This window comes from Pristiophorus japonicus, chromosome 2 (genome assembly GCF_044704955.1).
Source record: "Pristiophorus japonicus isolate sPriJap1 chromosome 2, sPriJap1.hap1, whole genome shotgun sequence".
Classification (NCBI taxonomy): domain Eukaryota; kingdom Metazoa; phylum Chordata; class Chondrichthyes; family Pristiophoridae; genus Pristiophorus; species Pristiophorus japonicus.
In genome coordinates this window covers 64802030-64874118 of record NC_091978.1, presented here as the reverse complement: position 1 = coordinate 64874118, position 72089 = coordinate 64802030, and the positions used below count along the sequence as shown (strand labels likewise).

Here is a 72089-nt window from a genome sequence, read left to right as displayed (position 1 = left end):
GACGGAGAAGTGCTGGAGGAAGATGGCATGGTCAACTGTGTCGAAGGTTGCAGACAGGTCGAGAAGGATGAGGAGGGATAGCTTATCATGGTCACAGTCACAAAGAACGTCATCAGTGACTTTGATAAGGGCAGTTTCAGTACTGTGGCAGGGCTGGAAACTGGATTGGAAAGATTCAAATATGGAATTGCGGGAAAGATAGGCACGGATGAGAACATGTTCAAGGACTTTAAGGAGTGTCTTAAAAAAGGTAGAGGAAAGAGGAAGAGATTTAGGGAGGGTATTCCAGACCTTAGACCCAAGGCAGCTGAAGGCACGGTCACCAATGGTGCAGCAATGATGCGCAATGTTATATATGTAAACTTGTAAATACCTTGTTTAACCACCAGAGAGCTCATCCCCTGGAGTCCCAAGGGATCCCACAATCCCTAGGGAGTACCTGTATATAACGAGGCCTCACAGGCTGGAGAGGCACTCTGGAGACCTGCAATAAAAGTCTAGGGTCACACTTTACTTTGAGCTCACAGTATCTGGCCAGACTCTATTCATACACCACAACTGGCAACAAGATACAGATAACGAACCCCACCGCAACGATGCAGCAAACTGTGGGCATCCTGGAGAAGTTCTCGGAGGGTGAGGACTGGGAAGCCTATTCGAATGGTTAGACCAGTACTTTGTAGCCAACGAGCTGGACGGAAAAGGAGAGCGGTCCTCCTCACGGTCTGCGGGGCACAGACCGACAGCCTCATAAAGAATCTTCTGGCTCTGGTGAAACCCACAGATAAGTCCTATGAGGAGCTGTGTACACTGGTTCGGGAGCATCTTAATCGGAACGAGAGAGTGCTGATGACGAGGTATCGGTTCTACATGTGCCAGCGATCAGGAAGTGGCGAGCTACGTCGCCGAGCTAAGGCGACTTGCAGGACAATGAGAGTTTGATGGCTACCTGGATCAGATGCTCAGACTTTTTTGTACTAGGCATTGGCCATGAGACCATCCTACGAAAACTTTTGACTGTCGAGACACCGACCCTCAGTAAGGCCATTGCGATAGCACAGGCATTTATGTCCACCAGTGATAACCCCAAACAAATCTCTCAGCACACAAGTGCAAGCAATGTTCATAAATAATGTGTTTGCGAGCAGAAATGTACAGGGCAGAAACCACGAGTCTGCAACTGCCAGCAGGCCTCAGGTGACCCAGATGACAGAGTCCGCAACAAAGGATAAATGCAAGGCAATTCACACCTTGTTGGCGTTGTGGAGGCTTCCATTCAGCCTATTCATGCAAACATACCCTTTGAAGTGGCAAGAGCTGTGGAACAATGGGGCACCTCCAACGAACTTGCAGATGAGCTGCAAGCTCTGCAAAACCTGCTAACCACCACGTGGCAGAGGAAGATCAGTCCATGGTGGATCAAAGCAATTCCGAGCCTGAGAGAGGAGGCAGATGCTGAAGTACAGGGGTGCACACATTTGACGAAATGTCCACTTATAATGCTAAATGTAAAATTGAATGCCTTACCCGTAGCCATGGAACTGGACACTGGCGCTAACCAATCCATCACGAGTAAAAAGATGTTTGAGAGACTGGTGCAACAAAGCACTCAGACCAGCCCCGAGCCCCATCCACACGAAACTGAGAACGTACACCAAAGAGCTCATCACTGTCCTGGGCAGCGCCATGGGCAAGGTCACCTACGAGGGCACGGTACATGAACTGCCACTCTGGATTGTCCCGGGTGATGGCCCACACTGCTTGGAAGGAGCTGACTGGGCAAAATCCACTCGAACGGAGATGACATCCGAGTGCTGTCACATGTCGATGAGGCCTCATGTACCCAGGTTTTTAACAAATTTCCTTCCCTTTTTGAGCCTGGCATTGGAAACTTTTCCGGGGCGAAGGTGCAGATCCGCTTGGTCCCAGAGACACGACCCATTCACCACAAGGCGCAAGCGGTACCTCACATGATGAGGGAGTGTGGAAATCGAGCTAGACAGGCTGCAACGCGAGGGCATCATCTCCCCAGTGGAATTCAGCAAGTGGGCCAGCCCGATTGTTCCAGTACTCAAAAGTGATGGCACGGTCAGGATTTGCGGCGATTATAAAGTAACTATTAATCGTTTCTCGCTACAGGACCAATACCCGCTACTGAAGGCAGACAATCTATTTGCAACGCTGGCAAGAGGCAAGACATTCACCAAGCTCAACCTGACTTCGGCCTACGTGACACAGGAGCTGGGAGTCTTCGAAGGGCCTCACCTGCATCAATACGCACAAGGTGCTGCATATACAACAGATGCCCGTTTGGAATTCGGTCGGCTGCAGCAATCTGCCAGAGAAACATGGAGAGCCTAGTCAAGTCGGTACCACACACGGTGGTTTTTCAGGACGACATATTGGTCACGGTGCTCGTCGGTGTGCCGACCCTACAAAATCTGGAGGAGAGCCCTACGCGATCCAATCGCTGGAGGACGCGGCTGAAGAGGACAAAATGCGTCTTCATGGCAACAGAAGTGGAGCTTTGTGAGAAAGATCACGGCGGACGACATTCGGCCCACAGACGCCAAGACAGAGGCTATCAGGAACGCGCCCAAGCTGCGGTCGTTCCTGGGACTCCATTATTTTGGTAACTTCCTACCGGAGTTAAGCACCCTCTTAGAGCCCCGACATGTGTTATTGCGTAAAAGTGAGAACTGGGTATGGGGAAAAAACTAAGTAATTGCTTTTGAGAAAGCCAGAAACATTTTATGCTCCAACAAGCTGCTTGTATTGTATAACCCGTATAAAAAGACTTGTGCTAGCATGTGCTGCGTTGTCGTACAGAGTCGGATGTGGATTACAAGCTAACTGAGGGGAAGTTGCAACCTGTCGCCTATGCCTCCAAGAGCTTGTCTAAGGCCGAGAGGGCCTACAGCACAATTGAGAAAGAGGCATTAGCGTGTGTGTTCGGGGTAAAGAAAATGCATCAGTACCTGTTTGGCCCCAAATTTGAGCTGGAAACCGATCACAAGCCCCTCATATCCCTGTTCGCTGAAAACAAGGGGATAAATACTAATGCCTCAGTCCGCATACAGGGTGGGCACTCACGCTATCAGCGTATAACTATACCATCCGCCACAGGCCAGGCACCGGAGAACTGTGCAGATGCTCTCTGTCGGCTACCATTGTCCACCACGGTGGTGCAAATGGCGCAGCCTGCAAACTTGTTGATGGTGACGCAGCCCGCAGACTTGTTGATGGTCATGGAAGCGTTTGAAAATGATAAATCACTTGTCACGGCCCGCCAGATTAGGACTTGGACCAGCCAAGATCGTCTGCTGTCCCGAGTAAAAAAAAAACTGTGTACTGCATGGGGGCTGGGCCAGCATCCCCGTTGAAATGCAAGAGCTAATCAAGGCGTTCCAACGGCGAAAGGACGAGCTGTCCATTCAGGCAGACTGCCTGTTGTGGGGTAACCATGTAGTGCTACCCAAAAAGGGCAGGGAGACGTTCATCTCGGATCTCCACAGCACACACCCGGGTATAGTAATGATGAAAGCGATGGCCAGATCCCACGTGTGGTGGCCCAGTATCGACTCTGACTTAGAGTCCTGTGTATGGCAATGCAGCATGTGTGCTCAGTTGAGCAACACGCCCAGAGAGGTACCACTAAGTTTGTGGTCCTGGCCCTCCAGACGATGGTCGAGGATCCATGTCGACTATGCGGGCCAGTTTCTCGGTAAAATGTTCCTGGTGGTGGTGGGTGCTTTTTCAAAATGGATTGAATGTGAAATAATGTCGGGAAGCTCCGCCACCATTGAAAGCCCAAGGGCCATGTTTGCCACCCACGGCCTGCCTGACATACTGGTCAGTGACAACGGGCCATATTTCACCAGTGCCAAATTTAAAGAATTCATGACCTGCAAATGGGATCAGACATGTCACCTCGGCCCCGCTTAAACCCACCTCCAAAGGGCAGGCAGAGCGGGCAGTACAAATTAACAGAGCCTTAAACAAGTCACAGAAGGCTCACTCCAAACCTGCCTGTCCAGAGTACTGCTCAGCTGCCGCACAAGACCCCACTCCCTCACAGGGGTGCCCCCGGCTGATCTACTCATGAAGAGGACACTTAAAACCAGACTCTCGCTGGTTCACCCCAACCTGCATGATCAGGTAGAGAGCAGGCGACAGCAACAAAATGTAAATGATGGTCGCGTCACTGTGTCACGGGAAATTGATCTGAATGACCTTGTGTATGTGCCAAACTATGGACATGCTCCCAAGTGGATTGCGGGCACGGTGAAAGCTGAAGAAGGGAGTAGGGTGTTTGTAGTCAAACTAGACAATCGACAAATGTGCAGAAAGCACCTGGACCAAACGAGGTGCGGTTCACAGACTGCCCTGAACAACCCACAGCAGACACCACCTTTTGAGAGTCCACAACACACCCAAAGGATCAACGACACCACCCCGGACCAGGAAATCTAACCCATCACGCCCAACAAGGCCAGGCTCACCCAGCAGGGCCAACACGCCAGCCCGGTGAGGGCACAGCCAACACACCAGAACAGACATTAGTACCAAGGCGGTCCGCCAGGGAAAGAAAGGCTCACGACTGCCTCACCTTGTAAATAGTTTTCACTTTGACTTTGGGGCGGGAGAGAGAGAGAGAGAGAGAAAAAAAGAGAAAGTGATGTGTATCTAAAGCATGCACTCCCATGTTCTGCCACCAGGGAGCGCATCCCCTTAAGTCCCAAGGGATCCCAGCATCCCTTGGGAGCTCTGTATACAAGCCGGCCCCTAAGGCCTGTTCCTCACTCTGGAGTGTCTTAATAAAGACTGAAGTCACTGTTACTTTAACCTCCCTGTGTGCAGCCTCATGTGTTAGGAACACAATAGTATGGTCTCATGAAAAATCTGCTTGCTCCAGCAAAACCCACAGAGAAATCATACGATGATTTGTGCACACTGCTGGTTCAGGAGCATCTTAACCCAAAAGAAAGCGTTCTGATGGTGAGGTACTGGTTCTACACGTGCAAGAGGTCTGAAGGCCAGGAAATGGCGAGCTATGTCACGAACTAAGACGCCTTGCAGGACATTGCGAATTTTAAGGACATTTGGAGCACATGCTCAGGGACTTCTTTGTACTTGGCATTGGCCATGAAGTAATACTTCGCAAACTCTTGACTGTGGAGACCCCAACCTTGAGTAAAGCCACAGCGATAGCCCAGGCGTTCTTCGCCACCAGTGACAATACCAAGCAAATCTCAGCACACAAGTGCTGCTACAAGTACTGTGAACAAAGTAACGTTTTCAAATCATAACGTACAGGGCAGGCTTCACATGCCAACAGCTGCACGTCCGCAGATGTCTCAGAGCCCACCATCAAGGGTGGTGAATGCAAAGCCATTAACACCTGGTTGGCGCTGAGGGGGTGACCATCATTTCCATTCATGCCGCTTCCAAGGAAAAGTTTGCAAGGGCTGTGGAACAATGGGACACCTCCAACCTATGTGCAGGCGAGCTGCAAACCCTCATGTTGCAGAGGACAGATCCACGGTAGATCACAACGAACTAGAGCCTCAGACCGAGGAGGCAGAGGTATATGGGGTGCACACATTTACCACAAAGTGTCCCCCGATAATGCTGACGGGTGAATTAAATGGAATCCCGGTGTCAATGGAGCTGGACACAGGCGCGAGCCAATCCATTATGAGCAAATTGACTTAATAAGTTGCGGTGCAGCAAGGCCTCAAGGCCAGTCCTGACTCCCATTCGCACTAAGCTGAGAACTTATACAAAGGAACTGATTCCCCTAATGGGCAGTGCAACCGTAAAGGTCTCCTACAATGGAGCGGTGCACAAGTTACCACTCTGGGTGGTACCGGGCGATGGCCCCACACTGTTCGGCAGGAGCTGGCTGGGGAAGATACGCTGGAACTGGGACAATGTCTGAGTGCTCTTGCCCGTCGACGACACTTCGTGTGCCCAGGTCCTCAACAAGTTCCCCTCGCTGTTCGAACCAGGCATCAGGAAGTTCCAAGGAGTAAAAGTGCAGATCCACCTAATTCCGGGGGCGCGACCCATCTATCACAAAGCAAGAGCAGTAGCGTACATGATGAGAGAGAGGGTGGAGATCGAGCTGGACCGGCTGCAACGAGAGGGCATCATTTTGCTGATCGAATTCAACGAGTGGGCCAGTCCGATTGTTCCAGTCCTCAAGGGAGAAGGGACTGTCGGAATCTGTGGTGATTACAAAGTAACTATCAATCATTTCTCCCTGCAAGATCAATACACACTACCAAAGGCAAACGACCTACTTGCGACGCTGGCGGGAGGAAAGATGTTCACGAAGCTGGCCTTGACCTCAGCCGACATGACACAGGAGCTGGAGGAATCATCGAAGGGCCTCACCTGCATCAACACGCACAAAGGTCTCTTCATTTACAACAGGTGCCCATTTGGGATTCGATCGTCCGCGCGACATTCCAGAGAAACATGGAAAGCTTGTTGAAGTCGGTCCCACGCATCGTGGTCTTCCAGGACAACATCTTGGTTACAGGTCGGGACACCGTCGAGCATCTGCAGAACCTGGAGAAGGTTCTTAGTCGGCTCAATCGAGTGGGGCTCAGGTTAAAACGCTCGAAGTGCGTTTTCCTGGCTCCTGAAGTGGAGTTCCTGGGGAGAAGAATCGTGGTGGGCGGCATCAGGTCCACCGATTCAAAGACGGAGGCAATCGAGAACGCACCAAGACAACAGAACGTGACAGCTGCGGTCGTTTCTAGGACTCCTGAACTACTTTGGTAACTTCTTACTGGATCTCAGCACACTGTTAGAACCACTGCATGCTTTACTGTGTAAAGGAGACGAATAGGTATGGGATAAAAGCCAAGAAAATGCCTTTGTAAAAGCTAGAAAACGGTTATGTTCAAACAAATTGCTTGTGTTGTATGATCCATGCAAGTGTTTGGTATTAGCATGTGATGCGACATCATATGGTGTCGGTGTGTATTGCAACAAGCTAAATGAATATGGGAAATTGCAACCGGTTGCTTATGCACCCAGAAGTCTGTAAAAGGCTGAGAGCACCTAAAGCATGATTGAAAAAGAAGCGTTAGCGTGTGTTTATGGGGTAAAGAAAATGCATTAATATCTGTTTGGGCTCAAATTTGAATTGGAAACTGACCACAAGCCACTGATATTCCTCTTTTCGGAAAGCAAGGGGATAAATACGAATGCATCGGCCCACATCCAGAAATGGACGCTCACGTTGTCCGCATATAACTATGCCATCCGCCACAGGACAGGCACAGAAAATTGTGCCAATGCTCTCAGTAGGCTGCCATTGCCTATCACGGGGGTGGAAATGGCACGGCCCGCAGATTTAGTTATGGTAATAGAAGCATTCGAGAGTGAGCAATCACCTGTTACCATCCGACAGATTAGAACCTGGACGAGCCAGGACACCTTACTGACCTTGGTAAAAAAAAAACTGTGCGCTTCACGGGAGCTGGTTCAGTGTCCCATTTGAAATGCAGGAAGAAATAAAGCCGTACCAGCAGCGCAAACCTGAAATGTCTTTCCAGGCAGACTGCCTTCTGTGGGGTAATCAGGTAGTGGTACCAAAAAAGGGCAGGGACACTTTAATTAGTGATCTCCACATTGCCCAACCAGGCATTGTAATGATAAAAGTGATAGCCAGATCTCACGTGTGGTGGCCCGGTATCGATGCGGTCTTAGAGTCCTGCGTGCACAAGTGTAACATGTTCACAGTTAAGCAATGCACCCAGGGACTCTAAGTTTATGGTCTTGGCCCTCCAAACTGTGGTCAAGGGTCCATGTTGACTATGCAGGCCCGTTCTTGGGAAAAATGTTCCTCGTGGTTGTAGATGCGTACTCCAAATGGATTGAATGAGATAATGTCGGCAAGCACGTCCGCTGCCACCACAAAGCCTGCGGGCCATGTTTGCCACGCACGGCCTGCCTGATGTCCTTTTGAGTGACAACGGGCCGTGTTTCACCAGTGCCGAGTTCAAAGAGTTCATGACCTGCAATGGGATCAAACACGTCACATCTGCCCCGTTCAAACCAGCATCCAATGGTCAGGCAGAAAGAGCAGTGCAAACAATCAAGCTGAGCTTGAAGAGGGTACTGAAGGCTCACTGCAGACTTTCCTATCCAGAGTCCTGCTTAGTTACCACACGAGACCCCACTCGCTCACTGGGATTCCACCCGCTGAACGACTCATGAAAAGGCTCTCATTAGTCCACCCTGATCTACACAAAAGGTAGAGAGCAGGCGGCTTCAACAAAGTACATATCATGATAGTGCAAATGTGTCACGCGAAATCGAGATGAATGATCCTGCATGTGTGTTGAACTATGGACAAGGTTTCAAGTGGCTTCCCGGCACTGTCGTGACCAAAGAGGGGAGTAGGGCGTTTTGGGTCAAACTTTCAAATGGACTCATCTATAGGAAACACTTGGACCAAACCAAACTCAGATTCATGGACTATCCAGAGCAACCCACATTAGACCCTACCTTCTTTGACCGCCCCCCCCCAACACACACACACACACCAGTGGTAACCGACACAGCGGTTGACCACGAAGCAGAACCCATCACCCGCAGCAGCCCAGCAGGACTCAACACACCAGACAGCCCAGCAAGGCCAGCTGCACAGCAGCCCAGCAAGGGCCCAACAAACGATTCACCAAAACCAGCATTCGCACTGAGGCGATCAACCAGGGAAAGGCCCCAGATCGACTCATCTTGTAAATAGTTACACGATTGACTTTGGGGTGGGGGAAATAAAAAGAGCGTTGTTATATCTGTAAATACCTTGTTTAACCACCAGAGGGCTCATCCCCTGGAGGCCCAAGTGATCCCACAACCCTTTGGGGGTACCTGTACTTAAGGAGGCCTCACAGATTGGAGAGGCACTCTGGAGACCTGCAATAAAAGACTACGGTCACACTTTACTTTGAGCTCACAGTATCTGGTCAGGCTCTTTATTCATACACCACATACAAGAGGCCAGAATTGGAGGAGCGCAGAGATCTCAGAATTGTAAGGCCGGTGGCTTATTCATTGGCTGAAGACATGAACAGTACCATACAAATGCAAGTGCTTATTTTAGGTCAGCAGATTGTTTGGATATCGACAAGCACAATCCCATTTCCAATGGATGAAAGACAGCAACGTGCATTCCAACAGGGACCATTGGATAGTGATCTGCAGCATGAACGGTCCTATTTTTTCCCCTCCCTCTTAATCCATTGTAACCAACGCCAATTGCAGCATTCTAACTGCTGCTCTAGTTGAGACTAGCTTACTCAGCAAAGACAGAGGATGCATGGTCAGCCTGCCAGTCAGGAGGTGCCTTCACTGCCAAGAATATTTTAAAGCAATCATTTTCCACAAGTGCTGTGTATTCTACAAGCTTCTCTCTTCATGCTCCATTTGTTAATGATTGCAAGACAATAAAACAAAAGGATTTACATCTTATTGGGTAAGCTGCGATGAGCAAACAAAGCCATGGGTGGAATCTAGCCGACACCAATGCAGCTACAGTACTCTGGAGCCAATCATACAACAGTTGGCTCTAATGCAGGTTCTCACTGCAGTAACTATAGCAAGGATCTTAAGCGATGACTCAATGCGCCATCAATCACAACTCTCCCACAATTTTTGACTCGAGGAATAGAGCAAGTAAATGCGAGATCAGCTCATGCCTGCTGAGTAGTTTGAACTCTAGAATGCAAGATTTGCTCCCTTGGTTACTGATTGCATATTTTACCCCAAATGTAACTATTCCACTTCATTTCATTTGTCCCTTAGGCAGAGAAACTAACTGTTGGCTGTCTGGGATCAAAGGGAACGGTAGCATAGTGGTCATGTTACTGAACTAGTAATCCAGAGGCCTGGACTAATAATCTGAAGACATGGAGTTCAAACCCCACCACGGTAGCTGGGAAATTTAAATTCAGTTAATTAAATAAATCTGGAATGGAAAGCTAGTAATGGTGACCATGAAGCTATCAGATTGTTGTAAAAACCCAACTGGTTCACAAATGTCCTTTAGGGAAAGAAATCTGCCATTCTTATCTGGCCTATGTGACTCCAGACCTATAGCAATGGGGTTGACTTTGAACTGCCCTCTGAAATGGCCACTCAGTTGTAACAAACCACTACAAGAGACATAGGCAAGGAAACCTCCTGCTGATTACCACCCTCCCTCAGCTGATCAATCAGTACTCTTCCATGTTGAACACCACATGGAAGAAATAATTAGGGTAACAAAGGCACAGAATGTACTCTGGGTGGTTGACTTCAATGTCCATCACCAAGAGTGGCTCGGTAGCACCACTACTGACCGAGCTGGCCCAGTCCTTAAGGGCATAGCTGCAGGACTGGGCCTGCAGTAGGTGGTGAGAACACCAACACGAGGGAAAAACATACTTGAGCTCATCCTCACCAATCTAACCTGTCAAAGATGCAGCTGTCCATAACAATATTAGTAGCAGTGACCACCACACAGTCCTTGTGGAGACGAAGTTTCATCCTCACATTGAGGACACCCTCCATCGTAATGTGTGGCACTATCATAGATCAGATTTAGAACAGGTCTCGCAGCTCAAAACTGGGCATCCATGAGGCCATCAGCAGTAACAGAATTGTATTCCACCACAATCTAACCTCATGGCCCAGCATATCCCTCACTCTACCATTACCATCAAGCCAGGGGACCAACCTGCTTCAAAGAGTATAGCACCAGACATACCTAAAAATGAGGTACCAACCTGGGGAAGCTACAACACAGGACTACATGCATGCTGAACAGAAGCAGCATGCTTTCGACAGGGCCAAGCGATCCCACAACCAGCGGATCAGATCAAAGCTCCGCAGTCATGCCTCATCCAGTCGTGAATGGTGGGGGGGGGGACCATTAAATAACTGACGGAGGAAGCTGCTCTGTGAATATCCCCATCTTCAATGATGACAGAGCCCAGCATGCGAGTGCAAAAGACAATGCTGAAGCATTTGCAAGCATCTTCAGCCAGAAGTGCTGCGTGGATGATCCATCTTGGCCTCCTCCTAGGTTCCCCATCATCACAGAAGCCAGTTTTCAGCAAATTCAATTCATTCCAAGTGATATAAACAAACGTCTGAGCACACTGGATACAACAAAGGCTATAGGCTCCTTTTGAAGACTTGTGCTCCAAAACTAGCCGCACCTCTAGCCAAGTTGTTTCAGCACTGGCATCGATCCGACAATGTGGAAAACTGCCCAGGTATGTCCTGTACACTTGCTCACCAATAATCTACTCACCTGTGCTCAGTTTGGGTTCTGCCAGGACCACTTAGCTGCAGACCTCATTACAGCTTGGTCCAAGCATGGACAAAAGAGCTGCATTCTAGAGGTGAGGCAAGTGTGATTGTCCTGGACATCAAGGTAGCATTTGATGGAGAGTGGCATCAAGGAGCCAGAGTAAAATTGAAGTCAATGGGAATCAGGGGGAACCTCACCACTGGTTGGAGTCATACCTAGAACATGGGAAAGTGGTTGTTGGAGGCCAATCATCTCAACCCCAGGACATCACTGCAAGAGTTCCTCAGGGCAGTGTCCTAGACCCAACTATCTTCAGCTGCTTCATCAATGGCCTTCCCTCCATCTTAAGGTCAGAAGTGGATGCTCGCTGGTGAGTGCACAGTTCCATTCGCAACTCCTCAGATAATGAAGCTGTCTATGCCCACATGCAGCACGATCTGGACAACATTCAGGCTTTGGGCCAATAAGTAAATGCCAAGTAACATCCACACCATATAAGTGCCAGGCAATGACTCTCTCCAACAGGAGAGCATCTAACCACTGCCCCTTGACATGCAACAGCATTACCATCGCTGAATCCCCCAACATCAACATCCTGGAAGTTACCATTGACCAGCCACCTAACTGGACCAGCCACATCAATACTGTGGCTACAAGAGCAGGTCAGAGGCGATTCTGTGGCGAGTGCCTCACCTCCTGACTCCCCAAATCTACAAGGTTTAAGTCAGGAGTGTGATGAAATAGTCTCCACTTGCCTGGATGAATGCAGCTCCAATACGAAAGAAGCTCATCACCATCCAGGACAAAGCAGTCTGCTTGATTGGCATCCCATCCACCAACTTAAACATTCACTCTCTCCACCCCCAGCGCACCATGGCTGCAGTGTGTACCATTTACAAGATGCACTGCAGCAACTCACCAAGGCTTCTTCAACAAGGCCTCCCTAGCCCGCAACTTCTGCCACCTAGAAGGACAAGGGCAGCAGGCGCATGGGAAATCCATCACCTCCAAGTTCCCCTCCAAGTCACACCATCTTGAAATGGAAATATATCGTTCCTTCATAGTCGTTGGGTCAAAATCCTGGAACTCACTCCCTAACAGCACTCTGGGAGTACCTTCACCACACAGACTGCAGCGGTTCAAGGCAGTGGCTCACCACCATCACCTTCTCAAGGGCAATTAAGCCTGGGCAATAAATGCTGGCCTTGCCAGTGACGTCTACATCCCAGGAACTTATTAAAAAAAATTCTGGTTGCCAGAACATCAATTTAATGCAGTAATAGATGTTTCAGCAATATAATCTGTAGAAATGGGGGAGGAAGAGAATGGAAGTCCTGAAATCAGTCTGTTAATAGACCAATACACTGAATGTAATGACAGACAAGCACAGAGATAAAGAAAGACTTACATTTATATAGCACCTTTCACGACTACCGGATGTCCCAAAGCACTTGACAGCCAATTAAGTACTTTTTTTAAAAAAAGTGTAGTCACTGTTGTAATGTAGGAAATGCGGCACCCAATTTGCATATAGCAAGCTCCCACAAACAGCAACGTGATAACCAGATAATCTGTTTTTGATGCTGATTGAGGGATAAATGCTGGCTAGGACACAGGGGATAACTCCCCTGCTCTTCTTCGAAATAGTGCCATGGAATCTTTAAGGTCCACCCGAGAGCAGACGGGGCCTCAGTTTAACGTCTCATCCGAAAGACAGCACATCCAACAGTGCAGTACTCCCTTAGCACTGCACTGGAGTGTCAGCCTAGATTTTTCTGTGCTCAAGTCTCTGGAGTGGGACTTGAACCCTGTGGAAATGTATTTTTAATCGAAGCTGTACCACACTCTATTTTTGTGCCCTTTTTAATATAAAACAAAATGGAGTCCTGGTCCTTCCAGGAATTTCTTCAACAAGCATTCGGTTTGCATAAACAGCTAAACCTGGCTTGAAATGGCTGATAGCCACCAGACAGCTGGGAGGCAAGTCCTGCAGAGACAAGTACCCCACCACCGCCCCCCCCCCCCCCCCCATGGTACTCTCCTATTGTCTATACGACACCAGTTCCACTCCACCCCACCCTTTTCGAAATACTCAAACCACCAGCCATTATCTCTTGTACAGACCTCATCCATTTGATGCAAAAAGATAACTGACCAGGAAGTTGGATAATCCTGACAATGCAATGCAGGTAATAGCTCATTACCACACTCTCATCGAGTGATGGCCGGTTGGCCAACTAATTAACTCTTTATCTGTATTCACTGACTACGAGACAGAGCCAATACACAGGGAGAGGCCATAACTTGGGTTTTACTGTATAAATATCTCGTGAAATTGTACCATTTCGGGGGGTCTCCACCTAGCCTTTGACTGGGTGAGACCTTCCCCCTTGCTGCAAGTAAATTAAAGAAATTTCTGCCGGAGCTTAAGGTGTCGGAGTCATTTATCGGGAATCGAGATTTCGACAACCCGCAAGCTTCTGACTCAGAGGCAAAGGCACTTACAACTGAGCCACAGCTGACACTTGATGCTCTTGGATGACAACACTAGCTCATCTGCTCCACTGTTTTGCTGCTGAAAAAGAACACGTTACAACTCTTTCAATAAGAATCTCAAACTAAAATTGTATTTCTTTTAAAGTTTACTTTTCCTCTTACTTCCCCAATGCCATAAATATAATTAAAAGGCCTGGCAGGTGTTAAGACCTCCACTAATGCCAGTCTAAAATGATCTTATCGTGGTAAGCTGCCTAGTTTCAACCCAACTGGGTGGGGTGCTGCAAGGATCAGTGCTGGAGCCTCAGCTATTTACAATCTATTTTAATGACTTAGATAATGATACTAAGCAAGCTGAGGAGGACACAGAGCCTGCCAAGGTATATAGACGGGTTAAGTGAGTGGGCAAGGTGGCAGATGGAGTATAATGTGGGAAATGTGAGGTTATTCACTTTGGTAGGAAGAATAGGAAAACAGAATATTTTTTAAAATGGTGAGAAACTACTCCATGTTGGTGTTCAAAGAGATTTGGCTGTTCTCGTACAGGAAACAGTTAGCATGCAGGTAAAGCAAGCAGTTAGGAAGGCAAATGGCATTTTACGTTTATTTTCTTCGATACTATCTCTTAGAGCAACAACTGGACACAAGGACAGAGAGCACCCCAGTACGCCTGCTGTTATACTACTTCAAGATTTCACACATGTTCATGCCAAATGCAGATATGTTCCCAGCGTCGGTGGTAACATAAACATGATTACCTCCAACAGGCTAACTTTATTTGCACTTTGCAACAGCCAAAAACTATTGGGAAAGTAAGCTGTGAGGAGGACACGGAGCCTGCAAAGGAATAGACAGGTTAAGTGAGTGGGCAATAAGATGGCAGATGGAGTAATGTGGGGAAATGTGAGGTTATTCACTTTGGTAAGAAGAGTAGAAAAACAGTATATTTTTAAATGGTGAGAAACTATTAAACGTTGGTGTTCAGAAAGATTTAGGTGTTCTTGTACAGGATACAGAAAGTTAGCATGCAGGTACACCAAGCAATTAGGAAGGCAAATGGCATGTTGGCCTTTATTGTAAGGGGGTTGGAGTACAAGAGAGGCGCAATCTTGCTGTAATTGCACAGGGCTTTGGCGAGACCGCACCCGAGAGTACTGTGTCGTGTCTTTTGTAATACTGTGTACAATTTTGGTCTCTGTATCCAAGAAAGGATATATTTGCCTAAGGGAGGGGGGTGGGGGGGGTGCGGTGCAACAAAAGTTCACAATTGATTCCTGGGCTGAGAGTGTTCATAGAATTACAGAAGTTTACAGCACGGAAGGAGGCCATTTCGGCCCATCGTGTCCATGCCAGCAAACAAGAGGTTATCCAGCCTAATCCCACTTTCGAGCTCTAGGTCTGCAACCCTGCAGGTTACGGCACTTCAGGTGCACATCCAAGTACTTTTAAATGTGGTGAGGATTCCTGCCTCTACCACCCTTTCAGGCAGCGAGTTCCAGAACCCCACAACCCTCTGAAGTGAAGAAATTTCGCCTCAAAACCTTCTACCAATTACTTTAAATTTATGCCCCCTGGTTGTTGACCCCTCTAAGGGAAAAAGGCCCTTTCTATCCACTATGTCTAGGCCCCCCTCATAATTTTATACACCTCAATGGAGGTCTCCCCCCAGCTTCCTCTGTTCCAATGAAAACAAATCCAGCCGATCTAATCTGTACTCATAGCTTAGATTCTCCACTCGTGGCAACATCCTCGTCAATCTCCTCTGTACCCTTTCCAGTGCAATCATGTCCTTCCTGTAATGCGGTGACCAGAACTGCACACAGTACTCCAGCTGTGGCCTAACCAGTGTTTTATACACTTCAAGCATAACCTTCCTGCTCTTGTATTCTATGTCTTGGCTTATAAAGGCAAGCATTCCGTATGCCTTCTTAACCACCTTATCTACCTGGCCTGCTACCTTCAGGGATCTGTGGACATGCACTCCAATGTCCCTTTGTTCCTCTACACTTCTCAGTATCCTACCATTTAATGTGTATTCCTTTTCCTTGTTCGTCCTCCCAAAATGCATTAACTCACACTTCTCTGGATTAAATTCCATTTGTCACTGTTCTGCTCACCTGAACAGTTGATTGCTATCTTCCTGCAGTCCGTAGCTTTCTTGTTCATTGTCAACCACACGGCCGATTTTAGTATCATCTACAAACTTCTAAAATCATACCCCCTATATTCAAGTCTATCACAATGTATATGACAAAAAGCAAGGGACTTAGTACGGAGCCCTGCAGAATCCCACTGGAAACATCCTTCCAGTCGCAAAAACACACATCAACCATTACCCTTTGCTTCCTGCCTCAGCCAATTTTGGATCCAACTTGCCACTTTGCCCAAGATTTCATGGGCTTTTACTTTTGTGACCAGTCTGTCAGGCGGGACCTTATCAAAAGCTTTGCTAAAATCCATATACACTACATCATATGCTTTGCCTTCATCAACCTCCTGGTTACCTCCTCGAAAAATTCAATCAAGTTAGTCAGACACAACCTTCCCTTAACAAATCCGTGCTGACTGTCCTTGATTAATCAGTGTCTTTCTAAGTGAAGATTTATCCTGTCCTTCAGGATTTTTTGCAATAATTTTCCCACAACAGGCTGACTGGCCTGTAATTACTCAGTCTATCCTTTTCTCTCTTCTTAAACAAAAGGTACCACATTAGCAGTCCTTCAGTCCTCTGGCACCACACCTGAAGCCAGAGAGGATTGGAAAATGATAGTCAAAGCTTCTGCTAGTTCCTCTTTTGCTTCACTTAGCAGCCTGGGATACATTTGATCCAGGCCTTGGGATTTATTCACTTTCAAAGCTGCTAAACCCCTTAATAGCTCCTCTCTCTCAAATGTTTATTTCATCTAATATTTCACACTTCTTCTCGATAGTAGTATCCGCATCGCCCCTCTCTTTGTCCTATGACCATGTAGAGTAGACACCTCAAGTCACTGGAGAAATACCACCAACAATATCTCCACAAGATCCTACAAATCCCCTGGGAGGACAGACACACCAACATTAGCGTCCTCGACCAAGCCAACATCCCCAGCATTGAAGCACTGACCACACTTGATCAGCTCCACTGGGCAGGCCACATTGTTCGCATGCCAGACACGAGACTCCCAAAGCAAGCGCTCTACTGAGAACTCCTTCACGGCAAACGAGCCAGAGGTGGGCAGAGGAAACGTTACAAGGACACCCTCAATGAAACATCCCCACCGACACCTCGGAGTCCTTGGCCAAAGACCGCCGTAAGTGGAGGAAGTGCATCCAGGAGGGTGCTGAGCATCTCGAGACCCCTTCCCTCAATGACTAGCTGGCGGCGGCGGCGGCGGAGCCTATACTCTCGAGTTTAGAAGAATGAGAGGTGAACTAATTGAAACATGAGATTCTGAGAGTTTCCCCTGGCTGGCAAATCTCAAACTCAGGGGCATAGTCTCAGGATAAGGGGGGTCAGCCATTTAGTACTGAGACAAGGAGAAATTTCTTCACAATCAGAGGGTGGTGAACCTATTGAATTCTGCACCCCGAAGAGCTGTGGATGCTCAGTCGTTGAGTATGTTCAAGGCTGAGATCGATAGATTTTTGGACTCGAAGGGAATCAAGAGATATGCCAATCAGGTGGGAAAATGGAGTTGAGATCAAGGATCAGTCATGATCTTATTGAATGGCAGAGCAGGCTCAATAGGCCGAATGGCCTAATCCTATTTTTGCAATGTTATTACAAAGGCAACAAAGCAGGCCATAGCAATTGCAACATGCCAAATCACCAAAACTAAATCATAAAACAAAGTCTTTAAGCCTGGCATTCATAACTAATTACACATATCACAGTTCGCATCATTCAAAGCTTTAGAATCGTAACATTTACCCCCACCCAGCTACAAACTAAGAAATTCATATGGGGAGGGGGAGGGGGAGGGGGAAGGAATCATTACCAACTGTTTTAAAGAAGATAATCATTTACTGTGATCAATATCAGCTTCTGCCAATGACAATGTGAACCCAAGACACAAGGGAAGGGGTAGAGAGCAGAGGTCAGCAACACCAGCACACATACTCCGTTAAAGCAGATAAAATGCCGACTTCCTGAAAATAGATCAGGTTTGGACGAATGTAAAAAAGTATTGGGGCATTGCAGCATTCAAATAGAAATGTATACATTCAAATGGAAATGTATACGTAATGAACACCCTGAATAAATGTGCAATGCCAGCTGACTGAATAAGGAGAAAATAAACACTTTTTGACATCAGCAGATATACTTTGTGCCAATTCCATCGTGATTACTAGTGCTGATTAGTCATCCAGGCCACAGGACAGCACCCAATAATAAACAGGTTCCCTTGAGTGAGAGATAAAAACTAGCCACAACAAAACAGGTTTACAAAAAAATAGTGTACATCGGCAGGGGTAAACTGTATTTCAAAACAGTGCAATTCCTTCCATAACTGACAAGACTATCATTGAGGGCCTGAACGAAATCCCCGTTAACAGCTTCACTTCGCCTGCTCACTGCTATTTCAATAAACATGCTTGTAATTATAGTTTTAAAACATTGTCGGGGACAGAGTGCAGGCCGCTCCGAAGGTTCATTTATCGCAGCTTGTATTTTATTTACCGACTGCCCGTGCCCGGGGCTCACTCTGCTCGCTCACCTTTGCCGTCTGCTTACTATTCTGCCCCCTTTTTATTTCACTCCATGTTTGCTGCCTCCCGCCGGCTCTAGCTCTGGTACTGGGCTCACCGGCAACAGCTGCGCTCGCTCCGCGGAACGACCCGTCCCTGGCCCGCTGTGCGACTCCCGCCACAGCGCCACCTGCAGCCACCTCTCGCGGAATTACAGAACCGTTACAACAACAACTTGCATTTATATCATCATCATAGGCAGTCCCTCGGGATCGAGAAAGACTTGCTTCCACTCTTAGCATGAGTTCTTAGGTGGCTGTACAGTCCAATACGAGAACAGGTGGGACAGATAGTCATTGAGGGAAAGGGTGGGCAGGGAGCCTGGTTTGCCGCACGCTCCTTCCATTGCCTGCGCTTGATTTCTGCATGCTCTTGGCGACGATACTCGAGGAGCTCAGCACTTTCCCGAATGCACTTCCTCCACTTCGGGTGGTCTATGGCCAAGGACTCCCAGGTGTCAGTGGGGATGTCGCACTTTATCAGGGAGGCTTTGAGGGTGTCCTTGTAACGTTTCCTCTGTCCGCCTTTGGCTCGTGAGTCGTGGACGAGTTCCGAGTAGAGCGCTTGCTTTGGGAGTCTCGTGTCTGGCATGCGGACTATGTGGCCTGCCCAGCGGAGCTGATCAAGTGTGGTCAGTGCTTCAATGCTGGGGATGTTGGCCTGGATGAGGACGCAAATGTTTGTGCGTCTGTCCTCCCAGGGGATTTGCAGGATCTTGCGGAAACATCTCTGGTGGTATTTCTCCTAGCACAGCACAGAAGGAGGCCAGTACAACAGCGAAATGCTTTGGCTGCTGGAAATCTGATGTAAAAAGAGTAAATGTAAAAAAGAAACAGCAAGGTTGGATAGGCTGGGTTTGTTTTCTTTGGAACAGAGGAGGCTAAAGGGAGACCTTATTGAGGTGTATAAAATTATGAGGGGCCTAGATAGAGTGGATAGGAAGGACCTATTTCCCTTAGCAGCGGGGTCAACAACCAGGGGGCATAGATTTAAAGTAATTGGTAGACGATTTAGAGGGGATTTGAAGGAAATTGCCTCACCCAGAGGGTGGTGGGGGTCTGGAACTCACTGCCTGAAAGGGTGGTAGAGGCAGAAACCCTCACCACATTTTAAAAATATTTGGATGTGCACTTGAAGTGCCGTAACCTGCAGGGCTATGGACCAAGAGCTGGAAAGTGGGATCAGGCTGGATAGCTCTTTGTTGGCCAGCGCGGACACGATGGGCCGAAGTGGCCTCCTTCTGTGCTGTAAATTTCTATGATTTAAACAGAAAATGCTGGAAACACTCAGCAGGTCGGTCAGCATTTGTGGAGAGAGAAATTGAGTTAACGTTTCAGGTCGATGACCTTTGGTCACAACTGGAAAAAGTTAGAGATGTAACAGATCTTAAGCAAGTGCAGAAGCATGGGCAAGGGAGAGGGGAGGAAAGAACAAAAAGGGAATGTCTGTGATAGGATGGGAGGCTGGAGATTAATTGATAAAAAACATGATAGTACAAAGCAAAAGTAAGCCGTTCGCCTCGTCGAGCCCGTGCTGGCTCTCTGCAAGAGATTACTAGTCCAGCAGCATAACCCCTACGCTACCGTACGCTTTAAAAATAGTACCAGGTAGCAGACTTGTTCTAAAAAAAGGATATAGATCACTGGAGAGGGTGCAAAAATGATTTACAAGGATGTTATCAGAAATGCGAGGGTATACATATCAGGAAAGGATGAACAGGTTGCCACAGTTAGTTTAATACAGATTGTATGAAGTTGCCCTGTAAGAGAATGTTGTGTATGCAATAACTGTTAGACTGAGTACTGTTTAACTCCAAGAGGTATGACCTTGGCTCTGCTGTATTAAGGCCCAAAGTGCTTATATACAAAATGGCTGGCCTTTTATACTTGGGCTGCACACACATGCGTGCAGCCCAATGGCCTCCAACAGGGACGCCATCTGGTGGCTAATGATCCCAAAAGTACATACATGACAATACCCCCCTCTGAGATATTAACACAGTCTTTTACAAATTGAGACGGTCCGGTGTTTTACGCTCTCGGCTTGACCGTCTCAGTTCAACTCCAGCCTTGGATGAGAGTTCAGAGTCTGTTGTGACTGGTGGCTGGGTGGCTGACCTGGTGGGAGTGGCAATGGCCATGTCAGGGATTGAAAGTCCATTTTCATTGAACATGTCAGTGATTGAAAGTCCCGATTCACTGATGACCACTGAATCCTCTGATGACTGGGGGTAGGTTGGTTGGTCGTCGATTGTCTCTTTTTCCGACTGTTCCGGTTTGTCTGTGTGCCGCAGCTTTGTCTGATCCATATGTTTCCTGCATGTTTGCCCATTTTTGAGCTTGACAATAAATACTCTGTTGCCCGCCTTGGCCATGACAGTACCAGTGATCCATTTGGGACCCTGACCATAATTCAGAATATATACAGGATCATTTATAGAAATATCGCGTGACATAGCTGCGCGATCGTGATACCCTTGCTGACTTTGTCTTCTATATTCAACATGATTATTCAAGTCAGGGTGCACAAGAGATAGCTTGGTCTTAAGACCTCTCTTCAACATTAGTTCAGCAGGGGAAACCCCGGTAAGCGTGTGTGATCTTGTCCTGTAACTAAGCAGTATGCATGACAGGTGGGTCTGCAGTGACCCTTGGGTTACTCGCTTCATACTCTGCTTTATGATTTGGAAAACACGTTCTGCTTGCCCATTGGATGCAGGGTTTGAACAGTGCTGACCTTACATATTTGGTACCAGTGAGTTTCATGAACTCTTGAAACTCCTGACTAGTGAAGCACGATCCGTTGTCGCTAACAATGATGTCAAGCAGACCATGTGTTGGGAACGTGACACTGAGATTCTCAATGGTAGCTGTGGATGTGCTGGATGACATGATTATACACTCTATCCACTTCGAATATGTATCCACCACAACTAAAAACATCTTCCCCAGGAAGGGACCTGCAAAATTTATGTGGATCTTGGACCATGGTTTAGACGGCCACGACCACAGACTCAGCAGCGATTCCGCTGGTGCTTTGCTGAGCTGTATGCAAGTGTTGTACTGATGCACACATGATTCCAGCTCAGAGTCAATTCCCGGCCACCATACATGAAACCTGGCGATGGCTTTCATCATTACAAGGCCGGGATGTGTGCTATGTAGCTCACATACAAATTTCTCTCTCCCTTTCTTGGACATAACAACACGATTGCCCCACAGTATACAATCCGACTGAATAGACAGTTCTTCTTTGCGACGAATGTAAGGTTTGATCTCCTCGCACATTTGCTTGGGTATGGCAGAACAATCACCTTTGAGGATGCAACTCTTCACCACCGATAAAATCAGGTCCTGGCTGGTCCAGATCTTGTTGAGCCGTGACAAGGGTTCCTTCACTCCCAAAAGCATCCATAACTAAAAATAGGTCTACCAATTGTGGCGTTTCCACCTCCAGTGTGGGCAAAGGCAGACGGCTCAAAGCATCGGCACAATTCTCGGTGCCAGGTCTATGGCGAGTGGCATCATCATAAGCGGATAATGTCAGCACCCACCTCTGGATGCGGGATGAAGCATTGATATTGATACCTTTGTTTTCAGAGAACCATGAAATGAGCGGCTTGTGATCTGTCTCCAGTTCAAACCGAAGACCAAACAGGTACTGATGCACCTTTTTAACCCCATACACACAAGCTAGTGCTTCTTTCTGTAGCATGCTGTAGGCTCTTTCCGCTTTCGACAAACTTTTTGAAGCATACGCGACTGGTTGAAGTTTACCCGACTCATTAGCTTGTTGGAATATGCAACCAATTCCATATGACGAAGCATCACAGGCCAATACTTAACGTTTACGTGGGTCATAATGTACCAGCAGCTTGTTAGAGCAAAGCAGATTAGTGGCTTTCTCAAAAGCTCTGTCTTGAGACGCACCCCACACCCAGTTGTCACCTTTTCTTAGCAGCATGTGCAGTGGTTCTAATAAGGTGCTCAATTTAGGTAGGAAGTTACCAAAGTAGTTTGAGTAGACCCAGAAACGAATGCAGCTCCATCACATTCTGCAGCTTGGATGCATTATTGATGGCCTTGGTTTTCGTGTCCGTGGACCTGATGGCATCAGCAGCAATTTTCCTCCCCAGGAATTCGACCTCTGGTGCCATGAAGACGCACTTTGAGCATTTCAGTCTGAGTCCCACTTTGTCCAGATGATGTAGAACCTCTTCCAGATTTTTCAGATGTTCCTCGGAGTCACAACCTGTGATCAGGATGTCATCTTGGAACACAACGGTTCTGGGAACGGACTTCAGTAGACTCTCCATATTCCTCTGAAATATTGCTGCAGCTGAGCGAATTCCAAAAGGGCACTTGTGATAAATGAACAGTCCTTTATGCGTGTTAATGCACGTAAGTCTCTTCGACGTATCGACCAGCTCCTGTGTCATGTCGGCCGATGTCAAGTCCAGTTTGGTGAACGACTTCCCCCCGGCTTAACATTGCAAACAATTCATCAGCCTTCTGTAATGGGTACTGATCCTGTTTCAAAACTCTGTTGATCGTAGCCTTGTAGTCTCTACAGATTCTGACTGTGCCATTACTTTCCAGCCCATTCATTAAATTCAACCGGTGATATGATCCCTTCACGCTGGAGTTTGTCCAGTTCGATTTCAACCTTCTCCCTCATCATATTCAGAGCTGCCTGAGCTTTATGATGGACGGGACTTGCATCAGAGTCCACGTGGACTGCACCTTGGCTTCCATGAAGTTGCCGATCCCTAGTTCGAACAGCAAGGGAAACTTGCTCAGTACTTGGGCACATGTATCTTTCTCCGACGACAACGCCTTGATGTCGTTCCAATCGCATCTGATTTTTTCAAGCCAGTTCCTGTCGAACAGCGTTGGGCCATTGCCTGGGACAATCCATAGCGGTATCTCGTGAATACGACACTTTAATTGTGGCACTGCTCATCACCTTTATGAGTTCTTTGGTGTATGTGCGCAACTTGGCATTGACTGGACTCAGCCTGGGCCTCGCAGCCTTTGTATCCCACAGCTTGTCGAATGACCTCTGGCTCATTATCGATTGACTCGCCCCGTGTCCAGTTCCATTGATACCGGCACCCCATTAAATTTCACGTTGATCATTATCGGTTTGCTCTTAGTTAGGAATGAGTACAGTCCATACCCTTCCTCCTCTGGTATCTCGGATTGCATATCCGGATCCATGCTAGTCCGACCATCATCTTCCACGTGGTGTGTCGCAGCACGCTTGCTCATCTGCGGACACTTGCGCTGGAGGCAGCATTTGCAACTATATTGCTTAAATCAGCACTGCTGGTGCCGATGATTTCCCCCACAACGCCAACACGGAGAAATCGGATGTATTCCCGCTGGCGGACTTTGGGCAGGCACAGGTTTCACATATGCAGTCGGGTAGGCCCTGCCATGTGCCGCGCTACCGAACACCGAATCAATCATATTTACACTACTTACCGAGTTTCGATTTTTCACTGATATTTGCTTTAGACTTCTGACCATTCTCATGCATCACTGAGCGATCAAGTCCAACGTCTCCTGCTCCTACTTCTTATGTTCTTATGTTCTTATGTGACCTAATAGAGGTATTTAAAATTATGAAAGGTTTTGATAGAGTAGATACAGAGACAGTGTTTCCACTTGTGGAGAAGAAAACCCGAGGCCATCAATATAAGAAAGTCACCAAGAAATCAAATGGGGAATTCAGAAGAAACTTCTTTACCCAGAGGGGGATGAGAATGTGGAACTCGCTACCACAGGGAGTGGTTGAGACGAATAGTATAGATGCATTTAAGGGGCGACTAGATAAGCTTATGAGGGAGGAATAGAGGGTAATGCTGATAGAGTTAGATGAGGTCAACATGTAGTTCAGGACCTGGAATATTATGTCCTTCATTGAAACACATGCGAACTCATCTCTTTTTGGCGTGGAAGCAAGTCATCCTCGATATGAGGGACCGCCTAAGAAGAGAAGATGAGGAAAGACGGGAGGCGACTCGACTGGCACATAAATACCTGCATGGATTGGTTGGGCCAAATGGCCTGTTTCTGTGCTGTATATCTTATGTAAGAGCACTTCAGCTCGTCTCACTCCCCCACTCTTTCCCTGTAGCCCTGCAATTTTTTCCCTTCAGGTATCTATCCAATTCCCTTTTGAAAGCCACAATTGAATCTACCTCCACCACCCTTTCAGACAGTTTTCCCTCATGTCGCCTTTAGTTCATTTGCCAATCATCTTAAATCTGTCTCCTCTGGTTCTTGACCCTTCCGCCAATGTTAATTCCTCCCTCCCAAACTATGCAACATGAGTTAATGGGAAAGGATTCTCTGTGAGAAAAATTACAAGAGCAAAATACTGTGGGTGCGGGAGATATGAACAAAAAACAAAAATGCTGCAAATACTCAGCAGGTCAGGCAGCCTCTGTGGAGAGAGACAAAAGGTCATCGATCTGAAATGTTAACTCTGTTTCTCTCCCACAGATGCTACCTGACCTGCTGAGTATTTCCAACATTTTCTGTTTTTATTTCTCTATGGGAATAACTTTTTTTTTGTTCCAATAATAATGAATCCAAATATTAAAAAAACATCAAATTTTTAACTCCATTTAAGACCTACTCAAGTATCCTGCCCTCCAGACTGCTCTAGTGCTGTCACTGATGGCAAGGAGACAACTTTGCCCCAGAATGTCTACATTCCTCTTATTGGGGCCGCAGATACTATTATATATGCAGACTATAGTTATACTCTCTGTGTAGTCACTATATAGTTGCATAAGATGGAGACGCACTAGCAATAAGGTTTACACTGTGTATATTCTTTATGCTAGCACCACTAGAGGGTGCAACTGGTGGAGCCCGGGGTTTTCTGCCCGTGTGGCAGAGGCTGTCCACCAGAGGGTACTGCGGTGGGAGACCTGATGGTCACCTGCATAGTTGTGCAGGGCCCAGTATAAAAGGCTGCCCACTATGCTTGTGCCTCACTCTGAGGATGCAAATAAAGGACCACGGTCACTACAGTTTGAGGATAACACATTGCCTCGTGGAGTCATTCATAAGTACATTACAGACATAACAGATACAACTTCAAATGGGCCTGTGATCTGATCTGAAGTACCTAGATCTAGAAAAAATACCTATTGGTTTGCTGAAGTGCCTACCCGTACCAAATAAATTTCCCGATAGTTATGGATCAGTGAGGCCATACATCATCTATTCGAAAGTCCTGACAGTTCACATTGTTTCTTCAGTGATTCCAGGGTGCTTGCCTCCACTTCTCTATCTGCAAGTCCATTCCAAGTGTTGATCACTCTTTGTGTGAAGATGATTTCACTGATATCAGTCTGAAATGTACCTTTTCCTAGTTTGAAGCTATGTTCCTTGTCCTACTTTCACAACTGAATTTAAATTTTATGTCCCTTAACTGTCTTATGTAATTCTATCAAATCAATTCTCAGAAATGTCCTTTCCAGGCTGACAACCCTGTCCAGGCTCCAGCCTTTGACATTTGGGATCAGCTTTGTGACTCTTCTCTGCATTGCTTCCTGCGCTTACATGTCTCCCTTGTTTCTCAGCAAATATAACTGGATACAATAATCAAGGTGTGGTTTGACCAGAACACTGTGCAGTTTGAATGTAACTTTCTCTGAGTTTATATTCTACTTTTTTGGCTGTGAAGCTCAACATTCTATTGGCTTTGTTGATTGCTGCCCTGCATTGGTTGAACATTGTTCCAGATGATGAGTATAGCATAATAAATTTCCAAGCAAGTCTGCCAACAGCACAACATTATCTGCAAAAAAGGGCACTGCTCAGAAATGCTAAGAACAGACACTTCAAGTCCATATCTTGAGATACTATCCAACAGATCACTGATGGAGACAATGAACAGGATCAGTGACAGTGTCTCACGTTGAGGAACTTTGTGTCACACTTCTTACTTTTCTACTGATGTGCCAACACATTCTTTAAACTTTCCTAAAAAACCTCCTGCAGTTTAAGGGAATGATATTTGCTCTTAAATACATTAGGCTACTACAGTTGAACATTTTGGCATTTGGACCAATGATTTTAAGAGATGATTTAGCTCAAAAAGACATGTTTACAAATTAAGACTTTTTCTACAATGTATTAATGGCTGCAAGACTAGGGGAAATACATTCCTTTTTGGTTGTCTTTTACTGAACTAGAAAATTGTATCAGCAATTGTATTTATCCCATTAACTTTTATGTAGAAACCTGTAATGTAACTAACCACAGAATCAAGAAAATGAATCCCTTTGTCTTATGTTGGGCTAGATAGATATATCTTGATCTACTCAGTCATGTATTTACTTTATCTACATATTCACCCATATAATTTTAAATTATCAAGCACATGACAATACTCTTTTGTTTCGGCTAGTTTGCCTGTTTGTCATGTTTGATAGTACAACTTCAGTATTGTCTGCAATATGATATGATATGTGGATTCGGACTGGTTGGTCCGGATGCTCTTTACCTGTCTGTCATTGTACATTGTTTATAGGTTTATATGTATCCTTCAGGGCTGCTGAACGAGGGCCGTGTGGCTGTTTGTCGGCCGGCGCAGACACGATGGGCCGAAATGGCCTCCTTCTGTGCTGTAAATTTCTATGTTTCTATGTTTCTATATTAATTAAATTTATTGAAAATAATTAACTCTCCAACATATAATTTGAGTTTCTTCTGCTAAAACAAACCATGAAATTGTATGGGCTCTGAATTATCAGAGGCATCTTACAAGCACTTTATTTTCTGTAACAGGCTGTAAGTAATATCAAAAGTCATCACTCCATAACAAAAATATAACTGCAACAAAAATGATTTGCTATTCTTCCACCTGTTCTGCCTCACCAGTACCAAAGCCAGGGATTCTTTGCATTTTTTTTTAGATTACCGCTGCAATTCGGACCTTTACCAATATTACATTTCAGTATCATTCTCAGGGTTTTCACAGTTTTTTTCTCTGCTGGGAAGTGTCTGCCTTCACTCTACACTTTCTTACAAAACAACAGATGAGAAGGTGAACTTATGTCAGCTATGGCTCAGTGGATAGCACACTTGCCTCTGAGTCAGAAGATTTGTGGGTTCAAGTCCCACTCCAGGAACTTGAGCACAAAAATCTAGGCTGGCACTCCAGTGCAGTGCTGAGGGGGTGCTGCACTATCAGAGATGAGATGTTAAACTGAGGCCCTGTCTGCCCTCTCAGGTGGTTGTAAAAGATCTCATGGCACTATTTTGAAAAAAGCAGGTAAATTATCCCTGGTGTCCTGGCCAATATTTATCCCTCAATCAGCATAACAAAAACAGATTATCTGGTCATTATCACATTGCTGTTTGTGGAAGTTTGCTGTTCACAAGTTGGCGACTGCATTTCCCACATTACAACAGTGATTACACTGCAAAAGTACTTCATTGGCTGTAAAGCACTTTGAGACATCTGGTGGCCGTGAAAGGTACTATATAAAAAGGTGCTTTAAATGCTTGCCACTACTTATCTACATCGTGGGCCGCCACAACCTGTGTGAGAACACCACCACAGGTCGGGACTATAAATAGAGCTGGAGCACCAGACCCTGGAACATCGTGGCAGAGGTGCGGCAAATGAGAGTACGGGGTCCAGAAGAGCTGAGGGCCCAGGGGCAGCACGGACCTGCCCACACTGCGATATGTGTGCGCACTAGGTCCGTGCAGCAGAGCAGGTCTCCAGTCGTCCTGGTTAATCCTTGCCACTGGATAAGGCCTAGCTCTGTCAAGCCCGTGTGGTAACTGATGTGCACGGTCACCACACGTTAAAAAAATTCAGGCACAGGCATCTTCCACCCCCTCAACTGAAGTTCAGGACTGGAATATTGGATCCTTCATTGAAACATCCATGAACTCTCGTGGAAGCAAGTCATCCTCATTCGAGGGACCGCCTACGATATAAATCCAAGTCTTTCTTTCTTATATGCTTATGTTCTTCAGAACAGCGTTTTACTGTGAGCAATTGGCTCAGATTGCAACATCCTCATTGGAGTGACATTGTTGGCAATGATAGTCTGAGAAATTGAGTGGAAAATGTAACAACCAGAGCTTGGCAGACATAAATGTGCATTTTAACTATACTGCAGCAGTCTTAAATTATCACAATATGTATACAGGATATAGAAATATATGTTTCTCTATTAATTTAAGGCTATGGAACTTGCCTATCGTGAAAATTTATTTTATGCTGATCAATGCCAGCTAATGTCACATTTATTTTTGTCCCCAGTGATTGGAATTGAGACATTGACTATTCCATAAAACATGTGTCAGGGATTGGTTGAGCAGGTGGATTTTCTTTTGCTAATCAACCTTTGACATTTAATGCAAATCTCCATTTTCTGACTCAGATCAGTACTTTAGTATTGATCTGTGTGCGTGTATGTCTACATATGAAAATAAATAACATCTCTGAAATTAAAAGTAGTTGAAAAATAAATTAAATGGATTATATCTTCATAAAATTCGTTGGATTTCATTAATAATATTTTTCAAAGCAAAAATTGCATTTGGCATTTATGATTTATTTCTGAAAACAATTGCAGTTAAAGAATGTTTTGTTACATTTTTAAAATAAAACATTTGAATTCTGGGGGGTTTCAGTCTGGCTTACTTCCTGGAACAGACAGGAACCATCTGCTTTGAAATTCAAGTTTTGAAATATTATGAAAGGGAGAGGAAACTATTTTTAATTGATATTGTTCTTTGTTTCTTTGTCATAGATTATGTTCATTATGTATGTCATACAGTGTACATGACATATTGCGTAGTGATTATTATTGAATGGCTTGAATTGTATATGATCCTTGAGACTGATATGATTTTGAAGCCTCGACCAAGCATCAAAGCCATCGATCGAGTCAAATTGGGCAGAGATTCTGGCCTGCTTTTCGTCAGCTTCACAACTTGTCATGGTGGGATTTGAATTTATGTTAGTGGATTTAATCGCTTTCAAGCAGCTTTATAATAAACTAGAAAGAGGTGAAAACTGGTGGATGACAAACAAAAGTTATCTCTGAGGCAGTGGAAACAATTTTAAAAAACAGACATGAAAAAAGTTAAGTAAGGTGATTAAAAAGGCACGGGAAAGATGCAGATACACAAAACCTTCAAAATAGAAAGCAGGTGAATGGTATTAATGAGCAAGAAATTAAAGTAGAATGCTTAGATCTGAAGTTGTTAAAGAAAATGTTCAGATCCAATTGCTGCAAAGTGCCCAGGAGAAGATAGGATACTGTTCCTGAAGTTGCCTTTGAGTTTGGTGAAATAGTGTAGAAGGTCAAAATGGGAATAGGAAAAAGAGAGTTTGAATGTTTAGCCAGAGGGAGGTCAACATCACACTTGTGGACAGAGTGGAGATATTCAGCAAACTATGAGTAATTGTTGGAAATGAGGATGAGTTAGAAGATACACTTTTATATGCTGCCAGAGCAAAAGGAGATTGAAAATTGCAATTAAAGAATTGCAATCTCTTGTCAAAAAAGGCATTCATCGCAGACCTATGTTGGCTCTCAATCCCCTTAATGTCTCAAATTTAAATTTCTTATCCTTGTGTTTAAATCTCTTCATGGCCTCACCCCTCCCTATCTCTGTAATCTCCTTCAGGCCTACATCCCTTGCTGAACTCTCTGTTCCTCTTACTCTGACCTGTGTATTTTCCCACTCTTTCACCGCACCATAGATGGGCGTGCTTTCAGCCGCCTCGGCCCTCGCTTTGGAATTTCCTCCGTAAACCCCTCTGCCTCTCCACCTCCCTCTCCTTCTTTAAGACACTCCTTAAAACCCATCATTTTGTCCAACTTTATGGTCACTCTTTGGTATCCATTTTTTCTGATAATATATTTGTGAAGCACCTTGGGACAATTTTCTATGTTAATGGTATTATTTCAATGCAAGTTGCTGTTATTGTAAAGTAGCATCAATTTAACATAGGACGATACAAGCTCATCTCCCACAATCTGATAAGGCTTTTGTGAGCTCATCATTCTAAGGGTCCTGGCCATAATACGCCAAAACAAGTACGCTCAACCCGTGATTGTATGGGGTGGAGCAGCCGCTTAGATAATTGGAGTGTCTGAGGTTTCAGATCTTAAAGCTCAGGACCTCTCAGAGCAATGGTTTTATTCAGTTAAAGTAGCTTGACCCTTTAATTTGGTGAACCCATCACTCCAAGAAATCCTGAGCTTATTAAGTGGGAACTCTGTGAGAGGTTTATGTTATTGTTTGTTCTTGGTCGACAATATTGACCATCCCTAGTTGCCCTGAGAGCATGAATAGTCAGTCACAGTGTGGGACTGAAATTACATGGAACCCAGAAGGAGTAGGGAATGACAGGTTCTATTTCCTGAAGGACATTAACAAATGGTCAATTATTCAGAATGCAAATTAAACAAACTTGCTGTGCTTTTCACACATGATCTCTGGGTTGCTAGTCCAGTACCATAATCAATAGGCCAGATGACAATTGAAGGAACTTAGCAGCATTGACGTAACTATGGCACATCTATCTTATTTCTTGTGGACTGTACAGATGCATTCGATGGAACCTTGGGGCCACATTAATTTGCATATACATCCAAATTTGATGATCTTGGAATTCTTTTTTCAGAGTTGTCCGTTGATGAGGAAACAACACCTTTGATAGCCACTTGGTCCACAAAATTCAAACAGAGAAAGAAAACGTGAAATGTAAGATCAAATAGGACCTGAACTTCGAGAGTGAATAGCCAATATTAGTAGGCCACAGGAAATAAAAATAGTAAAAGATGGAAATACTTAGCAGCTCCAGCTACATCCATGGAAAAAATGGAGTCAACATCTTTATCAGGACTGAAAGATATTACAAATGAACAATATTTAAAAAGGAACAGAATAAGGAAAAGGGGAAGAAAAAAAACTACAGGAAAAATGTAGAATGTCACTTCTTTGTCACTAAGATTGAAACCATCTATTCAGCTTCCTGTGCGTCATTCCCTTCCCCTTGCCCACCAAACCAAGATTCCTGCCCGAGCTCTGAATTCTAGTTTCTGTGCTATCTCTCCTCATGCTCATTCTGAGCTCATTGTGTCCATGAGACCCATCTCTCTTCCCACTAAACTGCTGACCACGCAACCTCCTTTCTTAGCCCCCATGCTAGCTGACATTATAAACGGTTTCCTCTCCTTAATTACTAACCCCTCACTTTCAAATCAACCATCATCGCCCCCAGTCCTCAAAAACCCACCCATGACCCCTCTGTCCTTGCAAACTACCACCCCATCTCCAAGAAAGAAAGAAAGACATACATTTATATAGTGCCTTCACGACCACCGGAGGTCTCAAAGCACTTTACAGGCAATGAAGTACGTTTGAAGTGTAATCACTGTTGTAATGTGGGAAACGCGGCAGCCAATTTGCGTACAGCAAGCTCCCAAAAACAGCAATGTGATAATGACCAGTTAATCTGATTTAGTGATGTTGATTGTGGGATAAATATTGGCCAAGCTCCCTTTCCTCTCCAATGTCTTTCAATATGTGTCACCTCCCAAATATGTGCCCATCTTTCCTGGGCCCTCGGCACTTTGCAGTCCTCTGGCCTTAACAAATTTTAACAACCTCAAACCTTACCTACAGTTCCCATTTTCTCTAGGAGCAAGGAGTAGGCCATTGAGCCCCGCAAGCCTGTTCCGCCCTTCAATGAGATCATGGCTGATCTGCGACTTAACTCCACATTTCAGCCTGAGGCCATATCCCATAATACCTTTAGTTAACAATATACATCAATGATTTAGATGAAGGGATTGAGTGTCATATCTCCAAGTTTGCAGATGACACTAAGCTGGGTGGTGGTGTGAGCTGTGATGAGGATGCTAAGAGGCTGCAGGGTGACTTGGATAGGTTAGGTGAGTGGGAAAATGCATGGCAGATGCAGTATAATGTGGATAAATGTGAGCTTATCGACTTTGGGACCAAAAACACGAAGGCTGAATATTATCTGAATGGCGGCAGATTAGGAAAAGGGGAGGTGCAACGAGACCTGGGTGTCATGGTACATCTTCCATTGAAAGTTGGCATGCAGGTACAGCAGGTGGTGAAGAAGGCAAATGGTATGTTGGCCTTCATAGCTCGGGGATTTGAGTATAGGAGCAGGGAGGTCTTACTACAGTTGTACAGGGCCTTGGTGAGGCCTCACCTGGAATATTGTGTTCAATTTTGGTCTCCTAATCTGAGGAAGGACGTTCTTGCTATTGAGGGAGTGCAGCGAAGGTTCACCAGACTGATTCCTGAGATGGCATGACTGACATATGAGGAGAGACTGGATCGACTGGGCCTATATTCACTGGAGTTTAGAAGGATGAGAGGGGATCTCATAGAAACATAAAATTCTGACGGGACTGGACAGGTTAGATGCAGAAAGAATGTTCCCATGTTGGGGAAGTCCAGAACCAGGGGAAACAGTCGAAGGATAAGGGGTAAGCCATTTAGGACTGAGATGAGGAGGAACTTCTTCACTCAGAGAGTTGTTAACCTATGGAATTCTCTACCGCAGAGAGTTGTTGATGCCAGTTCATTGGATATATTCAAGAGGAGTTAGATATGACCCTTACGGCTAAAGGGATCAAGGGGTATGGAGAGAAAGCAGGGAAGGAGTACTGAGGTGAATGATCAGCCATGACCTTATTCAATGGTGGTACAGGCTCGAAGGGCCGAATAGCCTACTCCTGCATCTATTTTCTGTTTCTATGTTTCTATTTCAGCCTGTCATGTCCGCGGCTAATCCCACTTTCCAGCCCTTGGTCCGTAGCCCTGTAGGTTACGGCACTTCAAGTGCACATCCAAGTATTTTTTAAGTGTGGTGAGAGTTTCTGCCTCTACCACCCTTTCAGGCTGTGAGTTCCGGACCCCCACCACCCTCTGGGTGAAAACATTTCTCCTCAAATCCCCTTAAACCTCCTACCAATTACATTAAATCTTTGTCTCCTGGTTGTTGACCCCTCTGCTAAGTAAAATAGGTCCTTCCTATCCACCCTATCGAGGACACTCATAATTTTATAAACCTCAATAATATCTTCCCTCAGCCTCTGTTCCAAAAAAAACAAACTTGATTCCCTATCTAGACTAACCTTTTTCTAATTTATGCCATTAACATTTCAATTCGGCCCATCATCCCTTTTGTCTATTTAATCTCTCCTGTCTTCCACCCTATTATAGGCCTTCCCTTTTATTCTTTCTCCCCCCCCCACAACCGACCCCTTTCAGTGCTCCTTAAGAATCTGATCATTTCGAACATTCACCAGTTCTGACGAAGGGTCATTGACCTGAAACGTTAACTCTGTTTTTCTCTCCATCTGCTGAGATTTCCAGCATTTCTGTTTTTATTTCAGATTCTTCCAGCATCTGCAGTATTTTGCTTTTGTAAACTTTGATTCCAGTTTACACGGGCCAAATTCGTTTTCATCCCACTGAAACTGACCTTCCCCCAGTTAAACATTTTTACTTTAGATTGCTCCCTGTCCTTTTCCATAGCTAATCTAAACCTTATGATACTGTAATCACTGTTCCGTAATAAGGTGGATGAATTAACTGTGCAAATAGATGTTAACAAATATGATGTGATTGGGATTACGGAGACGTGGCTCCAGGATGATCAGGGCTGGGAACTCAACATCCAGGGGTATTCAACATTCAGGAAGGATAGAATAAAAGGAAAAGGAGGTGGGGTAGCATTGCTGGTTAAAGAGGAGATTAATGCAATAGTTAGGAAGGACATTAGCTTGGATGATGTGGAATCTATATGGGTAGAGCTGCAGAACACCAAAGGGCAAAAAACGTTAGTGGGAGTTGTGTACAGACCTCCAAACAATAGTAGTGATGTTGGGGAGGACATCAAACAGGAAATTAGGGGTGCATGCAATAAGGGTGCAGCAGTTATAATGGGTGACTTTAATATGCACATAGATTGGGCTAACCAAACTGGAAGCAATACGGTGGAGGAGGATTTCCTGGCGTGCATAAGGAATGGTTTTCTAGACCAATATGTCGAGGAACCAACTAGGGGGGAGGCCATCTTAGACTGGGTGTTGTGTAATGAGAGAGGATTAATTAGCAATCTCATTGTGCGAGGCCCCTTGGGGAAGAGTGACCATAATATGGTGGAATTCTGCATTAGGATGGAGAATGAAACAGTTAATTCAGAGACCATGGTCCAGAACTTAAAGAAGCGTAACTTTGAAGGTATGAGGCTCGGATAGATTGGCGAATGATACTTAAGAGGTTGACTGTGGATGGGCAATGGCAGACATTTAGAGACCGCATGGATGAACTACAACAATTGTACATTCCTGTCTGGCGTAAAAATAAAAAAGGGAAGGTGGCTCAACCGTGGCTATCAAGGGAAATCAGGGATAGTATTAAAGCCAAGGAAGTGGCATACAAATTGGCCAGAAATAGCAGCGAACCCAGAGACTGGGAGAAATTTAGAACTCAGCAGAGGAGGACAAAGGGTTTGATTAAGGCAGGGAAAATGGAGTATGAGAAGAAGCTTGCAGAGAACATTAAGACGGATTGCAAAAGTTTCTATAGATATGTAAAGAGAAAAAGGTTAGTAAAGACAAATGTAGGTCCCCTGCAGTCAGAATCAGGGGAAGTCATAACGGGGAACAAAAAAATGGCGGACCAATTGAACAAGTACTTTGGTTCGGTATTCACTAAGGAAGACACAAACAACCTTCCGGATATAAAAGTGGTCAGAGGGTCTAGTAAGGAGGAGGAACTGAGGGAAATCCTTATTAGTCGGGAAATTGTGTTGGGGAAATTGATGGGATTGAAGGCCGATAAATCCCCAGGGCCTGATGGACTGCATCCCAGAGTACTTAAGGAGGTGGCTTTGGAAATAGCGGATGCATTGACAGTCATTTTCCAACATTCCATAGACTCTGGATCAGTTCCTATCGAGTGGAGGGTAGCCAATGTAATCCCACTTTTTAAAAAAGGAGGGAGAGAGAAAACAGGGAATTATAGACTGGTCAGACTGACATCGGTAGTGGGTAAGATGATAGAATCAATTATTAAAGATGTCATAGCAGCGCATTTGGAAAGAGGTGACATGATAGGTCCAAGTCAGCATGGATTTGTGAAAGGGAAATCATGCTTGACAAATCTTCTGGAATTTTTTGAGGATGTTTCCAGTAGAGTGGACAAGGGAGAACTAGTTGATGTGGTATATTTGGACTTTCAGAAGGCTTTCGACAAGGTCCCACACAAGAGATTAATGTGCAAAGTTAAAGCACATGGGATTGGGGGTAGTGTGCTGACATGGATTGAGAACTGGTTGTCAGACAGGAAGCAAAGAGTAGGAGTAAATGGGTACTTTTCAGAATGGCAGGCGGTGACTAGTGGGGTACCGCAAGGTTCTGTGCTGGGGCCCCAGCTGTTTACACTGATGATTTAGAAGAGGGGATTAAATGTAGTATCTCCAAATTATTAGATGACACTAAGTTGGGTGGCAGTGTGAGCTGCAAGGAGGATGCTATGAGGCTGCAGAGTGACTTGGATAGGTTAGGTGAGTGGGCAAATGCATGGAAGATGAAGTATAATGTGGATAAATGTGAGGTTATCCACTTTGGTAGTAAAAACAGAGAGACAGACTATTATCTGAATGGTGACAGATTAGAAAAAGGGGAGGTGCAACGAGACCTGGGTGTCATGGTACATCAGTCATTGAAGGTTGGCATGCAGGTACAGCAGACGGCTAAGAAAGCAAATGGCATGTTGGCCTTCATAGCGAGGGGATTTGAGTACAGGGTCAGGGAGGTGTTACTACAGTTGTACAGGGCCTTGGTGAGGCCACACCTGGAGTATTGTGTACAGTTTTGGTCTCCTAACCTGAGGAACGACATTCTTGCTATTGAGGGAGTGCAACGAAGGTTCAGCAGACTGATTCCCGGGCTGGCGGACTGACATCGCAAGAAAGACTGGATCAACTGGGCTTGTATTCACTGGAGTTCAGAAGAATGAGAGGGGACCTCATAGAAACGTTTAAAATTCTGATGGGTTTAGACAGGTTAGATGCAGGAAGAATGTTCCCAATGTTGGGGAAGTCCAGAACCAGGGGTCACAGTGTAAGGATAAGGGCTAAGCCATTTAGGACCGAGATGAGGAGAAACTTCTTCACCCAGAGAGTGGTGAACCTGTGGAATTCTCTACCACAGAAAGTTGTTGAGGCCAATTCACTAAATATATTCAAAAGGGAGTTAGATGTAATCCTTACTACTTGGGGGATCAAGGGGTATGGCGGGAAAGCAGGAATGGGATACTGAAGTTGCATGTTCAGCCATGAACTCATTGAATGGCGGTGCAGGCTAGAAGGGCCGAATGGCCTACTCCTGCATCTATTTTCTATGTTTCTATGTTTCTATGTTCCCTAAATGTTCACCTACTGACACGCTCCATTTGACCTACCTCATTCCCCAGCACCAGATCCAGCAATGCCTCCTCCCTCATTGAGCTGGAAACATACTAATCAAGAAAGATCTCCTGAACACACTTCAGAAATTCTTCCCCTTCTCTGTCCTTAACACTATTATGATCCCAGTCTATATTAGGACATATTAGGATAGTTGAAGTCCCCCATTATTATTACTCGATAGTTCTTGCACCTCTCTGTAATTTCTCTGCAAATTTGCTCCTCCATATCTTTCCTACTATTTTGTGGTCTATAGAATACACCTAGTAGTCCGACACCCCACTGGTCACTACCTGCCATTCTGAAAAGGACCAGTTTATTCCGACTCACTGCTTCCTGTCTGCCAACCAGTTCTCTATCCACGTCAATACATTACCCCCAATACCATGTGCTTTAATTTTGCACACTAATCTCTTGTGTGGGACCTTGTCAAAAGCCTTTTGAAAGTCCAAATGCACCACATCCACTGGTTCTCCCTTGTCCACTCTACTAGTTACATCCTCAAAAAATTCTAGAAGATTTGTCAAGCATGATTTCCCTTTCATAAATCCATACTGACATGGACCGATCCTGTCACTGCTTTCCAAATGCGCTGCTATTTCATCTTTAATAATTGATTCCAACATTTTCCCCACCACCGATGTCAGGCTAGCCGGTCTATAATTCCCTGTTTTCTCTCTCCCTTCTTTTTTTAAAAAGTGGTGTTGCATTAGCAACCTTCCAGTCCATAGGAACTGATCCAGAGTCAATAGAATGTTGGAAAATGATCACCAATGCATCCACTATTTCTCGGGCCACTTCTTTAATTACTCTGGGATGCAGCCTATCAGGCCCTGGAGATTTATCGGCCTTCAATCCCATCAAGTTCCCTAACACAATTTCCTGACTAATAAGGATTTCCTTCAGTTCCTCCTTTTTGCTAGACTCTCGAACCCCTAGTATTTCCGGAAGGTTATTTGTGTCTTCCTTAGTGAAGACAGATCCAAAATATTTGTTCAATTGGTCTGCCATTTCTTTGTTCCCCATTATAAATTCACCTGATTCTGACTGCAAAGGACCGACGATGGTCTTCACTAATCTATTTCTCTTCACATAACTATAGAAGCTTTTGCAGTCCGTTTTTATGTTCACTGCAAGCTTCCGCTCATACTCTATTTCCCCCTCTGAATTAGACCCTTTGTCCTGCTCTGCTGAATTCTAAATTTCTCCCAGTCCTCAAGTTTGCTGCTTTTCTGGCCAATTTATATGCCTCTTCCTTAGATTTAACACTATCCCTAATTTCGCTTGTTAGCCATGGTTGAGCCACCTTCCCCGTTTTATTTTTATTCCAGACAGGGATATACAATTGTTGAAGTTCATCCATGTAATCTAAAAATGTCTGCCATTGCCTAGCCACTGTCCATCCTTTAAGTATCATTTGCCAGTCTATTCTAGCCAATTCACGTCTCATACCATCGAAGTTACCTTTCCTTAAGTTCAAGACCTAGTCTCTGAATTAACACTGTCACTCTCCATCTTAATAAAGAATGGTCTGCTTCCATCCTGTAAATTTTTATGATTCTACGAATAAATATTGGCCTCGCTGGCAACGTCTGCATCACCCGTGAATGAATTTTTTGAAACGATGTCTCCTGTGGGGGTGGGTTTCTGCCAAAGTTGGGGGTGGGGGGGCGCGAGAGATGGAATGGGAGCAGCCGCCAAGAATAAATTCAGGACCAGGAGGTCTGCTTGGCCACTGTAAGTGCACTCGCAGTGTATGCTGGGTGATTTGGGCTCCCCGGCCATGACTTAGCAAAGAAGCCCAGTCCGTCTGAGCCGAGGAGGGGGGAGGGGGAAGCGCCGCGACGTCATTGTGATTGACGGCTCTGTCCACCAATCAACGGAGAGAACCGGGCAATGACGGCTTCGAAATCTGACGTGCACAGCGTTCGGGGGCCAATGGGCGGCGCCGAAAGGGGCGGGAGCGAGGGAGGGAGTTTCCACTCTGGGTTGGTTGGCTGTGCGAGGTGATTTTTTTTTGTGTGTGTTGTGCGGTGGGGTTTTTTTTTTAATTTTAAAATTAGATTTTTTTTAAAAAGAAGTGAGGCCTGGACCGGACCGGGAGCCGCTCCTGGTGAATTATATTCAGCACCATTTAGTGACAATGAGGGTGAAAGTGGTGGCGGCCGACGCCGAGTTTCAGCCCGAGTTGACGAACGCCGGTTGCAGGTTAACGGTGGTGAAGTTTACGATGAAAGGGTGAGTTGCCGCGGCGGTGCGGTGCGGGACGGGACTGTGCTTCCTGCTTGAGGCCCAGGCTTTGCGGCCTAGCTGCGTGCGTACCCGGTGTGTTGCACATTCTCTTCATAAAATAGTCGGGAGTGAGGCGCAGCCGTGGGGTGGGATGGAGTGATTCCCAACGACATTGAATTCGTGGCTTCTGGTTCTGAAAGAATGGCTCGAGTTTGTACTGGACTGGGAACTTAATGCTGCTGTAAGGACAGACCGAGGGGGAAGCGTGGGCCAGGACCGTGTTCGAGTTGTCTATCTCAGTGAGAGAGTGCTAGGTTGTCCCAGTGTGGTTAAAGACCAAATCCGCGCGGATAGTTAAGACATGGCACAATTGTTAGTGTACACTATCAGACACTAACCGTGGAGATAAGGATCAGGGAAGATCTGTACTTGAGAGGTATGCATAGAAGCAGAGAAAATTGGTGCAGGAGTAGGACATTCGATCCTGCACCACCATTCAATAAGATCATGGCTGATCATTCCCTCAGTACCCCTTTCCTGCTTTCTCTCCATACCCCTTGATCCCTTTAGCCACAAGGGCCATATCTAACTCCCTCTTGAATATATCCAATGAACTGGCATCAGCAGCTCCCTGCGGTAGAGAATTCCACAGGTTAACAACTCTCTGGGCAATAATTTTGAGTGGTTTTTGATTATCCCGAGGATAGATGGAATAAATTAATGCATGTGATCAAAACAGGGAATGCTTTTAGAACATGTCTAGGACAACTTCAACAGCAACAACAACTTGTATTTATATAGTGCCTTTAATGTAGTGAAACGTCCCAAGGTGCTTCACAGGGGTATTATGAGTTAAATTTGACACCGAGCTGCATAAGTAGAAATTAGCACAGGAAGCTTGGTCAAAGGTATGTTTTAAGGAACATCTTGAAGGAGGGTGGAGAGGTATAGGCAGGGAGTTCCAGAGCTTGGGGCCTAGCCAACAGAAGGCACAGCTGCCAATGGTTGAGCCATTTATAATCAGGGAGGCTCAAGAGGGCAGAATTAAAAGAGCGTGGAGATGGGGTTGTGAGGCTGGAGGAGATTACTGAGACAGGGAGGGGTTGGAAAACAAGGTTGAGAATTTTGAAATCAAGGTGTTGCTTAACCAGAAGTCAATGTAGCACTGGGGTGATGGGTGAGCGGGACTTGGTGTGAGTTAGGACCTGGGCAGCCGGGTTTTATATCACCTCCAGTTTATGCAGGGTCAAATGTCGGAGGCCAGCCAGGGGTGCGTTGAAATAGTCAAGTCTCGAGCCATGGATGAGGGCTTCAGCAGCAGATGAGCCGAGGCAAGGACGGAGACGGGCGATGTTATGAAGGTGGAAATAGGCGGTCTTAGTTATGCAGATATGTGGCCGAAAGCTCATTTCAGGGTCAAATATGACACCAAGGTTGCGAACAATCTGGTTCAGCCTCAGACAGAAGTTGTCGAGAGAGATGGAGTCAGTGATTGGGGAACAGAGTTTGTGGTTGGGACCAAAAACCTCCTGGATCAGTTTGTCTCAAATCCAAGAAGGAGAGGAGCAGTGCATGATTCATTTCTGGGAAATGGAAGAGAGTAGAACAGTTGGGAAATAGTGATCAGAATATAGTTAAGTTCAGTGCAGGAATAGAAAAGGATCATGAAATGTCAACGATGGACAGGAACAAGGCAAAGCTTAGCAAGATAAAAGAGGGTCTGGCCCAAATTAACCGGGCAGAAAAATGAGCAAATATGTCAACAAATAAGCAATGGGAAAACTTAAAGTCTAAGATGGATGGAATAAAAAATAATTATATGCCTATATGGCAAAAAGGTGGTTTGTCAAAGTGTTGAGTTCCATGGATAAATAATTACTCAACTGATGCATACAAGGGAGGCACATGATAAATTTAGGGCCAGCAATACTAAAGACAATCATGAGGAATATAGAAAGTATAGTTGGGAGGTGCAAAGAACTTGCATTAACTATAAAGTGATAATGGTAGATTTCAAATGTCCTAATATATAGACTGGGATAGTAACAGTGTAAAAGACAGATTGGAGGAATTCCTAAAATGAGTAAAAGAGAACTTTCTTGATAAATGTTTCCAGTCCAAGAGGAAGTAAGCAATGTTGGATCTCGATCTTTGGAAGTGCGGCAAGCGGAGTGTGTTTTTTAGTAGGAGGTCATTTGGAGAATAGTGATCCTCTCATCAGGTTTAGAATAGTTATGTAAAAGTACAAGGAAAAATCCAGTCCAAAAGGCATTTGATCAGGTGCCACATAATAGACTTGCCAACAAAGTTGAAGCCCATGGAATAAAAGGGACAGTGGCAGCATGGATATGAAATTTGATAGGTGATAGGAAACAGAGTGGTGAATGGTTGGTTGTTTTTTGGACTGGAGGAAGGTATACAGGGGTGTTCCCTAGAGTTGGTACCAGAACCACTGCTTTTCTTGATATATATTAATGACTTGGATGTGGGTGTACAGGGCAAATTTCACAATTTGCAGATGACACACAACTTGGAAGTATAGTGAACAGTGAGGAGGATAGTCGACTTCAAGAAGATATAGATGGGCTCGTGGAATGAGCAGACACGTGGCAGATGAAATTGAATGCAGAAAAGTGCAAAGTGATACATTTTGCTAGGAAGAACGAAGGGAGGCAATATAAACTAAAGTGTACAATTCTACAAGGAGTGCATGAACAGAGAGACCTGGGTGTATCTTCACAAATTGTTGAAGGTCACAGGTTAAGTTGAGAAAGCGGTTAAAAAAGCATAGGGGATCCTGGGCTTCATAAATAGAGGTATCGGGTACGAATGCAAAGAAGTTATGAAGAACCTTTTTATAAAACACTGGTTTGGCCTCAACTGGAGTATTGTGTCCGATTCTAGGCAATGGATGTAAAGGGTGCAGAAAAGATTTATAAGAATGGTTCCAGAGATGAAAGACTTTAGTTATGTGGATAGATTGGAGAAGCTGGCATTAACCTTCTCTGCTCTAAGAAGGACAAGAGGAGATTTGATAGAAGTGTTCAAAATCATGAAGGGTCTAGACAGTAGATAGAGAGAAACATTCCCATTGGCGGAAGCATTGAGAATCAGAAGGAACCGATTTAAGGTGATTGTTAAAAGGTGACGCAAGGAAAAACTTTATTACGCAGCGAGTGGTGGAAGCAGATTCAATTCTGGCTTTCAAAAGGGTCACGGGGTAAGGGTAGGGAGTGGGACTAGCTGAGAGTCGGCATGGGTCGAATGGCAGCCTTCCGTACTGTAACCATTCATGACCTTGCAATTGCCTAAATTGAAATCCATTTGCCACAGTTTTTCCCGTTCACTTAATATGGTGCTATCCCTTTGTAATTTTATGCTATCATCTATACTGCCTACAATGCCGCCTATCTTTATCATCGGCATATTTGGATATATTACTTTCTATGCCATCATCTAAGTTAATAAATACTGTGAATAGTTGAGGCCTTGACACAGATCCCTGTGGGACACCACTACTTTCATCCTGTCAATTTGAGTACCTACCCATTATCCTACTGCCTGCTGCTCAGCCAATTTCCTAATCAGGTCAATAATTTAGAAACATAGAAAATAGGTGCAGGTGTAGGCCATTCGGCCCTTCGAGCCTGCACCACCATTCAATAAGATCATGGCTGATCATTCCCTCAGTACCCCTTTCCTGCTTTCTCTCCATACCTCTTGATCCCCTTAGCCATAAGGGCCATATCTAACTCCCTCTTGAATATATCCAATGAACTGGCATCAACAACTCTCTGCAGTAGGGAATTCCACAGGTTAACAACTCTGAGTGAAGAAGTTTCTCCTCATCTCAGTCCTAAATGGCCTATCCCTTATCCTATGACTGTGTCCCCTGGTTCTGGACTTCCCCAACATCGGGAACATTCTACCCGCATCTAACCTGTCCCGTCCCGTCCCGTCAGAATCTTACATGTTTCTATGAGATCCCCTCTCATCCTTGTAAACTCCAATGTTTTAAGGCCCAGTTGATCCAGTCTCTCCTCATATATGTCAGTCCTGCCATCCAGGGAATCAGTCTGGTGAACCTTCGCTGCACTCCCTCAATAGCAAGAATGTCCTTCCTCAGATTAGGAGACCAAAACTGAACACAATATTCCAGGTGAGGCCTCACCAAGGCCCTGTACAATTACAGTAAGACCTCCCTGCTCCTATACTCAAATCCCCGAGCTATGAAGGCCAACATACCATTTGCCGCCTTCACCGCCTGCTGTACCTGTATGACAACTTTCAATGACTGATGAACCATGACACCCAGGTATCATTGCACCTCCCCTTTTCCGAATCTGTCCTCAATTCCATGGGTTTCTACCTTAGTTAACAGTCTTTTATGTGGGACTTCATTAAATCCTTTCTGGAAGTCCATATACGTAGCAAGTAGTTACGATCTGTAATGCACTGCCTGAAAGGGTGGAGGAGGCAGATTCAGTAGTAACTTTCAAAAAGGAATTGAATACATACTTGAATAGGGAAATAATTAGAACGTCATGGGGAAAGAGCAGGGGTGTGGGACTAATTGGATAGCTCTATCAAAGAGCTGGCACAGGCACGATGGGCTGAATGGCCTCCTTCTGTACAGTATGATTCTATGATAAACTGCTGACCGTCCAACTTCCTATCCTGCACCCCCCCACCCCCCCGGGGTTAGCTGATATTGTTAATGGATCCTCACCTCGGGTTCTCTACCCCTCGCCGTCATCCACCTCCTCAAATAACCCACCCTTGATCCCTCCTGTGCTTGCAAGCTACTGCCCCATCTCCAACCTGCCTTTCCTCAAGACCTTGAACATGTTGCCTCTTTCCAAATCCATGCCCATCTTTTCTGCAACTCCACGTTTCAAATCCTCCAATCCGATCCTAGTGCACTGAAATGGCCCTTCTGCAAGTCACAAATGAAATCATATGTGACTGTCACAATGGTAGACCATCATTCCTCATCCTTCTCGACCTACCTGCAGCCTTTGACACCGTTGCCCAACTGGGTGGGACTAACCATGCCTCCATTCCAATCTTTCCAGCTGTATCCAGAGGATAACCTCCAATGGCTTCACTTCCTGCTCCCACACCATTGCCTCTGGAGTCCCCCAAGGATCTATTCCTGGCCCCCTCCTATTTCTTATCTACATACTGTTCCTCGGTGACATTATCGGAAAACACGTTCGGTTCCACATGTACACTGACGACGCCCAGCACTACCTCACCACCACTTCTCTTGACCCCTCCACTGCCTCTAATTTGTTACACTACTTATCCGACATCCAGTATTGAGCAGAAATTTCCTCCAATTAAATATTGGGAAGACCAAAGTCATTGTCTTTGGTCACCACCACAAACTCTGTTTCCTAGCCACTGACTGCATCCCTTTTCCTGGCCATTATCTGAGGCTGAACCAGACTGTCTACAGCCTTGGTGTCCTATTTGACCCTAAACTGAGCTTTCGACCCCATATCCTCTCCATCGCCAAGTCTTCTACTACCTCTAACATCGCCCGTCTCTGCCCCTGCTTCAGCTCATCTGCTGCTGAAACCCTCATCCATGCCTTTGGTTACCTCTAGACTCGACTATTCAAAATCTCTACTGGCTGGCCTCCCACCTTGCACTCTCCGTAAACTTGAGCTGATCGAAAACTGTGCTACCGTATCCTAACTCGCACCAAGTCCCGTTCGCCCAACATCCCTGTACTCGCTGAACTACATTTTCTCCCAGTCCCACAACCGATCTTCCCTGTAAGCTGCGCAGTCGGCTTTTCAATACAAAAAAATAGGCAATACGGTATTTTGAATGGCCCACGGAGCTCCTTAAAGGGGCAGCACAGGGCCAAACAAAAGTAGGGGGCATATTGTTGGCAACGCCTCGATTTAAAATTCTCAGCCTTGTTTTCAATTCCTTCCATGGCCTCGCCCCTCTCTATCTCTCTAGCTTCCTACAGACCGACACACTCCCAAGATTTCTGCGCTCCTCCAATTCTGGTCTCTTGCACATCCCCAATTTTCTTTGTTCCACCATTGGCGGCCATGCCTTCAGCTGCCTAGGCTCTAAGCTCTCCGCCTCGTTACTTCTCTCCTCCTTTAAGGCACCCCTTTAACACTTACCTCTTTGACCAAGGTTTGATCAAGTCTTGTTTGATCATTTCTGTGCAGCATCTTGGAATGTTTTACTACATTAAAGGCGCCATATAAATGTAAGTTGTTATATAACGCCTTTCACAACCTCGGGATGTCCCAAAACACTTCATAGCCAATGAAGTACTTTTTGAAATGTAATCACGAATGTAATGTAGGAAACTTGTCAGCCAAATTTTGCACAACAAGGTCGGACAAATAAGAATGAGATAAATGACGAGGTGATCTGTGTTTGGTGATGTTGGTTGAGGGATAAATGTTGTTGATGACACCAGGATAATTCCACTGCTCTTCTTTGAAATAGTATCATGGGATCTTTTATGCGCACCCCCCCCCCCCCCCCAAGAGGGCAGACGGGTCCTTGGTTTAACGTTTCGTCCGAAAGACAGCACCTCTGACAGGGCAGCACTCCCTCAGTCCTGCACTGATTTGTCGACCTGGAATTTGTGCTCGAGTCTCTTGTGTGAGACTTGAGCCCGTAACCTTCTAACTCATAGGTGAGAGTGCACGGATTAAAAGGGAATCTGGAAAAAAGACTAGTAAATAATACTGTATAAAGAAATAGGGCTATTGTACAATTTAAGAAGCGCTTTTGAAAAACAAATGGTGGAAAGGTGGGGTAAGATCATTCCGGAATGAAGTAGGGAGTTTAATTGTGGATGTTGAAGGTATAGTTGCAGATATTAAGAGCTGGAAATTCCCCAACCTTGCGCCAGTTTTTCGGCGATATTTTGACGTTTTTGTCAGAAAACGGCGAACCGGTAAATTCGTTGAAGTCTTGTGCTGGCGGTTTTTGCAGACTGCTGACGTGCAAGACTCGAAGGCACTTTCGCCAGATATTTGGCTCACTGCGCACCCGTAGATAGGATGAAAAAAAACGCCCGGGAAAAACATGCGTTGCAGCCCTTGGTATGAAGACCTGCAAAAAAGGTAAGTTTAAAACATTTTATTTTTTAATTCTTTTGCAACGATTCGATGTGAATGTTTTGTAATTTAAAAAAAAAACATTTTTTTTGGATTTTTTTTTTTTTGTTTTTTCCCCCTTCCCTAGGCTCAACTCGCAGCAGTATTGGCCTTGGAGAAAAGTTGCAGAAAATTCGCGGTTTGTGCCACGAATTCCCGTGCAACACCAATTTTTACCACTTGGCTCATTTTTTTCTCGAATGATGGGCCTCGGGATCAGAGCGGTATTTTTGGCGGAAAAATACTGCTATGACCAAAAATGGAATTTCTAGCCCTAAATATTTGCACCAGTTTTTACAAATGATGGTGCAGAAGTGAGGATGTAGGTATACTAGCGGAAGGTATGGAACAATTGTTAAGAAGTAACGAGAAGAGGAATGAGGTTTGAGGTCCTAATGCATGCATTCTAGATTGTTGAAAGAAGTCAGAGAAAACAATTTATCCATTGTCTTAAATATGCAAATTATCCCACTGGACTGGAGAATAGCTAATAAACAGACGAGAGGTACTGTGTTAAGGAATGGTTGGGACAGAGAGTCAACATTGTTAAAGCAGCACACAGTTCTCCAGGCAGACAAGGGCAGTCAGGCATGCCCCAACATGTAGTCGAACCCAGAGGGGGAGTTCGACAGAGACAATGGCAAGCTGAACAGCGGTTCACGCCATTGCAAGGGACAATGCGGCCAGTAATGGGGCCATCAACACCTGTTAATGGTGCACTCAAGGACAATAACAGGGGCAGTCAGGGACGATCGACTGGCAAGGGACCTTTTGTTTCAAACCGCAACTCATGCTGGAGGCGTGGAGGCATACATTCAGCCGGAGTTTGCAGAGATGAGCAAAATACCTGCAGAAATTGCAGAAATGGACACTGGGGGAAATCGCTGGAAGCTGAAGTTCAGCGAGTTCATGTGGAGCACGTATACAGTTCATACACCAGGACGCCACCGATAATGATGAAAGTGCTCCTCAATGGCATCCCAGTATCAATGGAGTTAGACACGGGTGCCAGCCAGTCCCTGATGGGTATCAAACAGTTCGAAAAGTTGTGGGCATCCAAGGCCAGGAGGCCAAAATTATCGCCGATTGACTCACAGCTACGGACTTGCACAAAGCAGATCATTCCGGTGCTAGGCAGCGCCACGGTAGTCGTGACCCACAAAGATTCGGCGAACAGGTTGCCACTCTGGATTGTCCCAGGGGACGGTCCCGCACTACTGGGGAGGAGTTGGCTTGCTGTCATTAACTGGAAATGGGGCGATGTCAATGCAATTTCCTCTGGAGCGAGTATCATGCTCACAGGTCCTGGACAAATTTGACTCATTATTTCAACCCGCCATTGGCACTTTCATGGGGGCCAAGGTAGTGATTCACATAAACCCGGACGCCAGACCAGTACACCACAAGGCCAGAGCGGTGCCGTACATGATGCGGGAAAAAATAGAAGGCGAATTGGACCGCCTGTTGAGGGACGGCATCATCTCGCCAGTCGAATTCAGTGACTGGGCGAGACCGATTGTGCCGGTGCTCAAGGCGGATGGGTCGGTCAGGATATGTGGCGATTACAAGGCCACCATCAATTGGGTGTCACTCCAAGACCAGTACCCGCTACCGAGAGTGGAGGACCTCTTTGCGACGCTATCCGGTGGCAAACTTTTTTCAAAATTGGACCTGACCTCAGCTTACGTGACCCAGGAGCTGGCGAGTGAGTCGAAGAAGCTGACCACCATCACGACACACAAGGGGTTGTTTGAGTACAACAGATGTCCGTTCGGGATTCGCTCGGCCACCGCGATCTTCCAACGAAATATGGAAAGCCTCCTCAAGTCAATTCCAGGGACGGTGGTTTTTCAGGACGACATCCTCATTACGGGTTACGATACTAAAGAACACCTCCACAACCTGAAGGAGGTGCTACGCAGACTGGATCGGGTAGGTCTGCGACTGAAAAAGGCGAAGTGCGTCTTCCTAGCTCCAGAGGTAGAATTCCTGGGGATGAGGGTAGCAGCAGACGGGATCAGCCCTACTGCATCCAAGACGGAAGCGATCCAGAGAGCACCCAGACCCCGTAACACGACGGAGCTGCGTTCGTTCCTGGGGCTCCTGAACTATTTTGGTAACTTTCTTCCCAAATTGAGCACGCTGCTAGAGCCGCTACACTTGCTCCTACGCAAAGGTCACGAATGGGTCTGGGGGGACAGCCAGGAAAGGGCTTTTAATAGAGCACGCAATTTGTAATGTTCCAACAATCTGTTAATGCTATATGACCCATGTAAGAAACTTGTGTTAACGTGCGATGCGTCGTCCTATGGTATCGGGTGTGTGTTGCAGCATGTCAATGCCAAGGGTCAGTTACAGCCGGTAGCTTATGCCTCCAGAAGTCTGTCCCAGGCAGAAAGTGGCTACGGGATGGTAGAAAAGGAGGCGCTCGCATGTGTATATGCGGTAAAGAAAATGCACCAGTACCTGTTTGGCAGGAAATTTGAGCTGGAGACAGATCACTAACCCCTAACGTCCCTTTTGGCCGACAACATGGCCATTAATGCAAACGCATCGGCCCGCATACAGAGGTGGGCACTCACGTTAGCTGCCTATGACTACACAATTCGGCACAGACCAGGCACCGAAAACTGCGCCGATGCACTCAGCAGGCTCCCACTAGCCACCACTGAGGGGGCTACCGAGCATGCTGCTGAGATGGTCATGGCTGTTGAAGCTTTCGGAAGCGAAGGCTCACCCGTGACAGCCCGTCAGATTAAAGTCTGGATAAATAGAGACCCGCTATTGTCTCTAGTCAAGAAATGTGTCCTGAATGGGGACTAGGCAGCCACGTACAGGGCGTGCCCTGAGAAATTTAAACCATTTCACAGGCGCAAGGATGAACTCTCGATTCAGACCGATTGCCTACTGTGGGGTAACCGCGTAGTCATGCCCCAGATGGGCATAGAGGTGTTTATCAGAGAACTCCACAATGGGCACCCGGGCATTGTCACGATGAAGACAATTGCCAGATCACACGTTTGGTGGCCAGGCATAGCCGCAGATCTGGAACTTTGTGTTCGCAGGTGCAACACGTGTGCCCAGCTGGGCCGTGCGCCCAGGGAAGCCCCCCTTAGCCCCTGGCCATGGCCCGCCAAGCCTTGGTCACGCATCCATGTGGACTACGCAGGTCCTTTCATGAGGAAAATGTTTTTGGTTGTAGTAGACGCCTACTCCAAATGGATCGAGTGTGACATTTTAAATTCAAGCACATCCTCTGCCACGGTAGAAAGTCTACGGGCAATGTTCGCCGCCCACGGTCTACCGGACATCTTGGTCAGCGACAATGGCCCGTGCTTCACAAGCACTGAATTCCAGGACTTCATGGCAGGCAATGGAATTAACCATGTTAGAACGGCACCGTTCAAGCCGGCCTCAAACGGCCAGGCAGAACGAGCAGTGCAGATAATCAAACAGGGGATGCTCAGATTCCAAGGGGGTTCCCTACAAACCCGCTTATCACTCCTCCTGTTGGCCTCTAGATCCCGACCACACTTGCTCACAGGGGTTCCAGCCGCAGAGCTACTAATGAAAAGGACGCTCAAAACCCGATTATCCCTTATGCACCCCACCATGAAAGAAATTGTCGAGAGCAGGCGCCAGTCACAATATCACTACCATGACAGGAATGCGAGGGCGCGATGTATTGATGTAAATGATCCTGTTTTTGTCCTCAACTACGCTGCAGGGCCCAAATGGCTCGCAGGATTCTGGTAGTTAAACTTACCAATGGACAAATCTGCCGCAAACATGTGGATCAAACAAAAAGGAGGTTCAGCAACCCCATAGAAGAAGCAGAGGAAGAACACGATTATCGAGTTCACTCCACCACAGGTGACCGAACACCGGAACCAAAGGGAGGAGAGCCCAGTCACTGTGGGCAGTCCGGACAGGCCTGAGGCACTGCAAACAGCAGACACTCAGGCCAGCGCCCAACAACCGGAGCCCCAACTCAGGCGCTCTACAAGGGAGCGTAAACCACCAGAGAGACTCAACCTGTGATCCCAATAAGACTTTGGGGGGGGAGGTGATGTCATGTATTCAACCAGCATTGTAACCCATGTATAAACTGACCTAACTTGTACATCGTGAGAACACTGACCACTAGGTGGGAGACACTCCTAACCTGGACCTTTAGGTATAAAAGGGGAAGCTCCACACACCTTCAACACTTGAGTGCTAAGGAATAAAGGACAGGTCACAGACTGGCCTCTCAAGCATGGGCCTCATGTGCATTTATGCTGTGTAGTAAGGACGTATCAATGGCGACGAGGATGGGACCCCTTGTCAGAAAAGGCACAGAAGGATAAACCAGGTAATTATCGACTAAAATCAGTTGTGGGCAACATTTGAAAATCCATAATTGGAGATTGAATTAGTAAGCATATTGAAATATGGGGGTGAATCAAGGACAGCCAGAACCGATTTATTAAAGGCAAGTTGTGTTTGACAAATTTGAATGTTTTAACAAAGCTAATATGGTGGGGTTAACACAGCTTTTCAAGTGTTGATAATTTGTTCCTTTTTAAATAATTATGTTTATGAAATTGAGGCAAAATTAGCTGGATGAAAATTAGTTTGGGTGCTGATGGGGATCTGACCTGGGTTACTATTTACACTACAGTGTATTTATAAATGATAAATGATGCAATGTTACAACATTTGCTTTGGTCACATGGCTTAATGTCTAGCCTAGGGGAGATTGTTAGCAATGAAAAGTTTATCCACAAATTAAGTGAAGAAGCAGAAGAATGACAAATGGATATTATTGGTAATGTTCACAATATCAGAGAATGTGGATAGAATAAACAGTTGTCCACTGGCAGAAGTAGGTTTGGGTATGGTTATCACCATTTGTTACTAATCAGTTAAAATAAAGCTGTTATTGGCAAGGCCTATGTGTAACTTGGGGGTTATTGAATCATAAACTAAGCTGTTCTTAAACCTGTATAGTCCACATTTGGAACACAATATTTTAGGATTCTATCATCTGGGATATGGATGCTTTGGAGAGAGGATAGCGAGCAGCTAGGATAATTTTGTAACCTGGTTCAGTGTAGAATATATGGGCCCAGGTTTCGGGCCGCGTCTAAAATGGCGCAGCCCGGACCTGGTCGCCCTTTTTTCACGTCACAAAGTGCGCCGGGAAAAAACTCACCTATTCTCCAGCTCCCTGCAGGTCCTCTGGAGCTGGGCGTGGCGCAGCATGAGCTGTGAGGGGTGGAGCCAGGCCCCTGCGCTGAAAACAGTGCTGGTACCTCTGCATATGCACGCTACAGTGGGCGCGCATGTGCAATAGCTCCAGGCGCCCAAAACTGTGGGAGGGGCCCGAAGCACGCAGACCCTGGCCGAATGGCCTTACTGGGGCTGCGTGCATAAGGCTCACCTCCTACCCGACCGGACTTGACTCCTGCTCTCCGGACCCGACCCCTCCCTCCCTCCGCGACGACCCCCCAGACATCCGCGACTCTCGCGTCCTGCCCTCCGCGACTCACCCGACCTCTTTTTTTTCCCCCCCCCGACCTCCGCTCCTCCCCCCCCCCGCGACTCTCTCTCCACCCCCCCCTACCCCCGTGACTATCTTTCCCCCCTGACCTCCGCGACTCTCTTTCCCATTCCCCCCCCCTCCCCCGAGACTCGCCGCCACCTACCTGTAAATCCAGCCCGAAGTCTCCTCCCCCTCTTCCCCCCCCCCCACCCCCTCTCTTCTCCCCCCCCCCCCCCCCCCCCTCTGAAACACAGACAGGCAGAGAGATAGAGACACACTTGGGTGGGGGGGCATCCCAGCACGCTATTGGAGGACTCCTGGTGTTGCAGTCGGTAAGTAGAAAATGTTTTTTTTTAAATTTTATTAATTTTTTTTGATTGATTTATTGGCTGATTTATTGATGTATTTATCATTTATTATTGATGATGGCTCTTTATTTGTAAAACTGAAGTGTTTAATGTTTGTAAACTTCCCTTTAAACCTCCCCCCCCCCCCCCCCCCCCATTCCCTATCCCTGATTTGTAACCTACGTCTGATTTTCTAAGTGTAGGCAAGGTTTTTCTGAGCGTACAGAAATCTACACTTACTCCATTCTAAGTTAGTTTGGAGTATGTTTTCACCGCCTAAACTTTCAAAATGGGCATAAGTGGCCGGTCACGCCCCCTTATGGGAAAAAAAAATCTGTTCCAAACTGAAACTGTTCTAACTGACTAGAACTGGAGCAAACTAAATGCCGAGAATTGCAATTTCTAAGATACTCCATTCTAAACCAGTTGCTCCAAAAAAACAGGAGCAACTCAGGCTGAAACTTGGCCCCGAAATAACTCTTGCACTGGGAAAAACAGATTAAGAGTGAATATGATTCAGCTTTTTAAAAGAATGAGGGGTGTGGAAGATCATGGATTTAGAGACTGAGCCTGCATATTTTGTCCAGTACTCTTCCTGATGAATGGATGTGCAGGAATGTACTATATTAAAATAATTGTTATTTCACTGTAATGCAAGTTATTTTCACTCCAGTGAGCAGTTATGAATCATTGATCAAAAATGCTCACCTCTAAGAATGGCTGAGTAATAATCTAGTTTGTGATTTGTTTTTTTTATAAAAGATGTGGACCTTGTGTGAGAATAGCTCCGGCTTTCAGTGCAATGAGTTCCAAGTACCCACATGCTGTCTTTCTGGAAGTTGATGTACATCAGTGTCAGGTGAGTGAATTGAAAATCCCCATCATTAGTTCATGAATTAAAAATGAAGTTTATCATCTGGAGTAATCCAGATGTTTTTACCTTGTACGCTAATCGTTTCAACTAATGTGCCTCCTATGCTGCTGATATACTGCCCTACATGCTCTTCCTCTTTCCTGCATTATCACTGTGTTGAAATAAAGATTCATCATACTACAATTTTTCCCAGGATTTCAAAACTGCAACACCTTGCTTCCACTATGATCTTCAGATTTTTGAAATCCATACTTGGTGTCACGCAATCACTATTTCCTGATATCCCTGCACATCTACTGATTTCAGTCTTTGTATTGTATACATTGAAAATTGTCCCTTCACCTAGGTTTCACAACAGGAGGGAAAAATATCATCGATGAAAATTCTAGAAATCATCTCGGTTACAATCCCAATTTTGTTCCTTCTGCAGTAGATTAGTTAGTTTTGATATATGTATTTGGCATGTTTTTGTTTTCTCTTAACTTGCATATAATGCGATCTCACCACATGGCAGCTATAAATTTAGGCTAATTAAGGCTCCCAAGTTAATATGTGCTGGTGCAGACTAAGCAGTGTGCTGATTTTAGCATAAGCTTATGTAAACTGATCAGTTTTCTGAGCTGTTTGTTTTCATACAGCTCCAAAGGCCATTCCAAAACTTCTATTGGCTGTGTGGTGTGCACCCATTTATGGCGTGTCATTTCCTTTCTTGCCTCTGTGAACTATCAGTGTTGTAGACACATGTGGCAAAGAAGGGTGGGCAGGTGACTTCCCTAGACCTCTACAAATGCCACTTTAGAGCCTGTCAAAGGAAATATATGCAAGCTGATTGCTATCTGTTCAAATTTTCTCATCCTTTCTCTGGGAAATCTCTTGGCCATCACTTAGTTCCTCAGCAGCCTGAATTTGGTATCTCAACTTTGGCACTTAATATTTATTTAAGGTTATAAACTTACCTCTTCAGCAAGGTCACTTTTCTTAATGGAAAAGCTAGGTTACTTGTAGCAGATGTTTGTGTAATTATATTGGGTATGGTCAGAGATTTAAAGGGTAAAATGTCCTCCATCCTCACTGCTTTCATATGGTAGATGTTGAGCATATTATAAATGAAATTCCTCAGCAACTACTGACAGTTCTCTATTGTACTGCGAATATATGTTGCATTGCTACCTAAAGCCTGTTGGCAAAAGCTCAGGTATGTAATGTCAGCCATATAATTGTATTGAGTAAACAATGTACCAAACTTTTGAGTAAGATTTGGATATTGAAGCTCTGAATTTTCAACCCTACGACAATATAAATATATATTTTTGAAATACGAAAGCAAAATACTGCAGATGCTGGAACCTGAAATAAAAACAGAAAATGCTGTAAATCTCAGCGGGTCAGGCAGCACCTGTGGAGAGAAATACAGTGTTAATGTTTCAGGTTGATGATCCTTCGTCAGAACTGGCAAATGTTCAAAAAGAACACATTCTTAAGGAGCACTGAAAGAGGGAGGGGAAAAAAGAACAAAAGGGAAGGTCTGTGATAGGTTGGAAGACAGGAGAGATTGGAGACAAAAGGAATGATGGGCCGAATTGAAATGACTGGCAGAAGTTCGAAAAAGGTTAGTTGAGGGAGGGTGTGAATGGTGGCTGAATTCCATCAGTTTAGGAATGAGAGCCAGAAAAAAATAGTTTATAATTTAACACTAAATTGGAGTGGGTAGTGTGAGATACTCGTGCAATCAGGAATGGTTTTTGAGGCTGAATTAAATGCAAGCTTTCTTTCACATGAGTGTCGGCATACGCTGCAGTTATACTGGAAGCTATTAATGTGGGCGTGCAGTACAAAAAGCAGAAAAAATTCCATTCCCAATGCTGACATTACTCACATTAGTGGCCTATTAAAAAATGATAGTTGATTGTGACGTCCCTTCTCTTTGAAAGCACGATGGCATGTTGAGACGTTAACAAAAGTTTGTATTGCATATGGTGCAGTCTATGAATGAGTGCATTTTAATGGCAACTTCCACTTGCATTTTATGCTTCGGGAGTTTCTTGTGTAAGTTTTTGAAATGCAGGAATAATTTATATTGGTATAGCACCGTTTACATATTGCTTGACCGAAGATGCATTCAGAGAAGTTTTGAGGTGGCTTTTGAAGGTACGGAAGAGAGGCAGTAAGGCAGGGATTTCTAACATGTAGGAGTGTGATAGTTGAAGTTCGCCTTAAATATTGGCACATACATTAGGCTGGACAAGGCAGTGGAGGGATTTGTAAGGATGGGGACGATTGCGTGAATTTGTGTGGGATATGATGCGAGCTGTGATATGCATCAGATGGTGTTGGGGTGGAGCTCGAAACTGATGAGGGAATTCTTGGAGAAATCCAGCTTTGGGGGCTTTCAGCAATGGTAGCGGTGAGTTGGAGACAATTTTCTGGGCGGTGGGTAATCTAGTTACAGGATTGAAACACAGCTGAGGATCAAACTTAACTTGAGTATAATTTAAGTACAGGGTATCACTTTGGCTATATTAAAAGTGATCTTCTCTTCCTCAACTTTTATCTCTCACTTCTCCCCCCCCCCCCCCACTTTTTCAAAATTGGCTGGTATCTTTATCCTATAGTTTGAATTTTCAGTTCCAACCAATGGAATTTGGAATTCATTGTTTTATAAAACATTTGTTATTAAATGTTCGTCATAAAACGTATTACTATTTCAGCAAACAGCGGCAGCCAATAACATCACAGCAACACCATCGTTTTTGTTCTTCCGAAATAAAGTGAGAGTTGACCACCTTCATGGAGCAGATGCTAGTGGGTTAGAAGAGAAAATTAAACAACACCTGGAAAATGATCCTGGAATTGAAGACATGGACATTCCCAGAGGATATGTATGTAAAACTTGTGCTATGAAAATTGTAATATTTTTTTAAGAGAAATATAATTTCCTTGTTCACCATCTCCCTTTACACTATATAATTTATCAAACCTTGATTTCATTTTTATTCTTCTGTTCTATTTACTGCTCTTTGGATCTCCATACTCTTTCCCTGTGAAAAGACTTCGGATCTATGCAATAGCTATTTCCACCCTCCCTCAGTTTTGTTAACATTTTTCAAGTTTCCAGTGTTCCTTTTTACAAGTTGCAGGGCTGTGCCCTACAGTTTTAGGAGATGAATAATTTTGAACAAAAACAGCTGGTATTTATAGAATGCCTTTAACATAGTAAAATGTCCCAAGGCACTTAACAGGAGTATCATGAGACACACAAATTTGCCATCGAGCTACACAAGGAGAATTTAGGCCAGGTGACCAAAAGCTTAGTCAAAGAGGTAGATTTTAAGGAGCATTTTAAAGGAGGAAAGAGAGGCGGAGAGGTTTCGGCAGGGAATTCGAGAATTTAGAGCTTAGGCAACAGAAGGCACGGCCACCAATGGTTGAGCGATTATCATTGGGGATGCTCGAGAGCAGAGTTGGAGGAGCGCAGATATCTTGAGGGTTGTGGGGCTGAAGGAGATTAGAGATGGGGAGGGGCAAGCCATGGAGGGATTTGAAACCAAAGATGAGAATTTTGAAATCGAGGCGTTGCTCAAAGTGCTTAGTTACACCTACATCATTTGCTTGTTTCCAAGCTGATTCCTCCCATGCAAGCTTGACTGGGACAACTGCTTCTGGCCACAACTCCAGGACCATAGTCTCTTTAAATAGAAACATAGAAATCTATGGCACAGAAGGAGGCCATTCGGCCTGTCCTGTCCGCCAGCCGAAAAAGAGCCATCCAGCCTAATCCCACTTTCCAGCTCCTGATCCGTAGCCTTGCAGGTTACGGCACTCAGGCGCATATCCAAGCACTTTTTAAATGTGATGAGGGTTTCTGCCTCTACCACCCTTTTAGGCAGTGAGTTTCAGACCCCCACCACACTCTAGGTGAAAAATGTTCTCCTCAACTCCCTTCTAATCCATCTACCAATTACTTTAAATCTAGGCCCACTGGTAATAGACCTCTGCTGAGGGAAGTAGTTCCTTCCTATCCACTATCTAAGACCCTCATCATTTTATACACCTCAATTAAATCTCCCCTCAGCCTCTTCTGTTCCAACAAAAACAGCCCCATTCTATCCAATATTTCCTCCAGTCCTGGCAACATCCTCGTAAATCTCCTCTACCCTCTCGTGCAATTACATCTTTCCTGTAATCTGGCAGTATTTCCTGTTTTGGCCACAAAATACATGTTTTTAAAACGTCTCAAGAGTGCTGTGTTCCTTCAGGAAACTTGGTCTATAAAGCAATAAATATTTCTGGGTGGGGGACACTTATACTAATATCTCCAGGAGTTACTTTTTTTTAAAGCAGGGACCCAACTCTAACACAAAGATGCATTATTCTTGGAGTGGGAAATGTAACTTTTCGCTATTGTTTACACCAAGACCATAATGTATTCTATAGCTTGCAAAAGATAGAAGCATCCTTACACCCTACCTTGATGTGTGTGAGACTTTCCCACTGCCAAGTCCTAGTTTTCCAGATGAGTGACTAAAAAAATCTAATTAAACAAATGCAATCATCATGGGCAGTCCCTCAAAATCGAGGAAGACTTGCTTCCACTCTAAAAGTGAGTTCTTAGTTGATGGGACAGTCTAATACGGGAATTACAGTCTCTGTCGTTGAAGGAAAGGGTGGATGGGAAGACTCGTTTGCAGCACGCTCCTTCCCCTGCCTACGCTTGTTTTCTGCATGCTCTTGGCAACGAGACTCTAGGTGCTCAGCGCCCCCCCAGATGCTCTTCCTCCACTTAGGGCAGTCTTTGGCCAGGGACTCCCAGGTGTCGGTGGGGATGTTGCATTTTTATCAGAGGCTTTGAGGGTGTCCTAGAAACGTTTCCTCTGTCCACCTGGAGCTCGCTTACCGTGTAGGAGTTCCAAGTAGAGTGCTTGCTTTGGGAGTCTTGTGTCAGGCATGCGAACATTGTGGCCCACCCAACGGAGCTGGTCGAGTGTGGTTAGTGCTTCGATACTGGGGATGTTGGCCTGATCGAGGACGCTAACGTTGGTGCATCTGTCCTCCCAGGGAATTTGCGGGATCTTGCGAAGACATCTTTGGTATTTCTCCAGCAATTTGAGGTGTTTATTTATATGGTCCACGTCTCTGAGCCATATAGGAGGGCGGGTATCACTACAGCCCTGTATATCATGAGCTTGGTGCCAGACTTGAGGGCCTGATCTTCGAACACACTCTTCCTCAGGCAGCCGAAGGCTGCGCTGGCGTACTGGAGGCCAGATCCAAGACAGTCCCAACCTCTATCATCGAGCTACAGTACACGGACGACACATGCGTCTGCGCACATTGAGGCTGAACTCCAAGTCATAGTCAACATCTTCACTGAGGCGTACAAAATCATGGGCCTTACACTAAAGACACCAACCTGATCACAGCACTGCCCCCCCCCCCCCCCCCCTCCTCCCCAAAGTCATCAAGATCCACGGCGCGGCCCTGGACAACTTTCCATTCCTCGGGAGCCTATTATCAGCAAGGGCAGACATCGATGAAATGCTATACACCCATATGAAGAGCGCTAGAAATTTGAAATAGTAATTGATAGTGGTAGAATAGGTTGATTTCTTCTTGAACCATTACAAGAAGTGTCCTAGACAGAATGGTTAAATGGGAGACGCATGCCAGTTGATATTTAATGCAGAGAAGTGCAAGTGATGCATTTTGGAAGTAAAAATGAGGAAAGATAATATAAATTAAATGGTACAATTTTAAGAGGGTGCAGGCACAGAGACCTGATGGTTCACACACTCAAATCTTTGAAGATGTCAGGACAAGTTGATAAGGTTTTTTAAAAAAAAATATATGGTATCAATGGCTTTATACATAGCGACATAGAGTGCAATAGTAAGGACTTAGTAAATCTTTATAAATAACTGGTTCAGCTTCAGCTGGAGTATTGTGTCCAATTCTGAGCACCACACTTTAGGAAGGATGTCAAGGCCTTGGAGAGGTTGTAGTGGAGACTTACCAGAATTGTACCAGGGATGAGGGACTTCGGTTATGTGGAGACTAGAGAGCTGGAATTGTTCACGGAGCAGAGAAGGTTAAGAGGAGATTTATGAGGATGTTTAAAATTGAGAGGTTTCAGATAGCGAGAACTGTTTCCACTGGCAGGAGGGTCGGTAACCAGAGAACACAGATTTAAGGTAATTGGCAAAAAATCCAGGGTGGGATTTGAGAATTGTTTTTATGCAGCAAATTGTTCCGATTCTGAATGCACTAACTGAAAGGGTGATGGAAGCAGATTTAATAGTAGGTTTCCAAAAGTTAATTAGATATGTTCTTAAAAAGGAGACATTTGCAGGGCTATTTAGAAAGCAGGGGAGTGGGACTAATTGGTTGGCTCTTTCAGGCAATTTAGGCGGAATGGGTTCCTTTTGTGCTGTATGATTCCATGATTCTATTCCATGATTCTATACTCATGCCAGAGTGCCCTGATCTGAAGGCTGTTAAGCAGGCAAGAGTATGATGGTCCACTTTCGTTTCAGATAGATGAAAATCTGTCTTACTAGTTGCTGTCTATTTGCTTATCTAATCAGACTTGACAATTGAATTAAGGAAATTATTAAGGGAAGTATACAGTGGTGTCCCCCAGGGTTGACATGACAACAGTTACTGTAGTTCCAGTCTTGATTTATGTCTGGCACAGGCACAATGGCCTCCTTCTGTGCTGCATCATTCTATATTTCTATGTACTCAAGACTCTGGAGTGAGACTTGAACCCATGACCTTTTACTCAGATGTGAGGTGTGCTATTGGAGCCAAGGCTGAGGCCTCAAGGTAATTCCCCTTCACTTGGTCAATGTGAGTTAGGCACTTAAGAGAATAATTATTCTTATAAAAAAATATATACATTTGAGGCTGACCCAGATGAAATTCTTAGAAATCTCATTTCCATTCTTGGCATATAGCCAAAAGCTGGTTAGCACATTGATATTCTGTTATAATTTATATTAAAATAGCACGTTAACTTAATTGGGTACAAAATGGTGTTATTGCTTATAAATACAAAGCCACAGTTAGCTTTTAACAGTCCATGGGAAAGAGCTTAAAGCGACATAGGAGTGAACTACACTGATGACCTAATGGATAAAGGATTGATTGCTGACTAGAAGGTTCCAGACAGAAAATCATTTGGAGTGCTAATGCCTCTGGGTAGGGAATGAAATAGGTCATGGTTCCCATTCCTAATTCTACCCAGCGATCCCTGCCTGAAAGTGAGTGATTTGGCTTGGCTGTGATGTCTTTTACAGTTCACTAAGCTGCTAATACTCACTGTCTAAGATCACACATGAGGCGCAGGTACTTGGGACAGTTTGCACATTTAGGAGAAGGGTGGACAATTGAAAAAGAAAGTGAAAATAGTGCAAGAGCCCCATTAATTTATTTTTAAAAAACTGGGAGCTTCAAGTCTTGATTGCAGTGGTTAGGATTTGAGCAAATCGTATAAAGGACAGAATTTACAAAATATGCTATAGACCTCCAGTAGCATAATTGATATTAAATTTTTATTAAGAGCACTGTTGGATATTTTTTAAATTGGAAGTTTTCTCTTGGATTCCTCATTTCAGAATAAAGATATGTGTTTCAAGCCCAGTGTCTGGAATGAATACACATCTGGTCAAATCTCTAATTTCAGATGTTTTCTTTTTAAAAAAAAAATCAATAATTTATTTTAAAAAAAAATCTTGTCTAAAATGTTACCGGTGTCACACTTTTGTCACATTCCAGTCTCCTTTCTCCTTTTCCCATGAAACTCGAGACTGCGTTACATATGCATATCCTGGTCCAATTCTCTCTTCGCTTCACCTGAAGGAAACATTTGGTCTTGACTCCCAGTGTGTAATGCCACAGGAGATCAGCTAGTAGTATTTACTTAGTTAAATTAATCTGGTTTGTTAATTTTTCATTTTTCAGATGGATTTGATGCCATTTATAAATAAAACTGGGTGTGAATGTCTTAATGAAAGTGATGAATATGGATTTGACAATTGTCTACAAAAAGATCCAACATATTTGGAATCTGATTGTGATGAACAGGTAAGGACTTCAATGTCATTTTAGAATAAAATAAAAAGTTAACTTAAGAATTCTGAGATTGTACTTTCTACAGTGATTTAAAATGCATCATTTTGCATACTTTAAATAAACTTAATTTTGCTCCCTCAACTCTCCCATCCATCAAGAAAAAATAACTTGCATGAAAACTTGTATTCCTTTCAGCAAAAAGGTAATTGCTTTCCCTGCAATGAAATATCATACGCTGGATTGATGCGTGTTAAAAGTTTACAGCTTTCAACAGCAAACATGGTGTCTAAATTCACAGTGTTGGGTTTTGTAACGTTGACACTAAAACAAAGATTACTGAGGAAATAGTGCTTCTTAGAAAAATGTTATATTGGGTGCTTGAAGGTTGGAGAGGTGTTTGGGCTTTGTAAGCTCTTGGTCTTGTCCTTACCAGTAAATAAAGTCAATAGCTTGGTGAGCTTAATTTGCCAGATCCAGTTGAGCTCAGATCTCCACGAAATCATGCTGAAGTCACACTTCAATACAGCTTTAATTGCTGTGATGTGAAACAGCGATCCAATCCTGTGCAGCGGAGGGCAACAGGCTGATTCTTATTGTCAGAGGAAAGAGTCACAGGGAATGATTTGGTAAGCCAAGGCTCTTTGATCATTAAGACATCTGAGGAAATATTTTAGAGATGTGTAAGATATTTAAAGGAAAAAGTAAACCCAAATACTTCGATATACCAGGATGCCAGGACATACAGTAATATTGACCACTTCTAAATTAGACTATATTGAGACATAAATTTTGGACCGATGTTAGGAAATATTTCTTTATGTAGGGGTTGAATAATGGGGATGGTATTTTGGCAGGATGGTGTATTGAAGGTTACGGGGAAATGGGATTAAAGCAGAGGGCTCTGATGTGAAGCTAACACCTGCATAGCACAAATGGCTGCCTCCTATGCTACAATGACTGATTTTATGAAATCGGTTAAAGGCCACCTTAATCTAAAGTAACCTTGTTAGCAAGATGGATACCTTTTTTCATCTTTTATCAAATGCAGTGCATCTCATTCAGACCATATTAAGTAGAGCACATGTGACGATGCAGTAAAAAGAATCTCACTTCCCCCCCCCCCCCCCCCCCCCCCCCCAAATATAGCGAATGCTAATCCCTGATGTCCACAGAAAACAATGTGCAAATCCCGGGAACTAGGCTGATGGTCACAGACAGGTCGATGGTGCTGTCAAACAAGAACACCTTGAATTGTTAATGTTGAGATATTTAAGAAAAAAGCTACATTGTGGAAAGACTTTTCTAAAAAAAAAAAGAATGCAATGCATAGATGTTTTGAAATTTGTAAGTTCTGTGGAATCTAATTTTGAGAAAATGGGACTAGATAGATTGCTCTGGTATGAAACTAGCAGTGGCAATTGCACAGTGGACAGAAATGGCCTCCTGTGCTAGTTTTTGAGGTTTTTTTTATTCGTTCTGGGAATGTGGGCTTCGCTGGCAAGGCAATTTATTGCCTATCCCTAATTTCCCTTGAGAAGGTTATGGTGAGCCGCTTTTTTGAACCACTGCAGTCAGTGTTGTGAAGGTGCTCCCACAGTGCTGTTTGGAAGGGAGTTCCAGGATTTTGACCTAGCAACGATGAAGGAATGACAAAATGCCGTTGAATGTCATGGGGCAGTGGTTAGACTCTCCTAAGATTCTGAGTAAACGATAAATTAAGGACAGCAACCATTTTTTGTACTTTCAACTGAGATTCTAGTTCCTGAATTATACAGAATTCTTTTGAGAGAAACTCAGTCCCTGGTATGGACTTGCACTCTGGTTGGTACAGCTTTGTAAAGTGGAAAACATTATTTTTCCCATTTAGTCCATCAATTATTAAGCAAAAGATAAGTAAACACGAAATGAGTTAATTTGGAAGTTAACTGCTTTTGAGTGGAGATCGGAACACTGGCATTGTTTGTGGGAAACTTGAGAGTCCAAAACTAGGAGCCATAAATACAAGGTAGTCACTAATAAATCTAATAAGGAATTCAGGTGAAACTTATTTACTCAGTGGTGAAAATATGGAACTCGCTACCTCATGGAATAGCATAGATGCATTTAAGGAGTCGCTGGATAAGTACATGATGGAGAAAGGATTAAAAGGATATTTTGATAGGGTGAGATGAAGTTAAATGGGAGGGGGCTTAAGTGGAGCATGAACAACGGCAGACATGTTGGGCCGAATGGCCTGTTTCTATGCAGTACATTCTATGTAATTAGTTACCCTTGATATTTAATAGACACTTTTTTTGTTTTGAAACAGCTTCTTGTGACAATAGCATTTAACCAACCAGTCAAGCTTTATTCAATGAGGCTTCAAGCCCCTGAGAATGGTGAGTCATGTAATTCAGATTTTTTTCGAATGGATTTTTCTTATACTGTGTTTTTCTTCCAATTGATTTTTCAATGCTGTAATGATTACTTGTATGCGGAGTGGGATTAAACTTCTTCCCTTCAAACTTTACTCAACAAAATTACCTTTTTTTTTTTTCCCTCCACTTTGTCCTTTTTTGAGTCCAGATCGGAGTTTGTTATTCCTCTGCTATTATATGCAAGTTGTCTATTTCAGTAATTTTCTGTCACCGTATAAGAAAGATTGCATTTAAGAGAAGGCATTGACCATTCATAGCTTCACACCAATCTATTCCAAATTTCTCAAATAAATATATGTATCAGTGGATCGATCACTGCTGGACTTTTCTGTAGTTTGTGCTTGGAAACTATTCTATTGGATGATTTAAAAAAAAAAAAAGAAGATTTTTCATTTTCTGCAGTTGAACTCTGTCATTGGAATTTTGGGCAGATTACTATTGAAGAGGTACAGATTGCATCACCTTGATGGCACTGGATTTTGTGTTTTGGGGGGTGGGGGGGGGGGAAACTGAAGAAGTGAATGGCATAAGCATGAAAACACGAGTAAAATGGTAGTTGTGCTGAACAAAGTTTTTTTTTACATCTTGCTATTTCCCAACAATGATGAGCAGAAAACTTGCTGACCTGCCTTGACATTAAAACCGACCCAGTCAAGGTGCAATGGATTTCATATTTATTTGTCTGGTAACTAATTTAGCAAGACTAGTCTTAAACATATGCATTTTTACAATTCTTTATTGACAATGTAAATTTGATTTTGTGGAAAGTATCCTGTATTGTGCAGTATTCCCTATTTTAGTTTAGGTTAGCAAAGATGGATAACAAATTTGTTAACTGAATATGGTTAATACTGAGCTATTCAGTGCAGAAGATGCAGTACTTAGAAACATAGCAAAGCATGAGACAATACAAGACTGTTGGTCTCAAAAACCTTTCAATAGATGGAGCTAACCAGTTCTGCAATCAGTGCACTGTTTTGACCACATCCAGTCAAAAACAGTGGGGGATAATCGGGCAACTACCAGGAGGAAGAGCTGGAATCTGACACTGGAATCTACTTGATGTGGAAATTGCCCAGGTATATCGTGTCCTCAAAGTAGGACAAATCTAACCCACCCAACAATAGTTTTGTCAGTCTCTTCTCAGTCTTCAGCAAAATACAGCAAAATGATGGATGAAGTCATTAATAGCTCCATCATGCAACACCTGCTCATAAATAACCTCACTTGATGCTCAGTTCAGATTCCACCCGAACCACTCTGCTCTTGACCTTGTCACAGTCTTGTTCCAGACATGGGTGCAAGAGCTGAATGCCTAAAGCCCAAAAGAAAAAAGGTCAGAGTAGCTGTCCTTGGCATCAAGAAAAAAAAGAAAGACTTGCATAGATAGCGCCTTTCACGACCACTGGACGTTTCAAAGCGCTTTACAGCCAATGAAGTACTTTTGGAGAGGAGGGAGAGAGAAAACGGGTAATTATAGACCGGTTAGCCTGACATCGGTAGTGGGGAAAATGTTGGAATCAATTATTAAAGATGAAATAGCAGCGCATTTGGAAAGCAGTGACAGGATTGATCCAAGTCAGCATGGATTTGTGAAAGGGAAATCATGCTTAACAAATCTTCTGGAATTTTTTGAGGATGTAACTAGTAGAGTGGACAAGGGAGAACCAATGGATGTGATGTTTTTGCATTTTCAAAAGGCTTTTGACAAGTCCCACACAAGAGATTGTAGTGCAAAATTAAAGCACATGGTATTGGGGGAACGTTCTGACGTGGATAGAGAACTGCTTGGCAGACAGGAAGCAGAGAGTCGGGATAAACGGGTCCTTTTCAGAATGGCAGGCAGTGACCAGTGGGGTGCCGCAGGGCTCCGTGCTGGGACCCCTGCTATTTACAATATACATGAAGGAATTGCGTGTAATATCTCCAAGTTTGCAGATGACACTAAGCTGGGTGGCGGTGTGAGCTGTGAGGAGGATGCTAAGAGGCTGTAGGGTGATTTGGACAGGTTAGGCGAGTGGGCAAATGCATGGCAAATGCAGTATAATGTGGATAAATGTGAGGCTATCCACTTCGGTGGCAGAATATTAAATGAATGTCGGCAGATTTGGAAAAGGGAGAGGTGCAGCGAGACCTGGGTGTCATGGTACATCAGTCATTGAAGGTTGGCATGCAGGTACAGCAGGCAGTGAAGAAAGTAAATGGTATGTTGGCCTTCATAGCTAGGGGATTTCAGAATAGGAGCAGGGATGTCTTAATGCAGTTGTACAGGGCCTTGATGAGGCCTCACCTGGAATAATGTGTTCAGTTTTGGTCTCCTAATCTGAGGAAGGGTGTTCTTGCTATGAAGGAATGACAGTCTGCTTCCAAGTCAGGATGGTGTGTAACTTGGAGGGGAACTTGCAGGTGATCTTGTTCCCATGCACCTGCTGCCCTTGTCCTTCTAGGTGATAGATGTCACAGGTTTGGGAGGTGCTGCTGAAGAAGCCCTGGCGAGTTGCCGCAGTGCATCTTGTAGATGGTATGCATATGCAGCCACGGTACATCGGAAGTGGAGGGAGTAATGTTTTTTCTAAGGTGGTGGATGTGGTGTCAGTCAAGTAGGCTGCTTTGTCCTGAATGGTGTCGAGCTTCTTGAGTGTTGGAGCTGCACTCAACCAGGCAAGTGGAGAGTATTCATCATGTTGACTACTTGTGCCCTGCTTTGAATAAATACAGCTATGGCTTGTTCCACTCTTGAAAAAGACTTGATTCAATTGTTTAAGATGTCCGCTTTGATTAATGATAGCTTGTCAACTAACTCAATTTCATTATATATTTAAAATTTTCTTAATCTTGCATTCACAGGCCGAGGTCCTAAGTTTGTGAAAATATTCACCAATCTGCCACGTTCTTTTGATTTTGATGATGCTGAAAGAAGTGAACCAACCCAAACCCTGGAGTTAACATCTGATGACATCAAAGAAGATGGAGTTGTGCCACTGCGCTATGTCAAATTTCAGAATATTAATAGTGTAACAGTGAGTGCTAATATTTGAAATTTTGATTCAGAAAGTACATTTAATATTGTGTTCAAATTATTGACACTGGCTTAATTTTACTTAGTGTTGGAGGCATAATCTGAATAAATGATCCTGCAATGACTATTAACTGCACAATGATTTTTTACAAACACAAAAGATTTCCATGGAAATACTTCAGATTATTGTGAAATCATGCCAGTAAGCATAAAATGGAGTATATCAAAACATATTGCTGGAGTGGGGCATCTCACGGTGTACACTGTTAGTTAGACTATTTCCTGCACCTTTCAACTTCAACATTTTTTGTACCTAACTTACTGTAAGTGTAAGCTGATAACTGCACAGCAAGGGTGAGCTGGCAGCTTGGAGGACGCTGAGGCCAACAGTGCATCTCCTTAACTAATGAGATTGAAGGATTGAGAAATAAAACAGGAACAACTGAGAAGGAGGGTGGATTAGAGTCAAATCAGGTACAGAAAGAGAAATAAAATTGGACTGAGGGAAAATAAATTTAAAAATTTGGCTTTTTTTAAACCTTTGGCAGCAATTCACTGCCTGAAGGAATGAGACTCCACAGTTTATATTGTTTACATTCTGGACCAAAGAGATTGATTGAATCAAGTCTTTCCCAAGAGTGGAACAAGCCATAGCAGTCATGAATAATTATCAAGGGTACTTGCATTATTAATTACTAGTCTTAATTTTCTGTGGTGAGTTTAATGTGCAAGTTCTTCAAAAATAACGGGGAGGATAAGGGCAAATTGCTGTGTGAAGCAAAATGAGTAAGAAATTGCTTCAGGGAATCACAGTAATTTAAAGTAAGAGAAGAACAATATAAGTGTGACACGGAATTGCAAAAAGTGAACTTGCTTGTGTGCTTTAGTTAAATCTCCTATTTACTTTGGTTTTCAGCTTTTTATCAAATCCAACCAGGGTGATGAGGACACCACAAGAATTAACTACCTTGCATTTATTGGAACCCCTGTGCAAACCACAAACATGTTGGACTTCAGACGAGTAAGTTTGTACCAATAAATACTTGAATCTTGATATTTTGAGGGGTGACTAATTGGTGTAGCAGGGTGCATATGCCAATTTCCCTGCTCCTAGCTGGCTGTGCTGATTAGGTGCCGACCTGAGGTTGCACTTGCATATCTCCCGTGTGGCTGTAGTACATTTAACCATCATTGTGCAAGAAGGAAGGCAACAATTAGAAGCCAATCGGGTTTAAAAACTGAAATTAGATGAAGTTCCTGATGCTACCATCATCATAGGCAGTCCTTCGGAATAGAGGAAGACTTGTTTCCACTCTTGGTATGAGTCCTTAGGTGGCTGAACAGTCCAATATGAGAGCCACAGTCCTTGCCACATGTGGGACAGATAGTCGTTGAGGCTAAGGGACGGTGGGACAGGTTTGCCGCACGTTCTTTCCGCTGCCTGCGCTTGGTTTCTCCATGCGCTTGGCGATGAGAATCTTGGTGCTCAGCGCCCTCCTGGATGCACTTCCTCCACTTAGGGTGGTCTTTGGCCAGGGATTCCCAGGTGTCGGTGGGGATGTTGCACTTTATTAGGGAGGCTTGTTGGAAAACTCTTGTTGGAAATACATGCGTATCAATGTTGGGTAATAAATATTAAGAATATGTATGTTTCCCCATTTGTTGGGGGGCGGGGTGGGGGGAAAATTCTAGATAAGTTTTTGTAAAGTGGAAAATTAATATTCAAAGCAAAATAATGTTTAAAGCATTAAATGGTTGACTTTATCATAAAATAAATACTCTTTTTTTTTATATTTTCCTAGATTGCTGGAAAGAAAGGAGAAAGCCATTAACAGAATGAAGGAAAGACTGGGAATGCTGACGGTGTGCATTGATGGGATCGCACTCGGCCAATACTGTAATTTCTGGATTCTTGCAATATCATCAATACCATGACTCTTGACTTGGTTCACTAAAATCTCTTGCTTCCAGACTTGCAAGCAAATCATTGTTCAGTTCAAATATTTTGTGGATTATTCTTGATTGTAATGAACTGGTTTAATTATTTTCTGGAAAGAGAATTAGTCATTCTGGAAGTCACTTTGGAATGCACCTGGAAGTTAGAGTTGTGCACTTAGCCTTGCTGTAACTAGCCAACCTAAATGTGGTGGTACTTTTCAGATCTTCACGTCACATGGATTCCAATGGTAAGCTGGTAGCTGTTTCCTCTAAATTTAAGAAATATTAAAATGACTGCATTTGCTGTCTGTCTACTCTAATGCTAATAGTGTTGGATAATTAAAATAATGTTTACCTACTGGTGCCAACTGATTGTGATTTAAAAAAAAAGTTAACTGCAGGCATATTAAAGATACACTTGGATATTAACTTTTCTTGGTAAATTACACCTTGTATACAATTATTTACATTACTTTTTATGCTGGGTCTAGTTCAGATTTTACCTGGGTAACCTCATCAAGCTCCTTCTGTATTTTTCTCTGACTATCCCCCATAATCAAAGATCAATGTAAAGTGCCTCTGCCCTTGCAGTTCCTTCAATAATTTGCTAGAATCACTCATGAATTGAAAATGCTTCATTTGTTAGAAGTAACCTCCTTACATTGGTCAATAGGTTAAAAATGCACTTCAGAGCCATTGAGCCTTAAAGGAAGGATGGGAGAGAAGAAGGAAAGTAGCAACTTTTGAGATACAGGAAGAAAACTGATTCAATAGAAAGTCTCCAGGCCAGATCTGGAGATATGAAATGGACAACAAATTTCCAAACGCTTTGTTCCCAGGGAAAGAGTCTGGGAAGTTGATTGGAGCAAGGATTAATTGTTTACCCATTCTTTAATAATGGACTTCTTTGAGATCATAGTCATAGGCAGTCCCTCGCAGTTGAGGATGAATTGCTTCCACACTAAAAATGAGTTCTCGGATGACTGAAGTGTCCAATGTGGGACCTGCAGTCTCTATCACAGGTGGAGGAACGGGAGGTTGGGGGGCCTGGGTTGCCATGCGCTCCTTCCGCTGTTGACGCTTGGCATCAGCTTGCTCTCGGCGAAGAGATTAGAGGTGTTCAGTGCCTTCCCGGATGCTTTTCCTCTACTTTGGGCGTTCTTGGGCCAGGGATTCCCAGGTGTCGATGGGGATGTTGCGCTTTTTCAAGGAGGCTTTGAGGGTACCTTTGAAACGTTTCCTCTGCCCACCTGTGGCTCACTTGTCGTGTCGCGGCTCAGAGTAGGGCGCTTGTTTTGGGAGTCTCGTGTCAGGCATGCAGATGATGTGGCCTAACCAGCGGAGCTGATTAAACGTGGTCAATGCTTCGCTGCTGGGGATGTTGGTCTGAGCGAGAACACTGACGTTGATGTGCCTATCCTGCCAAAGGATCATATATTGGAGTTGACCCCTGAAGTGGTGCATCAAAAAGTGTAGCTAGTTGAACCTCTTCATTACCTTCATTCTTTCCAAATGGTAGTTTATTGTTGTGATGGAATCAAGAGTTTCAATAGAAAGCCAGATCTGGATGGCCTGAGTTGTCCTTCTCTACTTATCCAAGAGGTAAGGTTTTTCCTTAACTGATAAAAAGGATGCCACCTCAATCAGCCATGTTTCAAAGCAGACCTGAAAAATAGTCCTTGATGACAATAGATTTAAAGATATCGAGATTATTTATGCCGATTTAAATCAACCAGCTCAGTTTACCTTATGAGCCAACCAAAATGGACTTCAGTTATACAATACTTCTGGTGAACCCCGGATACTATTTCCCTTAAGCTAGGGGTGCTGAGACTAATTGTACTGTCACCATCTGTACCCAGTTGAGATCAGCTTAAATAATCACAGACCAGGATATTTAAACTAGGACTGCCTTGGTCTTTGTGGCTAGGTACCACATAGAATCATAGAATGGTTACAGCACGGAAGAAAGCCCGTAGAGCCTGTGTCGATTCTCAACTAGTCCCACTCCCCTGCCCTTTCCCCGTTGCCCTGCAAATATTTTACCTTCAGATACTTATCCAACTCTCTTTTTTGAAAAATAAGATTGAGTCTGCCTCCATCACCCTTTCAGGCAATGCATTCCAGATCCCAACCCACTGGCTGCGCAAAGTTTTTTTTTCTTGCATTGCCTCTGGTACTTTTGCCAATCACAAACTCTTGCTATATGTTTACTTAAAGAACCATCTTAAATGGGGACTGGTTGTTTATATATCCATGATTTAGTTCAGGATCTGGAATTTTAGGACCTTCATTGAAACATCTGTGAACTTTTTGACGTGGAAGCAAGTCATGCTCAATTCGAGCGACTGCTTATGATAAAATATTTAAATCACCTGTCTTGTAGCTGCCCTGTAAATCTAATTTATTTACACACTTTTCACTGATCAGGAAGACGTCTGTACTCTTTTTTCCCCCCCTCAATTCGATTGTATTTGAGCTTTTTTGGTTCTAGGCCTTTTTCATCTCTGGTACTAAACATTTTCTTGAAAAATTCAATTCAGCATCCTCCAATCTCCCCTTCACAGCTTATAACTTCCCTTAGCTGTTGTTTTATTGTAGCATATTGTAATGTTTCCCTCTACAGGAGGCTATTTGCCTGATGGCACTTGCTGCAAAAATGTCTCGGAAAAGCCACGATAAATTTTGTGCCAGGAAACCAAGCCTTTGGACCATACAATACTCCAGCCCAAAATGTAATGGCTGGTGAAATGAAGGTAGTGGTAAGAAGAGCGCCCCTGCTAGTCATTCCAGTGCCTCCTGCTGCATCGGGCAGCATATCTGGAAGGAAGTGTACAGATTCTAGAGCTAGCACTGCCAGTGTTAACCCGATGGTGCATGTTGGGTGCAACTTTCCATGCAGCAAATGACCATGTTGCATTTTGTTGTCTGCTGGCCTGGAGCTTATTGTTCCACATAGTCATGGCTAGGTGGATCCATCACCGGTTGTAACTGTCCTTTTCTGATAATCGTACATCTCTTAACTTAGGAGGCACTTATTCTAGTTTGTCCAAAACTCTTTTTCCCTCCTGGGTGCTTACTGACAGGTGTGCAGTCTCGTTCAGCCTGATTTATCTAGTACACCTTTTCTTCCTCCAAAAAATAAAGGGAGATTGGTATTGGGAAACGCATTGTGAAAATATTTTAGAGATGACCCAAAAAAAAATGGTAGTACAGGTTGAACCTCCCTTATCCAGAACCCTTGGGACCTGGCCCTTGGGAGCAACGATTGCGGGAGTCAGCAACAAGGAAGGACTTCAATTTGTTCATGTTGGCGTTCTACGCATGCGTCACCTAGTGGCCGAGAATGATTCTGGATGAGGGGTGGTTCCGGTAAAGGGAGGTTCAACCTGTACTACTTAGCAGATAGCCCAAGGGAAAATCTAAATAAGCACAAAAAAAGCAAGAATATAGATACAAATCT

At 44.5% G+C, this 72089-nt stretch overlaps 2 protein-coding genes across 7 annotated transcripts in view; one reads left to right on the top strand and one right to left on the bottom strand.

Annotated features, from left to right (window-relative positions):
- LOC139239069 (WD repeat-containing protein 7) overlaps positions 1-18635 on the bottom strand; it is a 1036818-nt gene extending 1018183 nt beyond the window's left edge. For 5 of the 6 annotated variants that reach the window (XM_070867585.1, XM_070867609.1, XM_070867602.1 and 2 more), the window contains exon 1: positions 18514-18635. The gene's annotated coding sequence lies outside the window, so the exon portion shown is untranslated. Of the gene's footprint in view, positions 1-18476 lie in introns of all 6 variants that reach the window. The other variant, XM_070867593.1, reaches the window with a different exon arrangement.
- Positions 18636-39041: 20406 nt separating this feature from the next.
- Positions 39042-68984, top strand: txnl1 (thioredoxin-like 1). The gene is made up of 8 exons (XM_070862146.1): positions 39042-39298; positions 53071-53167; positions 55891-56061; positions 61142-61264; positions 63561-63630; positions 66517-66689; positions 67605-67709; positions 68491-68984. Exons 1-8 carry the CDS (start codon positions 39204-39206, stop codon positions 68518-68520), a joined length of 864 nt encoding a protein of 287 aa, XP_070718247.1. The 5' UTR covers positions 39042-39203; the 3' UTR covers positions 68521-68984.
- The last annotated feature ends 3105 nt before the right edge of the window (positions 68985-72089 follow it).

What these genes read in the sequence shown, in the direction of transcription:
- txnl1 (XM_070862146.1), top strand. Translation starts at nt 39,204, where the DNA reads ATGAGGGTGAAAGTGGTGGCGGCCGACGCCGAGTTTCAGCCCGAGTTG. An exon ending in GTGAAGTTTACGATGAAAGG is followed by an intron (nt 39,299 to 53,070) that starts GTGAGTTGCCGC and finishes TTTTTATAAAAG; the next exon opens with ATGTGGACCTTGTGTGAGAA. An exon ending in ACATGTTGGACTTCAGACGA is followed by an intron (nt 67,710 to 68,490) that starts GTAAGTTTGTAC and finishes ATATTTTCCTAG; the next exon opens with ATTGCTGGAAAGAAAGGAGA.